The sequence below is a fragment of the Emys orbicularis genome, chromosome 11 (genome assembly GCF_028017835.1).
Source record: "Emys orbicularis isolate rEmyOrb1 chromosome 11, rEmyOrb1.hap1, whole genome shotgun sequence".
In the NCBI taxonomy this organism is placed as follows: domain Eukaryota; kingdom Metazoa; phylum Chordata; order Testudines; family Emydidae; genus Emys; species Emys orbicularis.
This window is the reverse complement of record NC_088693.1, coordinates 41,528,215-41,589,162: the sequence shown is the minus strand read 5'-3', so window position 1 is coordinate 41,589,162 and position 60,948 is coordinate 41,528,215. Positions and strand designations below refer to the sequence as shown.

General features: G+C 42.0%; 2 protein-coding genes across 2 annotated transcripts; one reads left to right on the top strand and one right to left on the bottom strand.

The window, feature by feature from the left end:
- Positions 1–497: 497 nt before the first annotated feature.
- On the bottom strand, positions 498–12,262 carry SCRN3 (secernin 3). Its single transcript, XM_065413214.1, has 8 exons — positions 12,223–12,262; positions 11,492–11,663; positions 10,424–10,605; positions 9,335–9,534; positions 8,335–8,547; positions 5,156–5,318; positions 4,595–4,775; positions 498–2,174 (listed from the first exon to the last, which is right to left on the bottom strand). Exons 2-8 carry the CDS (start codon positions 11,660–11,662, stop codon positions 2,010–2,012), a joined length of 1,275 nt encoding a protein of 424 aa, XP_065269286.1. The 5' UTR covers position 11,663; positions 12,223–12,262; the 3' UTR covers positions 498–2,009.
- A 45-nt stretch (positions 12,263–12,307) lies between these two features.
- CIR1 (corepressor interacting with RBPJ, CIR1) lies at positions 12,308–53,622 on the top strand. Its single transcript, XM_065413168.1, has 10 exons — positions 12,308–12,461; positions 17,082–17,176; positions 17,501–17,574; positions 20,482–20,495; positions 20,599–20,654; positions 21,085–21,133; positions 21,324–21,441; positions 48,668–48,774; positions 50,325–50,410; positions 52,050–53,622. The coding sequence occupies exons 1-10, from the start codon at positions 12,390–12,392 to the stop codon at positions 52,762–52,764; spliced, it is 1,386 nt and encodes a 461-aa protein (XP_065269240.1). The 5' UTR covers positions 12,308–12,389; the 3' UTR covers positions 52,765–53,622.
- The last annotated feature ends 7,326 nt before the right edge of the window (positions 53,623–60,948 follow it).

Genomic DNA, 60,948 nt, shown 5'->3' with positions numbered 1-60,948 from the left:
TAAAAAGTGTGTTCATCACTTCCAAAAGCTTCTTGCCACAGAAGTGGTGTTATTTCAAATACTTTACATTGTGGGGGAAGGCTCAATAGCCCCCCAACTTGGCAGGTGGTATCACAGTAGCTGTAGGATACGAGGGTTTCCTCTGCTTGGATTTTTCATGCCTCTGCTAGTGGGTGGTGTTCCTAACACAGAGAAATATTACAAGAATGTTTTCTCTCAGTATTTTGCTGACTAAAGTAGGTATTTGTTGCTAAATAATTAGATGTTAGTCTATCTCTATACAATTTTAATATATATGAAGAATTGCAATTGAAAGTGTGGCCTGCACTCTATTTCTATTACACAGGCTTAGTTATAGGCACAGAAAAGCAACAGTTTTAAATGGAGAAAATATACAAATAGGTAAAGTTCTTCAAATTTATCCAGGAAAACTGTTTTTTTTTTTTTTTTAATTTGTATAAATTTATCTCTGATTTCTGTGCTAATACTGATTGCAGTTACTAACTGGTTACAGACATGTTAAACTGATTTTTAGTATGCCAGTAATATCACCCGTTATTTTATACATTCTATACTTCAGATACTTTTAAGTACTTTCTCTTTTACAAGTCTACCTTACATTTTGCTTGATTCTGTATGAATGAAGTCAGAATCCTGCATCTGTACTTCCACTCTCTTGCCAAGAATATGAAGGTAATGTTACAAATTCATCATGACTTTAATACAGGATCAAGGATTTAGCTTTGTTGAAATAAATCTTTAATAAATTAGCAGCTTTGGCAAGACAAGTTACGAATAACAAGGTGTTCATCTAAAGAAGAAAAGTTTAAAGAGTCTCTTTAAAACTGTCATGCTGTAAGAGTATGCACACTTCAGATCTTTAAATACTCAGACCTATTATTCATTGTTCTTGTGCGTTTTAAACAGGCAATGATTCAATAAAAAAATTGTTATGGAAAAACCATCCAGTGCTGTCTTGAAAAGTGCACTGGCAGAATTCATTTCAAAGTAATCATAGAGTAGTACATAAAACCAAAACACTTCTTTCTAAATAAAGGTTAGCAAATGTATAAGGATGTTAAAACTTAAATGTTTTGTGGTAACTGGCAGGACATTTTGTATTGCTAAGATACCAAACACTCATTACCTTAAAGCAACTTGAAAGTCTAAGCCATTTTAACACATTTCAGTACAACTTAGTTATTGTAAAGCTGAAGCTGTAATTTGGTTTTAAAATGACAGATTACTTTAGGCACACTCATACTCAATGTGTTAATTTGAAGGTTAACTTGTCATCCATAATTGTGGAAGTGGCAATGCAAGTGTAAAGTACATGTATCCTATTAGAGTAATACTAGATTGAGCTATAGTCTATCCTAGTGTACAACTGTCATGAAAACTTATTCCTGACATGTAAAATATTTTTCTTAGTGTGGCAATTGTACAACTGGAGGATTATTAGCAGAGAGTTAAAATAAGTATTGGTGCTGTGACATTTGTTTTACAGGAATAAAAATCTCAAAGATGATGCATAATAGTGGCTTCTCCATTTTAGAGAGTCCTCACTTGTCCATTTTAATTCAGACAGTGAAATTATGCTGTGATGATCAACTTGAGTAACACTTCTTGAGTATAAAATCTACATGCATATTCACAGAGTGAGTTGTTCAAATCAAAGATGCACCAAATGAAAATCTTAATCATAAAATAACCAAGCATTTCAATACCTACTAGGCCTTTTAATATTTAGTTGTTAATCAAGTTGGTTCTAACTAGAATTTCACCTAGTTGTCAAATTCTTTATCTACAGCCAAGTGTCATTTAAAGGCAAAACTATTCCCTACCTTTGAAAACCTTTCTTCTTTGATCATTATCATGGCCAGCATGTATAAGATGCTAAATACCTAATCATCAATGAAAAATGACTTTTGGAAAGTAAGATTTGATCCCTAGAGCCATACAACTACAAGGGATGAAGATCACCAAGACCAAATTCCACTGCATTTGATTTATACTCTTAGGCAATACGTGTTGATTTCCTCTTCCACACACTGTGAAAAAAGGTTAACAGCTTGGTTAACATCAAGACATCCCTTTTGCAGGATTGATTCCATCTTGCTAATTTTCTCTTTCTCCAACTTCCGTATCTGTTCCAGCATCTCTTTACCCTTTTCCTACAAAAACAAAAAAATACATTTCCCAATGAAACTCTAACCGCACTGTACAGTTTAAAACAAAGTCTTGCTATAGTCAATCATCTTCCTACTTAGGCTCTTGTACCTGTGCCCATAACAACAATTTGTGATGGTAGTGGGAATCAATGCTGTCCAGTTTGTGTAGGTTACATAGTGTTCTTGCTCAGGTGCTCTGTCCCTCATACAGTATTTGTCCCATCTACCTACAACTTGCAAACCTTTAGTGTGAGGGGCTGGAATGGTAAAAATAAAAGGTTCTTCAGTGCTTTCAGCAGCAAAACTTCATTGTGCAGAAGTGCCTTTTTAGAAATGGGGGTGTGTTTAGATTCTGAATAGCCCTGTCTTTGGATGGCATCCATTTTTGGACTGAAAGTTTAAATAAATTCTAGGCTCTACTTCAACAAAAACAGTGACCTTTTAGAAGTCAGCAACTAGCCTCCTTGCTCCACAAAAAATAGGCAATTCTGCTGATGAGGAAAACGGGGGCCTGTAATTCTCTAAGGTGGTACCAAAAAGGAAACGGGGCTTGTTTCACATCATATAGTCTTGACCTGCCCTGAGCAGCCTTAAAACAGTGATAAAAGCCTGAGCCCTGTCTAGACGACAGTCTTGCCCATTGCTGTCATCAGCTTATCTGTGCTGATGGAAATTAGGACTCCCGCTACTCCTAATGCAAACACAGTCACAGTGTGGCAGAGCTGTACGTTGTACTAATGCAGTAAGCATGCTTTGAAATCCTCATCTGTGGCTGGTGTGCTTACTGCTCCGCTGCTTCAAGTTTCTTCTGAGGATGTATTAGTGGGACGGTGTCACCAGGAGCTACAATTGGAGCCTGACTAAAGATGGTATGAAAAGGAAGGGAAGACAACTGGACTTAGGAGTTAAAAACAGCAGAGAGAGGAAACAGAGGAGTCAGGAAATCCAGAAAAATGATTGGCTTGATGCCACATCCTTGACAATTAGAACAAAGGAGCTGGCAGGATTGATAGGGAGGGCCCAGCCAGAGAGAAGCCAATCACACTACTCTTGGTAATAAATACTCCAGGATTTCTATATTTAGCATCTATTTTCCAATAATACTTGGTGAAAACCAGAGGTCCCCATCTCCCTCAGAGTCAAAACATCCCATAATATTCATCCCTACTCCCCTTTCATCATTTTAGTCTGAATTAGCTAAGGTAGCAACACCTGCAGTGTCTTCCTGCAGAGGGGACTGGACTAACTCGTCGACCACCTAGAACCCCTAAAATCATGTTCTCCCTCCCACTTACCCTGCTTTCAGTTTGAGTGAGGTATTAGAAGCAGAGCAGTGGTCAGAGGAATGTGGTGCTTCCTAACCCTGTATTTACACAAAACTGGGCTCCCTGCAGCTCAGCTCCGCTCCCCCTTCACCTTCCATGTCCACTGTGGTACCTAGCTACAGCGTCTCCCTTAATCTGCCTACATTGCTGCAGCTGCTCAGCATGTGCCCGCTAGGCAGCTGCAAGTTTAAAGCCCCCTTCCCACCCATCTACCCGCTGCTGCTCCCATATACACTGCTCCAAAGAGTGCACCAACCCCCAGTGTACTTTAGAGCTGGCCCTATTGGTTACAGGGCTTTATACTGAAATCCTTCTGGTGAGTCTAAGCAGACTCCAAACCTCAGCCTTTTTGTAACTGGTGATCCTCATATTGGCCTACATACACCATTGGTCACAGCAATTTATGAAGAATACACTAATATTTATTACAGCAAGTCCATGGTACCACTAGCTAATTTAAATTAAAATCCTCGTAATTCAACATGCAATCTGGAGCTCAGGCAGTACCATCGCAAGCTATTATGATATTAACTCAAAACAGTGCTGAGCACATTGATGCCCTTAATCAGTGGTGTCCAACGTGGGGCATTCAAGGGAGACTTACGAACAAAGCCTGTGACTTTTAAACTGAAGTGTTTGAATCAATCCTATCGCTACAAGGAAGTGGTAACGGGCACCCCAACCCCTCCCTTTAGACCCAAGAGCAGCAATTGTGATTGCTGGGAGTGCTCTGACCAGGGGCCATTCCTTCCGTGCTGGGGCTGTTGAGTAGTACCCCCAAAGTCTGGCTGGTGCAATTACAGGAGATGGAAAGAGTAGTCTGGTCTGCTCCATTCCAGGCTTTGGGAACCCTAGGCTGAGCAGGACAGACGTTTGACTGGCCATGCCTGAGCCTAGGGAAATAGTTGAAGGATTGATGGTGGCTCCTGGGCATTTCTGAAATGTGTACATACTAGAGGCTGAACAGATTGTACACTGGTGCACTACATGAATATTCTTTACCATCCAACAAACTGGAGCATTAAATAGTATCACATCTGCAAACCATGAGTGGAGTGAATTACCCAAATCACCACCTTGCACTGAAATCGAACGTACCTTGAAGGTTTTCATAATCACAGCAGCACTTTCATGTTGCTTATAGAGTTCATGTCTTCGATCTGGCTTAGTCAGAAACCGTGGTTTCTTCTTCACTGGATCATCATGACCAAATGTTGGTGAGCTGGTTTTTAGTAACTGAGTAATATTTGGCACAAAAATAAAAGGCTTAAAAACAGACCTAGAGAGAGGAAACAGAACACAGATCCTTTATTGATATAGTTTTATTAAAGGTACCAAGCAGAAGTCAATGCCTCATTGTATTTTCCTTCCATTTATCCCCTCTACTTCCACTGGAGAAAGGCATCAAATAACTCTTAGCCTTGTTGTAATTACTCAGATAAAATGTGTATGAAGTCTCCCCACATTTACATCAATGTTATGTATGTAAGTAAAGGGGTAATGAACCCCTAAATTATTACTTATGCATTTGGCTCTCACTACATTTCGGGACTTGTTTTAAAATAATAATAAAATGAAACTAATAAGCAAGTAAATGACACCATCTTATAACTTAGAAAACATTTGCTAACTTTTCATTTTAATTAGTTATTGCATCACCTGTCAGGGTCTGGAGTTCCCGTAAAAAAATGAATACAAGGGAGATTAGGCTCCTGAGGTAGGATGGAGACCATACTTCCAGTTGTCATAAATCCTCCTTCCATATTAATGCCACTCTCTTTATCCCGAAGAATTTCCATCATTGTTTCAGAAGTTATATTGCCTGTTTAAAATACAAAACAATGAATTTACATACAAGACTAGTAGCAACTAAATACCAGCTACTCTAGAACTGCTTGCTTTACTCCTCACATTTTTCAAAGGTAATGTTCATGTTAATACGCTATGTTGGCAAAAAGGCCAACAGGTGCAAAACAAGGGATATCAAACTAGCTTCTTACACAGTAGTTAAAAACATGAAAGAGACACTTTAGCTCTGTGATAAAAGCAATCGATCCTTCAGCCCACATACATACTGGAATAAGCCACATGTTTAAAATAGCAAATAAGATTACTGTTTTATTTTTATCTTTTCTGATAAGGAAATGACAATGAGATATTGCATTTATGACTCAAGTGCTATAACAAATGTATTTTGGACTTCCAAAGTGTATGATAAATAATAAGCCTAGCAAATAGTTCAGATAAAATAACTTTTCAGATGAAAATTCATAGTTCAAGATTAAAGACTAAACTTCCTAAATGCTATGTGGGATTTAAGCAGACAAATCACAGTATTGCTTACTGGTATTATATGTGTACAAATCCCACTAGACTGCTTTGAAAATGTAAAACTAATAACTTTATGTGGATTTCCTATGCACTGCTTTGAAAATGCACCTCGAAGAGATTAGACTATTACTATTTTACTTCCCAGGTAATTTATATTTCAAGATGACCCGCTGAAATGACGCACTTGAGAACAATCAGTTTTATATCTTGAATGGAATGGAACCACACTAACGTAGTCACTTGTGAAGGGCTATGTAATACTGATCAGCAAGCACCAAACTAAATAAGGCAAACTTGAGTTCAGCATCCTTGTGAAAATAATTTTCTTTCTGAGATGGGGTGAATGGAACCCCTTCATTGGTATTGGCTGTTCTTGTGAAAATTCTAATAGCAAATTATTTTAAAGTAGTTAGCGTTCAAATGCTGCCTCTGTTTTTTATATACTGTAGTGGTTTATGTGAATGCCTAGTGATGTACTGCCAATATTTTAACAAGGGCATCTACAGACATTTTTTCTCCAAATCCGGTATAACAGGTGAACAAGTGCTTATATAAAAGAGAGAAACAGCTAATCTATTCATTGTTTTTTCCATTTTAAAGGGATATTGGCAACTTGAAACCTCCTACACTTGCAATGTTTCCCTCATACCATCTCTCAGTGGATTAGGATTTCTAGTTTAAATGGCCTTGCCATTTCTAGTTGAACTAAGAAAAGACTGCTGATCCGTGAGAAAACTTAAGTTGACTTGTCCAAGTTTCCCTGTAAATGATGCAAGTTGCAACCCATGCTGCGCTTCAAGAATTGCACATGGTTAATTAACCATGTGCACTCTTCTCCAGTGTATGGGCACAAGGGGCTGGAGGAAGCCAGCAAGAGGAATTCATCACAGTAAACCAGACAGGCAAATGAAGGACACTAAAGAGAGGAGGCAGTTTTCATATTTGGTCAAGGTCAGTCATTGCAAAGCAAGATTAAGTGCAGGTCAGCAGCTTGTCCAGCAGGCACTATGTATTAAATTTCTCTTGTCTAGATCAGGTTTTTGATTCTCCTGGGTTCCTCATATAGTCTCTCAGTAGCTACTTTACAAATATAAATATCATAGCTATTTTAAAAGTTTCTCCACACACCAAAGATCAGTAGACTGGAAGACTTTTTTTTTAAGCTATTGGGAGAAAAAGCTTGGAAGGGTAGAGTATGATAACTATGCCTTTGTTGCTGCTCTAAATTAAATCACTTTTAAGGCATGGATTTAAAAAAAAAATCTAAAGGAAATGAAACTATATCAGGCTGATAATTTGAATACTTAGAGTGATTTAAAAATGGTTGAGGTGAATGCCTGAAAATGGGGATTTAGGTGAAAATGCTGATAGAACCTTAACACTGCTATAATACAGGTATTAAGTATTCAAAACCTGCAATTCCCAGAATGGATGCAAGATTTACATGATCACCAGAGTAAGATATCTATAGGTAATTCCCTAGCATGCAGTGAATAAGTGCTAAAGCTGGGGTGACAGCTCAAAAAAACAAAAAGCACCCAGGGATGCAATTTGATTTCCGTTTAGATTAATCATTTCAAATGCAACAGTGAATACAGATGCTATTTTGAGGTATATGTAACACAGTTAAAAGCTGCCACATAGAAGCAGTTGGAAGAGAAGTAGTAGTTTCTCTCTGCATAAATGTGAAAAAAGTCATGTTAATAAGTTGGTAATTAAGAATTTCTTCTGATAATGCTGTACATTCCTTTATCCTGCTTTCAGACAGGGTGTTTTACTAGACTATATAATTTTAACAGTAACATTTTTTAAATCTATGTTTTTAATATGAGTATCTTCAAGTCCAACAAAAAAAAAAGTGAGATTAGGCAGAATGACTTCATATTCATATGAAAATAGTGTTCAGAGGTGGGTTCAGTTAGGCACTGTACTAATAGAGGCCTGCCCCAAAGCTTTCCCAAGCTCGTATGGGTGGCAGTGAATTTTTGGAAGTCTTCTTTTTTTCTGGCAAGTAGGTGGATGGAAAATAACCCACCTGCCTGAGCCCAGAACCCCTTTCCACACCCTGAACTCCTCATTTCTAGCCCCACCCCAGAGCCTGCACCCCCAGCTAGAGCCCTCGCCCTCTCCCGCACCCCAACCCCAATTTCGTGAGCATTCATGGCCCGCCATACAATTTCCATACCCAGATGTGGCCGTCGGGCCAAAAAGTTTGCCCAGCCCTGGCCTATAGGTATGGCTGCAGTATTAAATGTTTAATATATAAAATTTGTTTATGATTTCTCTCCACCCAATTCAGAAAGATGCAAAAAATATTAAAAAACTTAAAAATAGTGAACAGCCCTTAAAAATCCAATCACTCTAATATTGTCTTCAATTGAATTATTATTGAATTAATCCAGTGTATGTACTTACTACCATAGCAGACATTTTAATCGCTTGAATTAAATGCACACAGCATACTAAATACTTTATTTGATTTGCTATAGTCAAATAATAATGGGTACCTTTGTGTTTATTCAGTAGCTTATAGCCTTCACAGTATCTGCCCCTTGAAGTTGTCATTCTGGCAGTATTTACGTAGGAATATACAGCAGCAAAATCAAATTCTTTTTCACCATCCCACCAGCCTTTGCTCTTAGCATAATCTCTCATTTTGGGATGTTCCCGATCGATCTTGGTTGTTATAGAGAGCTGGTTGGAGATATTCCGCACACCCTCTGTTTGTAAAGTGGGGAAAGAGATCATTTAGTGTCTTTTATGCAGTGATTTATCCAGTATTTTATTTGTTTACATTTAGCTTACTGAAACGTATTTTATATTTTACAGCTTTTTTGAAGTTCTCATGTAACCTGCTGAGTTCCCCTGCAGTCATGGGGATATTTTTGGCTTCTCTCTCTCTCTCTCTCCCCATCACACACATCCAGGCCATATCCAAATTCTGCTGCTGCTGCTGCTTCATCCTCTGCAGCTCTGATATTCACTTTTATTTCCATTCCCACAGCCAAGTGTTTTGTTCAGGTTCTCGTTATATTCCAGCTCAACTACTATACCGGCCTCCCAAACAATCATCTTCTCTGCCCATCAATTTGATCTGCTCACTCCTCTTTGAATCCTTCCTGGGCTCCAAATCTATTATCACATCAGTTTTTAAACATCTTGTCACCACCCTTAAAGCTCTACATAATTCTGCCATTCTCTTGTCATGCTTTACATTGCCCATGTTCTCTCCTCCATCGGTGTTTGCTTTCACGTTCACCTCTGTGGCCCCCTATATATGGTACAACCTCCCTGAGCTCATCTGTAAGCCCCTATTCTGCCTACAATTAAGTCCCTTCTAAAGACCCATTTCTGCTAGTGACATGAAAGCAGCGTGGCACACACGTACCCAGAAGCTAGCTGGATCCCCCACATCCTAATGAAGCAATTAGTATATAAAAAGTGGGGAATTACTAATGCTGTTGCAGTGGGAAGATTTAAAACCCTAATGAAGAATGTTACCCATACCTTCTATTTTCTCTGCTGCCCAGTATTTTCCTGAAGTCTCCAGTACCCAAGCCTCCTTTCTATCAGCTATCAGAAAACTGTTATGGTAGGTAAATGCCATGTGACTCTCCATACAGTTTCCTCCTTGTCCATATTTTTCTAGCAAGTCAACCATGACAATGAGGGCATTTTCAGCTGTATCTGCTCTTTCGAGTCCAAGTCTAAAACAAAATTAAGATGTTACCTTATGTACTTATCTTGTTTTAAAAGAATTCTTGAACATGAATATTAAAGTTGAATCTGAACAGTGAATACTGTGGTGGGGTGTGGGTACCCTGTCCCTGTCTAAACCAGAAAGGGATCAGACCCCTTCACTGGGAAGAAAGGAGGAACCTACCTGAGTTCCTTGTTAAGCTGCTGGACTGTATATCTGATTGGCTGTGCCTCCTCCATGGGGGAGGATGCAATAAAATGGAAGTGTGCGAGGGAGGAAGAAGGTTCCTAGGAAGTGTCCTCATTCACCCCCCATTCCCAGGTGGGAATTAACTGCCTGCTTTGAACTAAGAAAAAAGGATTAAACTATTGGCAGAGACTTCTACCATAGTAAGACTTGTTTTGTTCTTAATTGCTTGTTTCTGGCCAACTGGAAATTGGCAAAAAAAGAAGCTGGCCTTTTTTTGTTTTTGTACATTTGTTTTATTTGGGGATCTGTGGCCAAACCTGTAACAGAAAAAAAATTGGGGAAGAACATTACATAGCATAACCCCAATCCCTCCAACTGCAATTGTGTGCTGTGAGAATTTCAATTCATAATTATATCTTTAAAAAATTCTAGTAGTACTGATAGAACAATTTCTAATATCTTCATTTGCACAGTCCACATTAATGCTCAGCCACCTCAAAGATTCACAATGACTTTAACAGAAGTTGAAGCAGGCCTTTCTTCCTAGAAGTGTTCATAATTTAACCAAGAACAGAACAGCAGAGAAGGCAGGGTCCTTGCCTTCAGAGATATGTTCGTTTCTATATAAAAACATGTATCTGGGTTATAACTTAAAACCAAATTCAACATAGTATATCTATCTAAATACAACTAGAGTATGTACCAACCTGAGGAGGTCCATGCCTAGAAGTGCTTCATTATCACGGACTTCTTCTCGTCCCCACACTGCTTCATTCCCAATGCAAACTCCATGTTCATTGGCTCCCATTTCAGCACCCCATAGCCAAGATGGACGACTCAAAACAACTGCGGATGTTTTTGCTGCTTGCTCAATTTCTATATAAGTGCACTGCAACATAAACCATGGCATGAGAAATGTAATCAAAAAGCTACTTAATGAATGCAGGGCCTGAAAGTTCTCATTCAGCTAGATTTCCTTTGTGAGAGGAGCTTCCAACAATAACCAACAAAATCATATCTTACTTAAAATTCCCCCTCTTCTCCTTATCCCACAAAGCCATAGAATAGTAAACTACCATTAAAAAAACCCAAATTCAATAGAAATACATGTATATACTATGTAAGTGACGTAGTATAATTAATAGAAACAAGCTCTCTTTAAGGGTTCTCCATTCCTAATTTGCATTGGAAGACAAAATAATATCTGGTTTCCTATTCAAATGATTAAAGGGATACCAACACATACTTTGGATCCCCAAACTCTATCTATTTTAAAATAGTTCTCCAATCAAGGTCATTGGTTGTTAAACATGGCTAGGGAGGTAGTTAGCTACATACTTCAAAAGGCCCGCAAACTAACTTCTATGCTGCAGCTAGACAAGGGTCTAGATTTTCTGCTGTAGGAGATGTTGGGTATCTATACATAAACTAACATGCTACTAACAGCAATCTTCATCACAAAAGGCCAAGCATGACTTAAAATGGGACCCACACAAAGTGGGTTTAGAGTGAGTCAAATAAAAGAAGGTCCTCAAAAGCAGAATCTGAGGGGGTGCACTGAGCTGACTCTCACTGCACTAAGTCAGTGGGTATTTCTGATCGAGGGTTACGATCCTGCGGTGCTATTACACAGTAATACAAAACTTATACCCTTTTACATCTTGTGCTTGGCCAAACATAGGAGATTTTTTTAAACTAATGTTTAATTCTTTACTATTTGTATTATATGGTGGACAAGCACCCTTAGTTTCTGTTCACGAACACTTTGCTCTTACCTCAAGCTTGTCTCCTGCCTTATGAGAAGCAGCAGGGAAATAGACTATCTCTTGCACTTCATCAGAGGGTCTATCGGAATTTTTTCCAAAAACAACCCGGCTGCCAACTGTTGCTGGAGGCAGCGCCACAAATGTGTCACAGGAGCAAGGTTCAGTGGTTCTCGAAGCCATCCTTGAAATAAATAATAATGTACAGGAATGAACTTAAAATTCAGAGGCGAGGGTGCTTCCCAGACATGAATAGGAGCCGAGTGCAAGGAAGGCATTTTACCGAGGACTGGAGGCTATCGCACCGGTAGCTGCACGATTACTTTTTTCTGGCATAGGTCCCCGAACCACAGACCTAGAAACCACCCTCTGGGCAAGAGCTGACGTGCAAAATGGCAAACAGGGAGCAGATCCCCTGCGGTAGCCGGGACTCGAGGCCGCGTTCCCTGCCCCCGGAGCGGGCAGCAGCCCCAACCCCCTACGGCAGCGGGGCCGTTATTGCAGCCCGAGCTCGTCTCGCTGTTCCCCTCAAGAGGGGGCGGGGTACCGGGATCCCGCGGGGGCCAGGCGCGCCCAGCGGGCGGGGGGGGGGGGGGGGAATCAGGGATCCTGTAGGGACCAGGAACTGTCAGCGGCGGGAGGGGGGATCCCGGGAACTGGGGTTGGCGGGGGGGAGGGGACGGGGATCCCGCGGGGCGGGGCTACGGGCTGTCAAGCCCGGGCGGGCCCCGCGCAGGTCTCACCTGGCGCACGCGGCCCGCCGCCCGACTGCGTGTGGGGGCAGGTGTCATGCCGCCCGCCCCGCCCCCTGCAGGAAGCCCCGCCCCCTGCCCCGGAAGCTTGGGCCCGGCCTGGCGCAGCAGAGCGACTCGAGCGAGCGGCCTGATCCGGCCCCAGCGCTGCCGCCGCCATGGGGAAATCCTTCGCCAACTTCATGTGCAAGAAAGACTTTCACCCCGCCTCCAAATCCAACATAAAAAAGGTGAGCGAGTGGGGCCGGAGCCCCGGTACAGCCCCCCCGGTACCGCCCCGGCCGGAGACACTGACCCCCGGTACAGCCCCCCCATACCGCCCCGGCCACAGCGCCCCCCTCCCGGTACAACCCCCCGATACCGCCCCGGCCGGAGACACTGACCCCCGGTACAGCCACCCCCCACCCCGGTACGGCCCCGGCCGGAGACACTGACCCCCGGTACAGCCCCCCGGTACCGCCTTGGCCACAGCCCCCTCCTGGTACAGCCCCCCGATACTGCCCCGGCTACAGCGCCCCCCCCCGGTACAGCCCCTCAATACCTCCCCGGTCACAGCCCCCTCCCCCCGGTACAGCCACCCCCCACCCCGGTACGGCCCCGGCCGGAGACACTGATCCCCGGTACAGCCCCCCCGTCCCGGTACCGCCCCGGCCACAGCGCCCCGCCCCGGCCACAGCGCCCCCCTCCCCTCAGTACAGCCCCTCGATACTGCCCTGGCTACAGCCCCCTCCCCCTGGTACAGCCACCCCCCACCCCGGTAGGGCCCTGGCCGGAGCCACTGATCCCCGGTACTCCCTTGGCCACAGCCACTGACCCCCGGTACAACCCCCCGGTACCGCCTTGGCCACAGCCACTGACCCCCGGTACAACCCCCCGGTACAGTCCCGGCCAGAGACACTGACCCCCAGTCCAACACCCTCCCCCCAGTACAGCCCCGGCCGGAGACACTGACCCCTGGTACAACCTCCCGGTACTGCCTCAGCCACAGCCTCTGCTTCTCTCTCTCTTTCTCCTCCCCCCCCCCCCCCCATACAGCCACTGACCCCCGGTACAATCCCCTGATACCACCCCGGCCAGAGACACTGACCCTCAGTACAGCCCTGGCCGGAGCCACTGACCCCTGGTACACCCACCCCGGTATGGCCCCGGCCGGAGACACTAACCCCCAGTACAACGCCCCAGTACCGTCTTAGCCACAGACACTGACCACCGGTACAACCCCCTGGTACAGCCCTGGCCAGAGACACTGACCCCCAGTACATTTCCTCCCACCCCCTTGGTAACCTCTCTGGTAAATTTGGGCCATGTATTTTTTTTTCCTCCAAAAGGAGTCCTAATTTTGATGGGGCTTGGCCATATCATGCTGGTTATTGACCTGAAGTAACTTTGGGTTTGACAGTTTGAGTGCAACAACTTTGTTCTAGAAAACAAAATGTCTAAAACTAGCTGTCATACATGCTATAACTTGTAGAGAGTGGTGAGACAGCATTCAGGAGAGTTTAGGGACTAGTCAGGGGATGCTGCATGACTCGGGGGAAGTTTTATTAAACCTTTCTTGCACTTGCCCTAAGTAACCATGTAATCTTACTGATGTCACCTCTGCCATTCCACCACATACCCTGTCCACTGCTTTGTTTTGCTTTCCATCAATTCTGAAATTAAATTGTAAACATTTTGGAGCTGGGGCCAGGTATTTGAATGCGACTCCATGCAGATCCAATTGCTGGATTTAGGGACCATCATCGTGAATTAATTGGCAGAAATGGATTTCGGTCTGTATTGTGAGATGCAAACCACACTTTGGGCACAGTAAAATATTAGATAATAGTAACCTATAAAGAGGGCTGGCCTTAGGGGTGGGTCACCCGGGCAACCGCCCGAGGACACCGGGCGGCAGTGCAGAGGTGCGCTTTGTCGGTATGGAGTCAGAAGCTTTTAAATTAAAATGCAGAGCCCCCTGGACCGGTGACCAGGACCTGGGCAGTGTGAGTGCCACTGAAAATCAGCTCGCGTGCCGAAGGCGGCACGCGTGCCATAGGTTGCCTACCCCTGCTATATAGGTTTTTATACTGCCCTCATTACCGTACCGTTGAAGTGTTTTCCCGGTATTGTCCATTGAAAGTGTAACACTGAGCTCAGGCAATGACTGGTATATTTAGTAACTGCTTTGAGCTCACCATTGTGCATATCTGTACATGTAAATGCATATGTGCAGTTTTTGTTATTAAATAACTTAATAGTTTGTAAAGGATCAAAGTGCTGCCAGGTGATTATCACGCGATTATCCTTATCCAGGATGGGTGTTATTTATTCTGCTGTTCAGAAACCCACATTTAGGCTGCAGTCTTGATCCACAGAGCCAGGGGCGACGGAAGGTCCCTAAAATTGACAGGGCCACGGGCATCTGAACCATGGCCCCGCCCCCTCGCATTGCCCCCTTTCCCTGAGGCCTTACCCCCTCAAGCCGCCCCTCTCCGACACCTCCCCCCATCGCTCGCACTTGTGGCTGGTAAAAAGTGGGAGGGCATAGCAGTGCCCCTGCACAGAGCTGATGTAGCACTGCAGCCAGCTCTGGACTGACTGTTTTTCCTATCCTGCTGAGATGCTTATTTCCAGCAGCCCATCCCAATCCAGGTGACCTTCCTCCTTCTGCCACATGTGAGATAAGAAAGCTATAATTTGACAATTCATTTTTTATAATTTCTATGGCATCTCTATAGAGTAAAATAACCTAAAGTTGGATGATGGTAGTATTGCTTCATCTTATTATCCTCTTATACAGTTTATTTAATCTTATTTGCTTCATTTCTGTGGGTTAAAACGCCTTAAGTCTTATCTTATTACAGTCCAACTTTTGATTTTAGCTATTTTTGATGATGTGCACATCTGTAGAAAAATTACCTCGGAATGATACCTCATTTATCTACATCAGTTTGCAATGCAATGATTGTTTGCTGCACATACAGACATAGTTGGACATTATTTTATAGGATATAATTTTGTACAGGTATCCTTTTATTCTATTTTGTTTATATGAAGAATTTGTAGCTGTTATTTGATCATAAGCAGCAAATCACAATTCTAATCATGTTAATATTAGGGCTGTCAATTAATCGCAGTTAACTCACACTATTAACTCAAAAAATTAATTGTGATTTAAAAAAAATTAATCGCAATTAATCACACAGTTTAACAATAGAATACCAATTGAAATTTATTAAATATTTTGGATGTTTTTTCTTCGTTTTTAAATATATCAATTACAACACAGAATACAAAGTGTACAGTGTTCACTTCATATTATTTTTATTACAAATATTTGCACTGTAAAAATGATAAAAGAAATAGTATTGTTCAATTTACCTCATACAAGTACTGTAGTGCAATCTCTTTATCATGAAAGTGCAACTTACAAATGTAGGGGTTTTTTGTTACATAACTGCACTCAAACAAAACAATGTAAAACCTTAAAGCCTACAAGTCCACTCAGTCCTACTTTTGTTCAACCAATCACTCAGACAAACAAGTTTGTTTACATTTACAGGAGATAATGCTGCCCACTTCTTAATTACAATGTCACCTGAAAGTGAGAACAGGCATTTGCATGGCACTGTTGTAGCTGGCCTTGCAAGATATTTATGTGCCAGATGTGCTAAAGATTCATATGCCTCCTCATGCTTTGGCCATCGTTCCAGAGGACGTGCTTCCATGCTGATGACGCTAGTTAAAAAAATAATGCATTAATTACATTAGTGACTGAACTCCTTGGGGGAGAATTGTATGTCTCCTGCTCTGTTTTACCCGCATGCTGCCATATAGTTCATGTTACAGCAGTCTCGAATGATGACCAAGCACATGTTGTTCATTTTAAGAACACTTTCACTGCAAATTTAACAAAATGCAAATATGATACCAATGTGAAATTTCTAAAGATAGCTACAGCACTCAACCCAAGGTTTAAGAATCTGAAGTGTCTTCCAAAATCTGAGATGGACGAGGCGTGGAGCATGCTTTCAGAAGTCTTAAAAGAGCAGCACTCTGATACGGAAACTACAGAACCCAAACCACCAAAAAGAAAATCAACCTTCTGTTGGTGGCATCTGACTCAGATGATGAAAATGAGCATGTGTCTGTCTGCACTGCTTTGGATCGTTATCAAGCAGAACCCATCATCAGCATGAACGCATGTTCTCTGGAATAGTGATTGAAGCATCAAGGGACTTATGAATCTTTAGCGCATCTGGCACGTAAATATCTTGTGACGCTGGCTACATCAGTGCCATGCAAATATCTGTGCTCACTTTCAAGTGACATTGTAAACAAGAAGCAGGCAGCATTATCTTCTGCAAATGTAAACAAACTTGTATGTCTGAGCGATTGGCTGAACAAGGACTTGTAGGCTCTAAAGTTTTACATTGCTTTATTTTTGAATGCAGGTTTTTATTGTACATAATTCTACATTTGTATGTTCAACTTTCATGATAAAGAGACTGCACTATAGTACTTGTAGTAGGTGAATTGAAAAATACTATTTCTTTTGTTTTTTACAGTGCAGATATTTGTAATGAAAAATAAAGTGAACACTGTTCACTTTGTATTCAGTGTTGTAATTGAAATCAATATATTTGAAAATGTAGAAAACATCCAAAAATATTTAAATAAATAGTGTTCTATTATTGTTCAACAGTGTGATTAATCACGATTAATTTTTTTAATTGCTTGACAGCCCTAGTTAATATAAGTAGACTGTGAGACTATATTGTTTTATGTGCATCTATGCTATAATAGGATTTTACTTATATGTAATGAACATTTAAGATTAATTTTTAACTAGTGTGTATTTTAAATAGGTATGGATGGCAGAACAGAAAATATCGTATGATAAGAAGAAACAAGAAGAACTAATGCAACAATACCTTAAAGAACAGGAATCTTATGATAATAGGTGAGAACTTCCACAGTATTAATAAAAGCAAAATTTTCCAGACTAAGTCTGTTTTTCATAATGCTGCTAGCACAGAAGTGAGACAGGTGTCTTCTGAAAGATTCATGTATTGTGTTATGTAGCAGTTCCTGCAAAGCCATTGACCAATCTCTATATTCTTTTAATATTTAATCTGTAATATTAACACTAACAAATGGGAAATTGTGAATTATTGTCACAGTTCCCTTGTGTGCTTTTCATGTCTATTTTAAAATAGCTCTTTTAGTAAATAACATACATTTGTGTATTTCCTGTGATATGTCCTAAACTCTTCTTTTAATTTAGATTGCTTATGGGTGATGAGCGTGTGAAGAATGGTCTTAATTTTATGTACGAGGCCCCACCAGGAGCAAAGAAAGGTACTTCTGATTTCTTAACATCTTGTGGGAAATTTGATCTAAATATGTTGTGCACTTGCACAAAAAACTGTTAATAACCTTAAGGTTGTAAAGTCAAGTGCTCAAAAGTTAAGAAATGACATACTTAATGTTGCCCAGGCAACCTTTGTGCACTTGCATTATGAGATATGCAATCTTTTATGACATGATTACATACTATTGTTTCCACAGGAAAACTGTTTCCCAATGTTCTCTGGAATGAGAAACTTTTTTATTTTTTAAGTAAAAATATTTTTACAAGATGTACCTTCTGCTGATCCCTGACAAAGGTGATCCCTGTTTTCCCCTGCCAAATTTCAAGCTTTTGCTCCAAAGCATGGTGGTGCTAGAGCTTCTCACTGAAATGGCTGTAAAGATTTTTTTATTTTTTTTTAAATCCTGGGAAAAACAACATATTTTACCCTAATAGAGTTCTCTGAAATACCTTAAGCTTTTTTGCTGAAACTTAAAAAAAATCTTAGCCTGAGGCAGAAATCTGGCATGGGAAATTTTAACCCAAATGATTGAAGTCTGGGAAAGTTGTTATAAGTGACTGAAACAGGATCTTATAATGGGAAGTGTCAGGCAATCTTTCTATAGTAGGATCTGCCTGCAAAAGTGTTTTGCAGATATATAGAACACTAGCAGTTTTTTCTATTTTTCTATTTCTAAGTGAGTTTGTAGTATGAATAAGGTAGTACTTTAACAAGTCTAATGTAACATGCTAAGATTTTCTTCTAATTACAAGAGAGTACATCGTTAAAAAGCATATAACATTTAATCAGAATAATCAAATAGCCCACATCTTGTCAGTATGACCAGAGAGAATCTGAATCCACATTAGAAGCCTTTGGAAATGAGACAGCTTCTTTGTTGTGAAGTAAGTTCTATAATTTAACTTAAAAGCTCTTAAACCGGGTTTTTAAAAAGACTGTCAATTTAAACAATCTTAGACACAAATGTAATCTTTTAATTTTACTATTGTTACAAGTAACCCTTAAAATGACTATCTCTGAAATACAGGAAATATTGTTTTCCTCTAGTTTTTGTGTTAGTTTACTTTGTGTGTCTGACAGCATTTTGTGTATAGTTGGATTGTCTCTCTCCCCGGTATAGTCAATAGGTTTTCCCTGTGTTCCAGTTTCCCCTGGAGTGAGAGACTTTTTTTTTTTTTTTTTTTTTTTTAAGTTACAATTATTGTAAAACCACAAAAATTAGCAAGGGACTAAGGGACAGGCATAGTACCTGAATTAATGTTTTTGTTTGTGTTTTGTTTTAATGACTACATTTCTAGTTGGCTTTTATGGTACTTTTAACCAAAGACATTAATATAACTAGAACTTGCCTTACAATAATAATGAAACTGATTTCCAATGGTTTCTAATGAGAAAACTGATTGATTCAGTTCCTCTTCATGTCAGCAACCTGTGCCCCTGCTAGGAAGTACAGTAGAACCTTACTAATGAAACAGATTGTGAATTACCCCATTTTATAAATTAGCAAGTAAGAATAGTCCTTTGTCACAAAATTTGTTCATTTATCTTGACAAGTACAGGTTAGGTTTAATTATTTATTTTATTTCATAGTCTAGTAGTAAATGTAGGTGAGTATATTTGTAAAAGTAATGATAACCAGTAATATGAGAGCCTACTACAGCACTATTGTTCAATTGCTACAAAGTCGAGTGAGGCTGGTAGAGTTTATGTAAGAATAATCAGATTTGTGGTTAGCTAAGTGAGAATTAGTGAGGTTCTACTGTATCATTAAGAAAGCACCCTTGTAGAGAGATGCAGAATAGTTATCCAGGAATAGTGACGGTATTTAGAAAAACCTAAGAAATCCTTAGTTATAGCATTTGCAGATAATTACTTAAAGCAGTGGTTTTCAGCCAGGGGTATGCATACCCCTGGGGGTACGCAGAGGTTTTCCAGGGGGTACATCAACTGATCTAGATTTTGCCAAGATTTACAACAGGCTACATAAAAAGCACTAGCAAAGTCAATACAAACTAAAATGTCATACAGATTCTCTATATACTGTACACTGAAATGTAAGTACAATATTTATATTCAATTTGATTTATTTTATAATTATATGGTAAAAATGAAAGTAAGCAATTTTTCTGTCATAGTATGCTATGACACTTTTGTATTTTTATGTCTGATTTTGTAAGCAAGTAGTTTTTAAGTGAGGTGAAACTTGGGATACTTGGGGGTACGCAAGACAAATCAGACTCCTGAAAGGTGTACAGTAGTCTGGAAAGGTTGAGAGTCTCTGACTTAAAGTTTAAGTCTTAAAGGATCTGTGCCTATATTACTTTCATATCTAACTCACTGTAATGTATCACCGGACTTTTCCTTAAATCAAAATCTTTGTATGATGAACATTAATTTCATTTTGTGTAATAATGTTTCACTTTGAAATCTTATTTTAAGTATTTTCTCAAGATTTGAAAATGTAGGCCCCAATCCTGTAAGCACTTAAGCACATGTATGACTTCACTAGCATAAGTAGCCCTGTGGAAATCTATGAGACTACTCACAGTAGTGAAGTTAAGTTTGTGCATAAGTGTTAGGAGGATGAAGACCCTAGATATTGGCACATTAGGTTGTTTTGTTACTCTGAACTTCACTTGTATTTACTAATGAATGCAGCGCTCAACACCAAGTTGCAAAAATGCTATATAACTTCAGCTATGTCCTCCTGCTCCTTTGTTGTGTTAATTTGAAAAGTCTGAGGGGAGGAAATATTATACCTATGTTTCAAGGCAGTATTACAATATTATAAATCATTAAAATGTTCTGCCTCCAATGTAGATATCCACAACAGGCTATGTCTGTGATTAATGTCTTGTCTTATTTTTTTTTCATGCTTTTCTGTACTTCAAAGAAGAAACCAAAGAGGTAATCCAGCACATCAATTTTTAACACTTTCTTTACAATTACTTAATATAACTTTCAAACTTGATATGAGATTTTCAACATTCTTGTATTTTATGTTTTACAGCAAGAGGGAGAAACTGAGTACAAATTTGAATGGCAGAAAGTAGCCCCACGAGAAAAGTAAGAACTATTTATTTATCTGGATAAAATCCACTCTTTTTGGAGCTAGTTTCCATTTTGTTGTGCTTTCTTTCCTTCTGTTACTTTTCAGGCAGGTGGTTTCTCTTATTCTGTCATGGCCTCATGGCTGGTTAATCAAGCTTTTAAAACTAGAACACACAAACTCCTCAATCAGCTATTTTTCTTCTGGTTTTGTTCTGGGGTGCATATTTGAAAACACCTGTTTTAGTACTGAACACTTAAGTACACTTTTAAGTTATTTGAAATTCCTCCCACTTGTGTGTATTTGAGATACTTTGATTTTGGAATAGATATGAATCCTATACATCTAACAATGAGATGTTTTGTATATGATAGTTTGAAAAACTTTTCTGGTTATTTGATTGTATTAATCTTAAAACTTTAATCTGTTTCTTTTTGCATGTAACAGATATGCTAAGGATGACATGAACATCAGAGATCAGCCATTTGGTATCCAGGCAAGTTACATTTACCTTTGTGAGAGTCTTAGGTGTATTTCAAATGTTTGTCTAACTACATGACATTCACATTAATTGTATCCTATTCAGTAAGTTAAAACACCTCCTTATACTTAAGAACATAGCAAATTACTAGAAAACATGAAATTCTATTGTTAACTCAATTATGTCTATGCTGTTTATTCGTCAGGTGCGGAATGTGAGGTGTATTAAATGCCACAAGTGGGGTCATGTAAACACTGACCGAGAATGTCCTTTGTTTGGTCTTTCTGGAATTAATGCAAGTTCAGTTTCCAATGATGGATCAGGTAGGCACTAGAAATGCATTTAAAATGTTTTGTAATTGTCTATCTCAGAAAGGACTGACAATAAATCTTGAAGGCATTTCTTAGATCTAAATGTTGAATGTACAGGTACATCATGTTTCAAATGGTAGATGAAATGGGAAACAAGAATCCTTGATTCTAAATGTTGTATCTATTGTAATTTCTAGATCATATCTTAGATTCCAAAGATCTAATTATCTAATTAGTAACACGTGAAAAAAAAATCCCATGAACATTGTCCTGGTGACATTGCTTTGCCCCTTTATGTAGGCATCTAGTTCTGATGCAGCCTTATGTCTTTTCCATTCAGAACTGAAGTAAAGATGCTTCCGTGTTGATAAACTGAGTTAACTGGACCATCAAAATTGTGTAACCACAATTCAGACTCAAACCATAAGGGCATGGGAAGTAGGGAACACCAATTCATACTGGTGACATACCATATATACTCGTTCATAAGCCGAATTTTTTTAGTAAAAAAGGGAAGCACCAGAGAAGGGGGTTGGCTTATGAACGGGTATAGAGAGGGAGAGGTGGCCCCTCCTCCCAACAGAAGGAGCAAGGAGAGGCAGCACAGCTAGCTGAGCCAGAAGGGAAGAGGCAGGGCCAGAGTCTCTCCGCTTCTGGCCACGCTGCTCTCCCCCCAGCCTCTGAAGCAGCTGCAGCTCCGGGGCTGGCAGGCTGCGGCCCCGCCGCCCGGCCCCACCCCCCAGAGCAGGCTGCGGCCAGGCCAGAGACATCCTCCCATGGCCCTCCCCAGATAAGGTAGGAAGGGATGGGATGGGGAGAGTGTGGGGGTCCCGGGCTAGGGGTGGTGTCATGTGGGGGGTGGTCACAGGGGTTACTCCCCTGACTCCCAGCTTCTCCCCCCTCCCCCAAAAATGTCCCCACCAGTTGCTGTCCCGGCCCGTCAGGGTAAGCAACTGGCGCGCCGGGTCACTTTGTTTACTTAGGTTTACCTCTGTGCCTGTGGACGCTGGAGGTAAACAAACCATCTCGGCCCACCAGCGGCTTATCCTGATGGAACAGGAGCCAAAGTTTGCTGACCCCTGAATTATAGAGTCGGCTTCTGAACGGGTTATAAAATTTTTCCATTTTTTACTTATCCATCTTGGGGGGGTCAGCTTATAAACAAACCGGTTTATGATCTAGTATATACGGAGTAGTTTGTCTTAATTTCTTAGATCTCTGAAGTGCCTAAATAAATTAATCAACAAGTAATTGAGGCTTAGTTTTCTAAATGCCACATTTTCCCCTCGTGTTAGGTTTTCACTGCTTCAAGAACAGTGATTTTGCTCTGTCATCTTTCTTGGTGACTAGAAACACTTACGCTGCATTTTATTTTTAGATCATACTATCCTGTAATCAGACGCATATGTGATTTAATACATAGCACTCTATATTTACTTTGAATGCTTGAAGGGGAATTCAATTTTTGTCTTTAGTAATTTGACCCAAGATTGTGATACTTTCACAGTCATAACGAAGTATCTAAGAGTGATTCTAGTTGCACTGAAGAGGTGTGTAACAAAAACATAAAGGAGTCTTCATGCTGTGGCACATTCCACTGCAGACTATAGCAAATCTTATAGTCTGAGAATGAAATGTATTCTCAAGTCATTTCTTCAGGAACGCCATTACAATTGGCACCCTGGTTAACTTTCTGAGCAGAGAGGCCAAGGATAGAAGCTAAACTATGTTGCTTTCATGTAATAACTGTTAGTTCTTTTTGCAAAGTCAGCCTGTTGACGATCTGTCTTATCTAAAGGGACTAATTCAAAAAGTTATTTGGTGTTCCTTTATTGAAAGGAAGTGCCATAAAGCTTTACTTCAAGAAACAGTATATCATGCTGCTTTGCTTTTAAGCATTGTCAGAAGATCATACCATCATAATAGCAACTGTATAGTTGTAGATGAGATGGCAGTCTTTCTAAGCCTCTGTATTCAATGGCTTATAATGTTGTTTACAGCTTAGAAGAAATTTTGATTGGAAAGTTTTACTGGTATATGTGTGTGGGTAGGGGGATGGGGAAATATACTTTACAGCTATTACTAGTGAGACATGCTTTTATTCAGCTCTGTGCTGAATTCAATCTTGACATATATAATCATCAAATACTCTTGTGAAATTTAAAAACACTTGTAAATAAGTGTTCACACATACCGTATTGTGCTTATTCTTCTTCCCATTCATAACTGCACCAAGGCCACTTTTCAGTGTCTGTTGAAAACCTAACTAGTTTGTCATCAACCCTAAGTAATCTCCGAGTGGGCCAGGCCTTTTCCTAGTCAGGTACCTGTCCCCAGGGCATCTTCCCAAGCAACTGCTAAGAGCATAGTGAAAGGGATTTAGTACATCTGACATACTTTCCGTTTAAACATAAGCATTATAAATTCCACAGTTTGTGTGCTCTGAAGCCAAGCGCCTCATAGCACAGGGGTGGGCAAACTTTTTGGCCCGAAGGCCACATCGGGGTTGCGAAACAGTATGGAGGGCCGGGTAGGGAAGGCTCCCCAAACAGCCTGCCCTCCGCCCCCTCCCACTTCCCACCCCCTGACTGCCCACCTCAGAACCTCTGACCCATCCAACCCACCCTACTCCTTGTCCCCTGACCACCCCCTCCTGGGACCCCCCTGCCACTGACCACCCCCTGGGACCCCACCCCCTATCCAACCCTCCTTGCTCCCTGTCCCCTGACCGCCCCCTCCTGGAAACCCCACCCCTAACCACTCCCAGGAACCCCCCTCCCAGCCCCTTTCGGAATGTGGCTCTGCGAACATGGGCGGATGACTCGGGAGGAGCAGGGGCAGCCATACAACCGAAGAGAAGTGGCGGTTTCCCCTTTAAAGCGCCGCTTCTCTCCGGCTGGCTGCACGGCCGCCTGGTGCTCCTCCTGAGTCCTCCGGCCGCGTTCACAGCGCGCACCGCCCGCCTGCTCCCTTGAGGCTGCGGGTGAGCCTCCCTCCCTGCTCTCCCCTGCCTCTGCCCCTTGCAGGGGGTGCGCCAGTGCTGAGTTGCCTGGCGGCTGCGGGGGAGGGGGAACAGCAGGGGAGGGGCCGGGAGCTAGTCTCCCCGGCCGGGAGCTCAGGGACTGGGCAGGACAGTCCCGCGGGCCATACTTTGCCCACCTCTGTCCTAGCACAATCACTTCTTGAAATTTTTAGCTTTAGGGCCCTAAAAGAAAGTGTGTGATCCTGAGCAACTCCTGATAACTTTTTAAAATAGGAGAGAATGTAGGGAGATGACTGGTCAGGTTTGGGGCAAATCTAGAGTGCATATTTTAAATTTGGTTGCATGTATGATCTCTTGAATTAAATATAAGACACACTGATACTTTACTTCCTTTTCTGTGGTTTTTTTTAAGGAAATTAAATGCAAAGCGCTATAGTTGAGATTTTCAGAAGCTCTCAGCATTGGTCTAATTCTGTTCCCATTAATTTAATAGGGGCAGAGTTAGGTCTTCCTGGAGCATTTTTGAAAATTTCCTATATGTAAATGCAACATTTAATGTGGAAAGATAAATTACAGAAGTTAAGAAATTCATTTATTCCCACAGCAGCCATAACTCAGCTACATTGCACATGCACCAGTGTATTAAAGCTAATGCTGTATACAAGTAAAACAGAATACATCTCTACCCCGATATAACACGAATTCGGATATAACGTGGTAAAGCAGCGCTCCTGGGGAGCGGGGCTGCGCACTCCAGCGGCTCAAAGCAAGTTCGATATAACGCGGTTTCACCTATAACGTGCTAAGATTTTTTTTGGCTCCCGAGGACAGCGTTATATCGGGGTAGAGGTGTAATATGAGCCAAATCCTGAACTCAGGGCATGGCCCAAATAAGTGAGATGTGGGAGGAAGTAATTGCTTTCCCCCATAGTAGCAGAGCCACCACTGTAGAGCTACACTCCAGCTTTTATGATAGCCTGCTGCTGAACCTCCATAAGGAGGAAGCGAGTTTGGTTCATGGATCTGTGCAGTAGCAGATTTAGCATTCTTCTTCGAGTCCATTCCCCTGTAGGTGTGTGCTCGCCGCAGAAAGTTTTTCCCTTAGTGGTATCCGTCGGGTTGGCTCTGGTGCCCCCTGGAGTCATGCTCTCATAGCGATGGTATAAAGGGCCCTGCTGACCCGCCGCTCCCTCCTCAATTCCTTCTTACTGCCCATAACAGTTGCTGGAACTTCAGCTCGTCCTTGTGTTTTCCGGCAAGTACATCTCTCAGTGGACTTTGTTTCTGTTACTGTGTATAGTTATTTGTAGTGGTTAAGTTTTAGTTAATTAGTGGACCCCACTTAGCAGGGTTAGCCCTTCCCCGACACCAGGGCATGACACAGTCCCTGGGGTTTAAGCCGTGTGCGTCATGCCATAAGCCAGTGCCTGTTAGTGACCCCCATTCCAGCTGCCTCAACTGTCTGGGGGAGGCCCACGTGCAGGAGTGTTGCAGGATCTGCAAGGGGTTCAGGCCCCGTACTAAGAAGGACAGGGACACCAGACTCAAGTTCTTCCTCATGGAGGCAGCACTTTGTCCCACCTTGGGGCCAAGCCAGGCCAACTCGGCACTGAGTACTTTGGCTTCAGTAAGAAGCATCCCAGCATCTCTAAGAGATATTGGGCGCAGTTCTGCTTCTCCAGCGCCAAGGAAGGACTCTTCTGTTTCCCATGATTCCTAACACCAACAGTCACCCCGGTGCCGAAGAAAACCACTCCTTCATGGACTCTTGGCACACTTCTCGAGAAACAAGCTGAGGAAAACTGACCGCGGGCGATCCCCAACCCCAAGATCTGTTGGACACACAGATGCTAGGCAGAGTGCGACCCATGCCGGGCCACTCAGAGATACTAGCTGGGTGGACGGTACCATTGACTCTGGCCCCTGGAATGGTGCCATTGAGTCCTGCAACTCTGGACTCTCCACCAAGAGAGAGCCAACACAGTGCAATTACTCTGGCATTACCATCCACCCGAGGCATTTGAGGCAACAAGGGAATCGTTCTCACTCCCAGTACTGCCATCGCCCGCCATTCTGGAGCTATCAGCGGCGGCACCGGAGATAGCCACGCAGCACCAAGACCCCAGGCGCCATCAAAAGGGAAACCTCCTGTGATGACACAGCACCGATCTCCTCCCTCCTGGCACCACTCGCTGGCACCGGTCAGCACCGCTCCACCTTGGTTGCCAAGAAGTGACTCCTCGAAGTCAGACTCGGAGGCAGAGTCATATGCCTCCTGCAGGAGCTGACACCACTCCGACTGGCATTCCCCAGTGGTCGACATGAGCCAAAGCATTCCGCTGGCGGCCTGGCCACCAGTACAGTGGCAGATGCCACTACAGTGGCTGTTTTGGAACCCCCTGGCTTTTTCCACCAGTCCAGAGATCACAGTTCAGAAAGCCCTACTCTGTTTTATCAGAATCTAGAGCTCCCCCACCATCTCCCTTAGAACTGGGACCAGGTCTGGTGCCAAATTTCAAGATCTGTCACCACGAGATCCATCTGGTGCAGAGGGCGAGGAACAATGCCCCTTGTCTGTGCAGGCTCCTTCCTCCTCCTCCTCCTCCTCCTCCTGATGAGGCGGTTTCAGGAACAAGTGTAGCGCTCTCCCAAAATGATTATAGAGCGCATCAGGAGTTCCTCAAGAGGGTAGCTCAAAACCTGGGGATCCAGGTGGAGGAGATCACAGAATCCTCCCGTGCTCTGGTGGACATTCTAGTGGCATTTACCCTTCAATGAGGCCGTTTTGGACCCCATCAAAGCCTTATGGCAGACCCCTGCATCCCTGAAACCAACAGCGAAGAGGATGGAGAAAAAGTACTTTGTTCCACTCCAGGGTATGAATTCCTCTACACCCATCCTTCACTGGATTTGCTGGTGGTTTCAGCAGCCAATGAGTGGGAGCAGCAAGGGCCAAATCCCAAGGCCAAAGATGCAAAAATATAGATCTTTTTGGAAGGGTCTACTCAGCTGGTGGCCTCCAGCTCAGGATCGTGAACTAGCAAGTGCTCATGACCCATTATGATTTTAATTCCTGAAACGCAATGGCAAAATTTAAGGAACTATTGCCACAGGAGTCCAGGGGTGGATTCTCGGCCCTAGTTGAGAAGGGAAAATCAGTGGCAATTCAGGCAGCCTTGGACACCGCTGACTCTGCAACCTGATCCATGGCTTCAGCTATAGTTATGAGGAGAAACTTGTGGCTTTAGTCCTCTGTTACTCTATGAGGTGCAGCAGACATTGCAGGATCTTCCCTTTGAAGGCACATCACTCTTCTCGGCACAAACAGATGCCAAGCTGCATAGTCTGAAGACTCAAGCCACCCTGAAATCCCTAGTGTTACATACTCCAGCTCCTTCTTTATAAGCCCCAACCGGCGGCTTGCTTCTACCTGCCGCAGTCAAGACGAGACTACAGTAAGAGAAAGAGTAGAGGCTATAAAAGGAGGCCTCCATCTCAGTCCTTGTCAGCCTCCGTGCCTGCCACTCCCTAGGGGCAATTGGCAGGGTCTAAGCCTTTTGATGGGATGCTTGGTGATGATGTACCAGGACATGTGGATCCAATTTCCCTAATTTTTGTGGACCAGCTGTCCCACTTCTATTAGGCGAGGGCTTGCGTTACCTCAGATTGCTTGGTGCTATGCACGATAGCACTGGGATACTCAATTCAGTTGTTCCCCTCCTTTCCACCTTCCCTCCCTGTCCCTCTTTAGGCACCTCTCTCAAGAGCAACTTCTAGCCCAGGAGGTACAGTTGCTCCTAAGGGCAGGAACAGTGGAGGAGGTTCTGCTGGAGTTAAGGGGCCAGGGGTTCTGCTCCCATTATTTCCTAATCCTGAAAGCTAATGGCGATCTCAGACTGAACCTGGACATGCAGAACTTCAACAGGTTCATGAAGAAGCTGAAGTTCCACATGGTCTCCTTGGCCTCCATTATCCCTTCTCTGGATCCAGGGAACTGGTATCCCACCCTTGATTTGAAGGATACTTATTCTCACGTTTCAATATTTCGGGTTCACAGAAGGTTCCTATGATTCATTGTGAACCACGTGCACTACCAATTTACTGTCCTCCCATTTGGCCTGTCAGCGGTCCCTTGTATGTTCAGAAAGTGAATGGCAGTCGTCGCAGCCTTCCGGAGGAGGCAGGGGTTTTACCTCGATGACTAGCTGATGAGAGGTCAGATCAAGGGCTAGGTGGAGGCAAATGTAAAGTTAATCAACTTTCCAGGACCTAGGGCTGTTGATAAATATGCAGAAGTCTACCTTCTCCCTGGTTCAAAGGATAGAATTAATCGGGTTGATCCTCGACTCGGTCCAGGCCAGAGCCTTCCTCACAGAAACCCGATCCCAAGCTCTAGGGGTGCTCACAGAGAGCCTGAAAATCACCCCATTACCATGGGAAGAAACTGCCTGAAGCACTGGGGTTTGTGGCATCGTGTTCCTATGTAACGCAACACGAGACTACGGTTCAGAGCTCTTCAGACTTGGCTGGCATCGGTATATGCGCCGGGCCGACACATGGTGGTCTCACTTCCCCCTTCGGTGATCACCACCCTTCTTTGGTGGCTGGACGTGTGGGTAATATGTGTAGGAGTCCCATTCTTGAGGCGCCAACCATCAATGTGTCTAATTATAGACGTGTCAGCGATGGGATGGGGGGCTCACTTGGGGTTCCTCTGGTCTCCAGAAGAGCTCTCACAACACATCAACATGAGGAAACTCAGATCATTGCACCTAGCCTGCCAGGTGTTCCAACCTCACTTGCAGGGCAAGTGTGTGTCAGTCCTTACAGACAACATGACAGCAATGTTTTATATAAACAGGCAGGGTGGAGCACACTCCTCTCTCCTATGCCAGGAAGCTCTTCACCTGTGGGAATTCTGCATAGCCCACTCACTCCACCTCGAAGCCTCCTATCTCCCAGGGTTGCAGAACAAGCTAACAGATCATCTCAGCAGATCCTTCTCCAACCACCACAAGCAGTCCAGCCATCCAGATGTTGTGAAAGGCATTTTCCAGAAGTGGGGGACTCCCCAGATAGATCTGTTTGTGATGAAGCACAACAAGGAATGTCTTCAGTTCTGCTCCTTCCTTGGTCACAGCCTGGGCTCGCTCGCAGATGCCTTTCTCCTCCTTTGGACGGACCATCTCTTCTATGCATTGCCTCCCTTTCTCCTCATACACAAGGTCCTGATGAAGGTCAGAAGGGATGGGTTGCATCTTAACCTGATTGGCCTGGCCCTGTCAGCACTGGTTCACCACCCTCCTGGACCTCTCAGTGGAACCGCCAATCCACCTGTCTCTGTTTCCAGAACTGATCTCCCAGGACCACGGCCACCTATGTCATCGGAACCTAGAGTCCCTTTCACTCACAGCCTGGAAGCTCCATGGCTGAACCTTGCACAACTAGCATGCTCCATGCCTGTTCGCGAGGTGCTGTTAGGGAGCAGAAAACCATCCACTAAAGCCACTTACCTGGCAAAGTGGAAGAGATTCTCAATCTGGTCTGCACAGAAAGGGGTTTCACCTACACAGTCAACACTACCTTTCATTCTAGATTATTTAGTTCACTTGAAACTGCATGGCCTAACAGCAGTGGCTCTCAAACTTTTTTACTGGTGACCCCTTTCACATAGCAAGTCTCTGAGTGTGGCCCTCCCCCCTTATAAAATAAAAACACTTTTTTATATATTTAACACCATTATAAATGCTGGAGGCAAAGCAGGGTTTGGGGTGGAGGTTGACAGCTCGCGACCCCCCATGTAATAACCTTGCGACTCCCTGAGGGATCCCGACTCCCAGATTGAGAACCCCTGCCTAACAGTTTCATCTATTAGGGTCCATCTAGATGCAATCTCGGCTTTTCATTCATGAGTGAGCAGCCGGTCTGTCTTCTCAAAATCGATCTGTGGTCATTTTCTTAAGGGCCTTGGAGCGGTTATACCCCCAGGTACATCAGCCACTCCCTCATTGTGACCTCAGCTTGGTACTTGCAAGTCTAATAGGACCTCCATTTGAACTGCTGGCAATGTGCTCGCTGCTCTACATATCCTGGAAAGTGGCCTTCTGCCAGAAGGGTCTCAGAGATTCAAGCCCTTACTTTGGAGCCACCTTACATGATCTTCTTCAAGGACAAGTTTCAACTGTGCCCACACCCGGCCTTCCTGCCAAAGGTGGTCTCGAAATTCCCTAGTAACCAGGATATCTTCCTACCAGTCTTCTATCCAAAACCACATGGTAACAGGGAGGAACAGAGACACTATTGTCTGGGTGGTAGGCATGAATTAGCCTTTTACATAGAAGGGACTTTTGGAATATTTACTCAGGTGTTTCTGGCCATTGCAGATAGGATGAAAGTCCTTCCAGTCTTGCCCAGAGAATTTCATCATGGATCGCTTCCTGTATCTGCACATGCTACAACATGGAAGCATGTTCTCTGGAATGGTGGCCGAAGCATAAAGGGGGGCATATGAATGTTTAGCACATCTGGCACGTAAATACATTGCAATGCCTGCTACAAAAGTGCCATGCAAATACCTGTCCTCACTTTCTGGTGACATTGTTAATAAGAAACGGGCAGCAGTATCTCCCATAAATGTAAACAAACTTGTTTGTCTTAGCGATTGGCTGAACAAGAAATAGGACTGAGTGGACTTGTAGGCTCTGAAGTTTTACATTGTTTTGTTTTTGAGTGCAGTTATATAACAAAAAAAATCTATGTTTGTAGGTTGCACTTCCATGACAGAGATTGCACTATAGTACTTGTATGAGGTGAATTGAAAAATACTATTTCTTTTGTTCATCATTTTTACAGTGCAATTATTTAATAAAAAATAATATACACTTTGATTTCAATTACAACACAGAATACAATATATATGAATACGTAGAAAAAACATCCAAAATATTTAACAAATTTCAATTGGTATTCTGTTGTTTAACAGTGTGATTAAAACAGCAATTAATCATGGGGGAGGGATAGCTCAGTGGTTTGAGCATTGGCCTGCTAAACCTAGGGTTGTGAGTTCAATCCTTGAGGGGGCCACTTGGGGATCTGGGGCAAAATCAGTACTTGGTCCTGCTAGTGAAGGCAGGGGGCTGGACTCGATGACCTTTCAAGGTCCCTTCCAGTTCTAGGAGATGGGATGGGATGATTAATTTTTTTTTTTTGAGTTAATCGCGTGAGTTAACTGTGATTAATCGACAGCCCTAATTATTTGCAACACACGGGTTGCAGATCCCCTGATTGGTTCCCTGCATTTTTCCCTGTGCCCCAAACATTTGTCCGTCTCCCATCCACAGACGAATACACCTGTTTTCTACTGCATTCTGGGCTTTCCTTGTCCATAATAGAGAAGGAAAGCTTTACACCTACATGTGCAAATGGGGTTTAAGTTAGTTGATGTGAGTGAGCATCAATGAATTTCCTGATTCTTGAGTTCTTAAGTCTGTGTTTGATATCACTAGTTATATGCTCTGTAGCTTTAATACAGACTCTAAATGGTTAATTATTAGTGTACACACATGGGCTAAACTGGAATCCATGACAGTTACTGTTTTTCCCTGTTAGTTTGCTTGCTTTTTTCCCTTTGCTAGTCCTGGCCCATCCATTGACAATTGTACTGTCTTTCCTGCTGCCCAGGCACATAATTTCGGTGTCATTTTTGACTCCTCTTTCTTCCCCAAAATCCAGGTGCTCAATAAATCCTGTCACTACTTTCTTTATAATACCTGAAAAATTAATGAAGTGAGCATTAGTTAAAAATCCAAGTGAGAGCTTGTGACTTTTCAGTACATAGCAAATAAATGTTATCTCCTTTTAATTTTAGAAAGCTGGCAGGAATCCATATAAAACACAAATAATCCTAAGCACTTCCATTTGTTTTGGCTGCTAACCCTAGCCCTAAATGAGAATTGTGGGATTGTTTTTTTTGGGGTGTGTGTGGGAGGATTAATACCAAGATTTTGTAACGTTCTAGACCAGTGGTTCTCAACCCACGGGCTGCTTGCGGCCCAGTCAGCACACAGCTGCGGCACATGTGACATCCTCAGGGCCGTACAGGGTGGGTGGGTGTGTATGTATGTGTGTATATAGATATAGATAGATATAATATTGTGTGGATGCAGCCCGCATAACACACAGAACTGCATGTGCTTCCCACAGTGGTAAATAGGTTGAGGACCACTGTTCTAGACACTAGGGACTAGATTCACAGAAGGACTTAAACTCCTAACTGCTGCTTTAGGTGCCTAAATCCCAGAATCAGGCTGCACTGGGATTCGCAAAGCCTCCACTTACCTACCTTCAAATTCTGTAGGCGCCTAAACTCACCCGGTGCCCAAATTTTTACAGTAAAAGTTCCCTAAGTGCCTGTGCATCTGCCTCTGAGCACGCACACTGCAGCCCCATGCCAGGCACCTAGGACTCAGAATGATGCGTGAACCAGGGGAAGATACACATTGCTTTTCCTAACATGCCTGTGATTCCTGATCCAGTAAATGTGCTCAGACCTTGTCTATCTGATTGGATCCTACAGAGAAGCTTATACAAAATGCCAGGGAAGGAGGAGGTGGAGGACCTCCTTCATAACTTTTAGCTCAGTGGTTAGGGTACACACTTGGAATGGGGACACTCCCAGTGCAAGTTTGCCCTCCATCTGAAGGGGAGGAGAGATTTGAACGAGGATCTGCTGCCTCTCAGGTGAGTGTCCTAGCCACTGGGGTATAAGATGTTCTCAGTCTCTTCTGGAGAAGCTGTTCCCCTCTGGGTAAATAATTAAAAACATAAAATAAATATTTCGAGCAGGGAAAGTGGATTCTGTGTTGCCTACCTCCCAGCTGAGTGCTCTAACCACCAAGCTAGAGTTACTGTCGTGCTTGCTGTCTGGCCCCATGTTGAAGCTGTTCCACTTTGAATAAATAATGAAAGAATAATTGGGCCAAAGAGAGAAAATATGAGAGTGACTCTGTAGCCTGGTGGTTTTGCACTCACATGGGAGGCAGGAAACTCCCAGTTTAAGTCCTCTCTCCACCAGCTTGAGCATAGCTAGGTTGGGTAAATCTACACGAGCTGGGAAATGCACCTCCCAGCTCAAATGTAGACATACCTTGGGTTCATGGGAAGACAAGCAATGCCCTGCCTTGTCCTGTCTATAGAGTAGATCAGTAGTGTTAACCAGTTTATAGCCTGCTCAGAAGAAGGATTGAAACATATTACATCCATATGATTAGCAACCACGTGATAACCATGTTGCTGTGTATGGAATCAATCCTGTTATAACCTAGTCCTAAAGTCTTTAAAGTTCTGTGGAGTATAAGGGCTCTTAAACACAGGACAAATATTTCCAGGCCAACTGTGTCAAATAAAGTGTAGCAATCTATTTACCAAACTTTTGATTCTACCAAACTTTTACTGTATGGACATAGAGAAGGTGCTTGCCTTATTTAAGAGAAATTTTGAACATTGCACTTGATCAAATATTCCTCTCTATTTTGTTTCCCAATAAGGACAAACCTTTGATGACTAGACTACCATGTTAAGATGCCCCTCAGCATTAATGGAGGACTGTCTGTTTTTGTTTCAAATATCATGTTATTTGAAATGTTAGTTCTACATCTGATAAAGTCTAAGGATAAAATTTTGAAAAGTGCCTAAGGCTCCTAAATCTCACTGAAAGCCAAAATTATTTATTTACAATTTAAATACTGCAAAAGTTTTCATTCAGGTGGTGCTGGGTGGATCTTGTTGAAGAGACTGAGGCAAGGGGATGAGCAGAACTATAAATGCTATACTTCATGATGATCTGCTGTCAAGCATAATTTCTCACATTTCAGCTATTTCTGATGTCTTGTTAACCGTTTTAGGGTAGCCTACTGCTAGAAGTTTCTTTTTAAAATCCTACTCACTTTGTTCTTTAGATGTTTAAGAACAGTGCACTTAACTTTTAATTACCTGTACTGAATTGTGTATGTGTATGTGTATATATATATATATATATATATATATATATATATATATATATATATATATATATATAATAAAAATAACTCTTCTAGAATGTTGCTTTTGTTGAGCACTAGATTGGACTGTATGATAGGATGGATCACTCAATAATTGCCATGTTCTGTTCATTCCCTCCTAAGCATCTGGTGCCAGCCACTGCCAGAAGACAGGAGGCTGAGCTAGATGGACCATTGGGCTGACCCAGTATGGCCATTCTTATGAATAAACAGGCTCATGAGAAATTTCCGGGGGGGGTTGGGGTATTTTGTACAGTGTTAATTTAAAAAGAAAAAGAAAAAAAAGGAAAAGTTGTTTCTTCAGCCCCATCCCCAAAATAGGTGAATGGGAATTTCACATCTCATCCCCAATCCTCCACCCCAGCTGCCCCTTCACAGTAAAACCCAAAAAAGCTTCTCCTCTAGGCTGAGACTATTTTCAGCCTCAAAGAGAATTTTTGAGTTGCAAGTGAATGAAAAGGAGATTGACTGTGTGGTCAAGTCATTTAAAATGTTTGCTTCAGTTTCCCCATCTATATAAAACTGCAGTCCTATTTACCTAGCTCATAGGAGTGTTGTGAGGACTGATTCAATAATGTTTGGAAAACATTTTGTACATAAAAAGCACTGTGCAAGTGTGACGTATTAAGTTGCAATTCAACAACAATAACTATTGCTCCTGTAAAAACTGAAATTGTTTTTTAACAAAAAAGCATTTGGGCCTTTGGTAGTGATATGTTAAGGAACCTGCATTGGAATTATCTTCCTCTTTACATACAAACAGACTTGCATTGCCCTTTTGGGCTGGATACCGTATCTGCTCCATGTACAGACTGCCCGTTGACTTAAGTGAGAATTCCACATGTGGAATTGCTGCAGGATTGGGCCTCTACAGATTAAAGCACATGTCTACTGCTAATCAGAGTCCTGTTCTGTGAGAGAAGACAGCTGTTTCTCAAGATCCAAAATGTAGGGCTATGCTGCACCACACAGGAAAACCATAACAACCCAGTACTGAGTTAGTTTCATTTTATTTTTCTTTGCATGCAGACCATTATACTTATTCAGTTGGTGATTCAAGATTTAAAAAAAAAAAAAACCTTTAAAAAAAAATCACCTATTGAATAATATTTCACCAGTGAATAGAGATTATTTTTGCAATAAGGCAGTTTCAGTGGATGTGGTTATCATGGGATAATCACACCCCTGGGGTACAGCCTTATCTGTAATCTCCCAGGAGTGTAATTATTTCATGATAACTGCACCCCCTGATGTTGCATTATTTCCATTATGAAATTCTTAGTTTGATATATAAAGTAACTTACTTTGATCACTGGAAACTGCAAGGTAGTGTTAGAATGTTCCAGCTGTGAGGTTTACAGAGACCAACTATAAGATTTACTACTCCTTTACAAAGTTAAATTAGGCAATCAAAATGCTTCTTCAGGCTAGGCTGTTTTAGAATGGTTTTTTTTTTTACTGATACAAGCATAACTTCTAAGGTTCATAATCAAGATAAGGTAAAAATTATATGCAATATTATATATCAGTTGTGATTACAAATTGGTATTCTGTGTGTATACGTATTTGTATTTAATAATTATACACAAAAGTACAGCTAACCGCCAAAAGTTTGCTTGATTTTATACAACCCTTATTTTTCTAATTAGCTACCAGCATCTGTCAATTATTTGTTCTTTTGATGCTTTATGGAGTTCAAACAGCAGCTTTTAATTTCTGAATACATCAGTGTTCTGTTCACAATCCTGGAACTATTTCATAATGTTTTGATATTTGTTCATTCCAAAATGTCACTTACAGAAAGTGGTACACACAGATTTAAAATATGCCATATAAGTTCGGTAATGGAATTTACTTTTAGAGGAACAAGAGGTTATAATAAAACACCAGAGTTAGTTTCATATTTGGATGACTCCAAGGCTGTGGTCATGGCATGTAAAATAAATGAGCATTTAATTCCATTGGAGAAAATGGATGCCTTCACACACCTACGACAGTGTAATAATATTAAATTTGTAATGAAAATTGTTAGAGATAGTCAGAAGAATCACAACTGGCTCAATTTCTTCTAAAAACTTAGAAGCATCACTAGAGAAGTGAAACTCTGATTGCTTCAGAAAGCAGTGAACAACATGGTACTTTTAATACCAATTTTTGTTTCCTAGCAGATAAAAATCAGTTAGCATGCAATAGGAAAGCAGAATTTAATTCTGTGCTCTACTTAATCTGGAATAGTGTTTTATTAAGAAAAAGTTGTTTAATGTGACTACCATGAAAATTCGTGTAAATAGTCATCTGTATTTAGGTACCATCAGAAAATGCATAGAAAATAAAACCCTCCTTAAAGATCTGCAGCTGAGCACTTTGATTGTAAACAGTAGGATCCCAGCAAAATCTTCACTTAGCCTGGGCACCAATTAGATTTTAGATTAATCCCAAATTCATGCTTCAAAATTATCAATATTTTGGTTTATTGGCATTAAATATACTTGGGTTTTATAAAAGCATGGATGAAGTCACTGAAGACATGTTTATCTTTATGTCAATAAGACCACTTCCTTTCCCCTCAAAAAAGAGAAACCTTGAATATCCTCCCAAATAGTCTTTGGCAAAAGCATGGCTGATTATATTGGCCTTCTGTCTTGTCAAACCAACTTGGGAGAGAAGTGAGCAATGTAGAGGTTCCCTCATTGAAAATACCATATCTTTAGCCTTCTCATATTTAAATTGAGGGGGTTGTTAGCTCAAGTGCCTCAGCTGATCTCAGTTGCCATAATATAATGTAAGGATGGGTAGTCACTCAGGTAACCAGGACTCCAATCCAAGCCATGCAGACCACTGGTTTAACTTTCTCATTATCTTCAGTCCTGTTTTGTAAGATAGCAAATGTTCTCTCTCTCCAAGCCCAACAATTCTCTACTGCTTGGTTCTGTTAATGTTTCATTTGTCAGGCCCCCCGATAACTGGTGTTACACTGATCGCAGTTTGAAAACAAGCAAATATTGATCCTAATAGCTCAAACTATTGCTGTTAATTGCATCCAGAAGCAAATTTGAAGCCAGTGAGAAGCACCACTAAGTGGGCAGCCATGTTTCATGTTGGATGAAATCTGAGAGAAAGAGTTAAGGGAAGCTTTGTCGATAAGTAATCGATTCTAGAGATGACGTACACATGGATCATCATGGCACGGTCTGCATCAGAATGGAAAAATCTGTCTCAGAAAGTAGATGAAAATTAGCACTTCTGGCCATAGCTGTTACCTGGCCTTGTAAAAGCAGTCAGGGATCCAACGGGGCTTCACCCACCCAGTTTGTGTGTCTTTATGACAAAAGGTGAGCAAATCCCCTCTTTCAAGAAATCAACTCTACCATCTCCTGGATGTTTCCCCCAGTCAACCGCCATCTTCTGTGGATTGAGCCTCATCTAGGACCCAATCTCAGATGTACACTGGGAGAGCTGAGCCACTGCCCTCTCCAGGTCTGATATTAAAAAGAGGGACTGAGTGTAATCAGCAGATTGGTGACATCGCAGCCCAAACTTCCTTGCTATATGAGGGATTTTACTTGCACATTGAACAGGAAACCTAACAGTTAGAACCTTCGGCACCGCATGCAAGAGAATGCTTGGAACAGAGGAGCTATTGCCCAATGTATTATCTGGCTCTTCTCTGAGAGAATGGAATAGAGGATGGGATTTTCAAAAGTGAGTTAAAAACGTATGTCCCATTGACTTGTCCCTACCTGACCCCACAGTCCCCACAGATATTTCATCTTTGTCCATTGCCAGGAGGAAAACCCTCAGAGTTGCCTCCATAACTTACCCTGGAATCCTTTCAAAGTGGTTTTAGATTTGGTTATCAGAATACTCAACGTATTGGCAACGGTGTTTGGCTAAAACCTTCACAGTAACCTTCCCCAAAAAAGGAAGATTAGAGACAGGGCAATTTATTGTCAAGATTCTCACATCAAGAGACAGTTTCTTAAACAATAGTCCCCTAATAACTGCTTATTGAAGAAATTTTTGGCTTTCTGCTCTCCCCCAAAGAAGCACTGACTAGCTCCACCAATAATAGTCAGTAGCATCCCACTGAGTTTAACCACCCATGAGAGAGACTGACCCAAATAGAGGCTGTAATCTGAAGTTCATGAAGCACTTCCAGGACCGCAAAGGATAAAACTAATTTAAAGTCAAGGATAGAAGACGTTGCACTTACTATTTTCCCCCACAGTGGATATGAAAATTACTCCATCAAAGTGCATATCTCATCTGAACTCAGTCTTCTCTGTGAGGTAGTAGAAAAGTTGAGAAATGCTCAACTCTTTATTAGTGGAGGTAGCCCAGATTCATTAGGTTGTCTTGACCTGGAACATTTCTGCTGACTGGGACTTCATTGTCCTTGTGGTGGAGTGAAAAAGAGCTCTGCTTTTATCGCCATCACAGCCATTACCTAAATTCAAAAATTCTTTCCTGTGATCAAGCTCAGATTGTGATTTCCACCACTGGTGCTAAACTTTCTTCTTTCTCCAATGACACAAAGGGAGGGGACATTTGAGAGTATTTAATGGTAGAGACTGAAAAAGTGTGTTCCAAGAAGCTGCTGGGTAGAATAATTCATTGGTTTTTACGTATACCCCCTCCAAGAATTTTAAAGTCTAGCTACTTTTCTTTAGTCTCCAAGGACAGACCAATTAAAACAGGTCTTCCACCTCAAACAGTGAGCCCTGACGGCCAACCATAAGAAGCAGTGTTCTGGATCTCTAATTCAAACTCCAAAATAAATCCAGTGTGGGGCTAACTAGGTATATTCAGCAAAAGCCCACCAGAGAGACGGCCCTTGGTTGTTAAGAGCTCTTGAGTCAATCTAGAAGAGTTTTTGTCTTCATAGTCAATGAAGTCACCCAGAACAGCAAGACTTTGTGACTTCAGATCTGACAATAATATGATCAACTCATCCTGCACAGCTCAACACTTCTTCTCATTGCAGTCCAGTGCAGGGACTCCTACACTTGCCTATGTAGTTTTTGACCAATAGGATTGTCTAGTTTGTAAACATAGGTTGCAGAGTTCACATTGAATAGGTAATCTAGTAAATCCTTGTCTTTTCTTTAGAAGTTGCTAGAGGGACTAGGTCTAAAGCTTGACTGATGATAGTCATCTATTTCCCTCTGTGAAATATAAGAGCATGTTCCTAGAATCATTGCTGCATAGGAAGCAAAGTAGAACAGTGCTGTAGGTTTATTCCATCTGAAAAATGCAATTTTGGAAATATTATAGTAGCATGTAGTCTCAGGTACTCTTTAGATAGGAGAGAGTAGACAGCTTGCTTTTGCCAAACATTATTCCCAAAACAGTGCATTATTCAAAGGATACCATCTCACAGGTGGTTAGTTCTTAATCAGATCCATCAGCATATATCTATGGAGGCTCTATAATGATGAATCTTAGGGTTGTTCCTTTTAGAGTAAAAAGAACACACATTTAAACTAGAAACTGTCCCAAACCAGAACCCCCATTCCAGCTCCCTTCACCTGTGTGAAGTCAGCATTGCCACACTGGTCTGTTTCTAGTTCGGCACTCTGGATCTGTGCAACTTCCATTCCCAAACTTGAGGAAGGGTTTGGATCTGAATTTCTTGGTCCATCTCTAATCTAAACAATCTGTGCTTTGGTAAAATCTGCAATATATGCAAACAACTGGGGTGCACTAAAATGTGGCTAATGTTAGAAAAGTGACTGTAAAATGACACCTGTTAGCCTATGATCAGTGACTTCCCTATCAAATTGTCTGTTATGAATCAATATTCAGTAAATGCCACTACTATGCAAGCATAACATGATGTCTGAAAATCAGTTACTGTAATCTGCCCCTGCCTCTGGTGGGAATGAGTTATGCTTTCACTGCCTCTTACCTCAACACTTTCAATAGGAGTCTAGAATCAAAACTTAGTTGGTAACTTAATTGATTGCATGCAGCAGAATAACTCAGCTTGGTCTTCTGCAGTGCTGACAGAAATGAAAGCTTTTGTCAATCAACTAACCAGGCATTATCAAGACAATGCAGCAGGAGCAGATAGGAGAAATAACAAAGTGCCGTTTTTGGTAGTCACTAGTGACCATAAGATTGATTCTGTTCATGCTACAGTTTGAACTACTCTAGCAACAGCTATATTTAATTTAATTTTCCACCGCCATTGGGGATAATTTGAAAACCATGCTTTAGACCGCTTTAATGTAGGCCTACACTTTAGTCAGCATTATTCTAATAAAAAAGAAATCCTTGCCCACATTTGTTAGTGGAAACCATGATAGCAACTACTATGTGCTAAATACAGTTGTTGGCTGTGTGACTTCAGCCATAGTGTGGACAGGACCTAAAAGGAAATAGTTTCAGACATAACTTCCAGTCTTCTTGTGTATGGGAAGGGAGGGGCCTAAATGGGGAACGAGAGAACTTGTAAGTTAGACCTGTAGCAAGTAAAATATAGGATTTTTTTTACCTTTGTTGTTTAATAGAGATCATCAGATTGATGCAGTTAAATTGATCTCAATTAAATATCAGGAGAAATCTGAGTGCTCTGTTACGGTTGCACTCAGATTGTACTTCAAACAGGACTAAAATCCCTCATTTCACACTTTATTAAACGAGTTCAGTTTCCACATTTAGTACTCTAACTTTTTCTGGGCCAACTGAATTGTCTGTATTTTTTTTCTCAAATAGTAACTTTAGCAGAAGAAATATTTCAGAATAAGCCCATTTTGAAATTTCACCTCAAATGTTTTCAGGCTGCACTAACTTTATCACAGTTGCCCCAAACTTAGCACATTCATTCACATGACAGCTCAGATGTAGGCCACACTATGTTTTAATTTAAAATGTTAGAATTATTTATTTTATTTGCCATAACCGGCTGCTTGATCCCTACAAGGAAAAGCTGATAGAACTGTCAAGTTCCACCAGCTATTTCCATTCTTTGATGCTGTAGCCTGACTCTGTGACTCACCAGTTAGGCAGGCTGAGCAACCATGGAGGTATTCTAAGGTAGGCTGGCGGGGGCAGAGAGCAAAGCAGAGCTATCGAGGTCAATATAGCTTTGGAGCCCATTTGAGGACATGCTCACAATCTAGGTCCCCCCCACTAAGTAACCCTTTACCTTGCCCTTTACTTGTTCAGGTCTCCCTTTGCTTTATACAATAGCATTGTGGGGAGCCCAGAAGTGGACAGTGACATTCAATGGAGGGATAATAGGTGTGGGTGGAAGAAGGTCAATAGAGAGCAGGTGTTTTATGGGAGATAAGTTGGACTTGCGCTGAGGAGTTGTTGGGTAGCTGAGTCCATGGGAGGGTCACTCTGACACACCACAGGAGACTTAGCTGGAAATAGTTTCTCCTTGCACAGTTATTAGGACCATGAACATAAGGATCTTGTGTTGGATCTCTGGATGCATCCTTAACTATGGAGGCTCTTCTGTGTGATTCCATAATGTAATTTTAATTATGCATAAAGCTAAACAGTTTAGCCAATTGTCATCATATAGAGGAAAAAAGTCTGGTACCATTCTGCAATGACCCGCTTCTATCTGAGGACAACCGCTTTTATGGCTATACAGACCTTCATAGAAATTTACAATTTTTATTTCTTAAATGGGTGTCTTGAAAAGTTTGTATGTAACTTCTCTGTTAAGATGTAGATTCCAGACAACAAGCTGTTTGCCCAGTTCAATAATAGTTCAGGTACTGTAATTGCCTTGTTTCAAGAAGAATAGAAAATGGTGATGATTAAACAGATCATTGTTTGATGTTATTTTCAGTTTTGCTGATGGATGAATGTTGAGTGACTATTGAAAAGGGGTCCTAGCAATCAGCTGTTTTTAAAGGATTTTTATGTCTAACTTTCCATAAACTGGTGACACAGGACCTTTACACCCAACTTCCATGCCAACTTCCTCCAAAGTGGTCATTTGTATCCAGATTTTTGATATAGTTTGAGGAATTGCTGATGTCAGTCTCTGGTACGCAAACATCAAATATATTTTAAATTGCTGATTTAAGTGGAACTTTTCCAAGTTGATGATCACTAAGGATGGCCTAATTCAGATGTAATTGGGTCAAGTTGCATGGCTCCAAAATAGCTTTTACACTGGACTTGTCCAAAGACCTTGGGGGAAGATGTTGCAAGAAGGAGTGAGCGAAGCTCACCAACCATAAGAATCAAGGGTAAAGCTGACACCCCAAGTCTTTCAGGTTGACAAGCTACCTGAGGGGTAAGAGTGATATTCCAGATCCTATAAGGCCAGCAACTTTGACGAGAGGAAGTCACAAGCACCAACAAAGAGGCCGCTCCAGCCTTTGATCAGTCTCCCTGCACCCAAAGAAGGTCTGCTAGCGAGAAGCACTGTGCTAGCAAAATATCACTGTTTGGCTCCTTAACTGTAGATTCAGCTCCTACTCGGAGAGTCAGATATCCCATAAAGTCCACATGGGGAAGGTGTCTGGAAACAGCCCTAACTTTTGTCTCGTGAAATTACTCATTAAAGTGTGGTTGATGTTTAAAAATCCTGAGACTTGAGATTGTCACCTGTAACTTCAAACTTTTCCTTATCAAGAGTGTGTTGTTAAAGTCTGTATTCTAATATCTCCAGGCAGGAGTGGGGGGAGAAGGGCAGAAAGGGTTAGCGAGCTCACAGAAATTTAAAATCTAAGGAGGAAGCTTTTTAATTGACTCTGAGATTGTGTTCCAGACACAAGCTTAATACTGAAAGCAAATTATTCTCTAAACAATTCAAATTATAAACCTGATAGACATTGGTTAAATTCTTTAGTTGAGATTTATAACTAAACAGCAACCTTCTCAGACTCTTAGAATTTGTAAGGATTGATGATTTAATTGCAGTCCAGTATTGAGGCCAATTTGTTGATTTTGATATTGATTTGATAGTTGTGTTGCCTTTTTTTTTTTTTTTTCTTCTCCTTATGTATTACTGTAGCTCCCAGGAACCCTAGTCATGGACCAGGACTCCATTGTGCTAGGCACTGTACAAACATAGATCCTAGTTCATTTAATATTATTAATAGTAGCTTAGTTTTGGTTACATTTTATTTTTGTGTTTCAATAAAATTTATAAAACTGATACTGAGTCTCACAATTCTTGCAATTAGCAACATGTGTCCAGAACATTTGAGGACCTGGCAGGATACCTGCCAGTCAACCCAGAAGCCTGACAAGCTCCACTTAATTAGCCTTTGGTTCTCACAGCTGCAAATTACTAAATAAATACATCACCAGCACCTGAACTAGAACCAAGTCTACAGATCCAAAAAACATAGGCCTCTAAGACAGAACAATCTCTCCATTACCTGGCAGCTACAGAGAGGATTCTTATACTCACTGCAACCAGCCATTATTGGGTGACATACTCACTGTGACTGGGTGAGGATCCACACCCTTCCCCCCCCACAACACAGTACAGCTGCCCAGCAGGGGCTTGTTGAGAATTTATCCCTGTCCCTGGGGTATGCTTTTATTCTGCGGCTTTAGAAACATAACCTAGGTAAGAAAACTTCAAGGCAGGACTCTATTTACAGTTTTCCGTTAACCCTCACTCAAGCTTCTTTTCACTGTTTTATCCCCAGGGCTTCCCTCTACAAGATTTCCTGTCCTCCTCTTAGCTCTATCATTTTAAAGAATAACTCAGCTTTCTTTTTTTCTTCCTTAGTTGGTTCTAATGAAATTCACCTCATCTAGCCACACGGCTCAATCAGCAAAGTAGTTCTGCATTTCCATCCAGGGTCATAACATCTGGCATCCTGTTTCACTCTGTCCGTCATACGCATGCTATAACTTTTCATCAGAAATACAACCATCGTTAATAACATTTTGTAATTTCAGAGCAATTGCTTCAAATATAGCCTGAGCACGAGTTTGCAGTAGATTTAAATAGATGGGAAATTTCAAGGGGTAGTAACCAGACATTTCTGAGCTAATGGGATCTAGAACACTGTTACACTTGTCAAAATTCCAAATGAATAATTTTTTACAGACTTATAACTCGGTTTGACCAGTTTCCTTCAAAGTTTGCAGAAAATTCTCTTTTGTCTTCTGAGCAAACCTGTCAATTTCAGGTCAAGCCAGTTTCGCTAACCAGAATTATGTGGAGTCTCAAAATAAGGATCATGTTTATTTTATATGTTTCAATTTATACAGACTAAAAAAAGGGAACCTTTCCGTATGCTGTAAGCACCTTCGATGTAACTTCAATGTAACACACCTACAGGTCTAATGTTGCTTACCTCCTTTAAGCGCTTACAATTCTAGTAGAACCTGGTTCCAACCTAAAGTATTAGATTGGTGGAGCTATGAGCATGGCTCCATAATTTCTTTTAAAAAACAAAAAAAGTAGAAATTGTCTAAATCTCTTACTAGTCTAATTCATTTTCTTTTCAGGTTTACCTTCTACTGGGTCTTATTTTTCCCAGCAAACTTCAGAACTTGCTGAATACAGTTAGTTTTCTCATGCTTTTAGAGAACAGAGATGTTTAAATACAGTTTGGGGTTTGTCTGATTCTTAGCAGTCACTGAAGTAACAAATCTGGCCTTAAATTCCAACCAAAGTCAATTGGAGCTTTGTACAAAAATCAGTAGTAGGATAGATTCCCATAAGCTTTTTATGCAAAGAAGAAAATAGTGTGCTTTCTTTTCAATTATTATATGCAAAGAAGGCCAGAGAGATATTTTAAAACTAAAAAAGTTTATTCCTGGAAGACTCTGGCCCTAGTTCTGAATTGCACCTCTCGACTCCCTGGGGAATTCTGCACCAAAACATTCAAAATTCTCCGCACAATATTTGAAAAACTCTGCAAAATTCTGCCTATTTTATTTGTCAAAATAACACAATGTAATCACACCAGTTTCAATTATTTTGGTAATTTATTTCAAAATACCTGTCAGCATGTATGTCTATTGTAGTACAGACGAAAAAAAATGCAAGTAATGTTTTTTTGACAAATAGATTCCTTACTAGGCATATTAATGCAGAACTTTGAGTAATTCATTTGAACTACAATACAGAAACACATTTCCTGCACTCCTCAGAAGCAGTGCAAAGGCTTCGAGGAGTTGGGGGTAATGGAGGAGCTGAGGGAGGGGGAAGGACCGTGGGAGTGAACCTGGAGGGTTGCTTGGTGTGGGTGAGAGAAGTATGGAACAGGATTTTTTGGGGGGGAGAAGGGAGGAATTTTTAGGTAGTTGGGGAGCCTCCCCCCATCCCAAGCCTCTCCCATTCAGTCAGGCACATCTGCCCATGTCCCTGCACTCCCCCTCCACCCCCATGTGGCCCTGCAGCACCCCTCCCATTCAGTGCCTGGCTCATTGCTGTCACCCAACTAGCTCATGAGTGCACTCCCCATCTGTTCCCCCCCCCACTAGCCCTTCTGAAGCCCAGCCTAGGATCCCCCAGCAGCCCTGTGTGCCCCACTCTGTCTGTCCTAACCTGGCTCCGCGGGCAAGGTGCTGTGACGAATGCAGCCGCCTGTTGGCTGTTCTGGGGCCACAGCGGCCTGTGGTGGGTGAAAGGTAGAACTTCAGCACTTCTTGGGCAGAATGTATTTTTTGCTGGAATTTTTTTTTTTTTGCGCCAGACATGAATTCTGCATTTGTGCAGTGGTGCAAAGGTCCCCCAGGAGGTGTACTTAGAAGGCACAACCTAAGCAGAGCGATCAAGGAGATGAGAGGGAAAGGGGGCTGTAATTCTCTGTTGCACCTCTCAGATCCTGAGCATATCTGTAGCATAAGACAGCCACCCCCCAAAGACTACTCTGACTAATGACAATTTTGAACAACCTCCTATGGGCCACTCTGCCAGTCTAGAGAATAGTTGGAGTGCTTTGAGCTCAGCCACATCTCTGCCCCCATCTCTGACATGTCCCTGTGCCACAGGCATCATGCTACTAGGTCTGTGCTATCAGAAAAGCCCCTTAAGAGGATATTCCTTGGGGGAGTCAGGTAAACCAGTTCTGTGGCCACTTTACAGCAACTGAGCCAACAAACATGGAGCTATAGCAGGCTATTTTATGGATGGCTAGGTAACTAATAAAATCATGATATCACAAGCACCAAAAGAATTACAGTGATATTTAGTCAGATTGTTCAAAACTGGATTTTTTGCCCTTTTTCTTTTTTCCCTTAACACCTATTTAACTTCAAATGCCAGGTGAGAAATTGGGAGAAGAGATCTCTTTGCAAAAGGCTGAATAGCCCTATGTAGCCCGTGAGTGGATGGCTCAGAGAGCGCCCACTCTAGCTCATTAGTTCTCCAGCAAAAATAGGAAAGACAAAGATTTGGAATTGCTTATATTTCTACAGCAAAAGAAGGAAAACGGGGGGGAAATCTTAAGAATCTTTCAGACTTTTTTATATAATAAAAAACAAAATAGTATATGCATTTATTCTCTCCCCACCCCTCTTTGGGGAAAATTTGGACAAGTTACCTATATTTGCTGTGTCTCAGTTTCTCCCATCTGCTGACTGGGATAACTAGTTTTAATTCATTAATGTGTGTAAAATGTTGTGAGATCCTGAAGAAGGCAGAAGTTCTAGAATTACTATTTTATTCTGTCAGTTGGTGTATCTCTTCCATAGCCACATTTCATGTTTGCTAGCCTAGAAGTGTCCTCCTGGGCTTTGGTCTGATTAAACATTTTGATTTCTCTGCTATGGTGAAATTTGCCATCTGCCTTTTCATGTCTGTTGCCCTGGTGTGTCTGCCTTTCTCTCTCCCATTCTGAGGTCATTGTTTTGCCGTGTTTAGGCTATTGTAATGCCCTTTTTGTTTGTTTCCCTGTATGCATCATTAAAACTTCAGCTGGTACCAAATTCTGTTGCTAGGTTTCCATCTGGTATAAGCAGGTACCAGGATAATGCATCAGGAGCAGATATGGATAAGCGGAGCAAGGTTACAGCAGCAGTTCTGACTCGGTTACACTCTCTCTGCCTGTCACATTCAGAATTAGACTCAAGATGCTGCTCTTGACCTATAAATCCCTTCTGAAATCTTGACCAGATTATGCTCTCTCTGGTCTGCTCACACCTACCCCTCCTAGGGCTGGCTCTGAGGTCATCATCTGCTGGCCCATTTGTCTCACTGGCACCTAATTATGCTGCAGAGTATGTCTGCCATTTCAGGTATTACATCTCTCTGAAAATGCCAGTCAAAAGGTATCCAGCATAGACACCGTTTCAGACAAACTTGAAGAGTAATATCTTTCCTCTTTGCATCCAATTGTTAATCTGGCATTACAGATTGTGTAATTAAAATATATTGCATTATTAGTAAATTTCTTTAAGGTTTGATGGCATACTGAGATGCTACATATGTTGAATTACTGGTGAATGGCCTGTATCGGTATGATTCATCTACCTTTTACCTAATAAATCATAACAGCTCTTTCACAGGCAATAGTTATATGTTTTGTTTGCGGATGTAGATAGCCTTTTTGGTATTGCATAGTCACCCTGGCTCTGATCTGTACAGTGACAAGTATGCACAGAAATGCTGAGGAGTTAGAACTCACATTGATACTCTCCTCAGTCAGTATTTAAAACTAAAAAACAAAACTGAAAGAAAATGTAAACAAGGTGATCAGTACATGCATATTATGTACCTCTGGTCTCGATTATATTTTAGAAGAAAAACAGTCTTTGGTACAGGGCGTTCTTTAAAAATTATTTCAGAAAAGTCCAATTACTAAATCATAAAAATGTATGGGGAAGTTTTAAAATGTGTATTGTACGATTATGGAAAATGCTACAATGTCCTCTTAAAAGTGTGGTTTCTTATTGCTTTTGGAGAGAGGAAGTATTAAAAAATCTTGAAGTTAATATGGCTGTTCTAGGCTTCCTATATTTTTTGTACTACAGTCAAAAGCATACAACCAGACAATACCTAAATATATTGTTTTCAACATGACAAAGTTACATAAGAAGAGAATCCCCTTGCACTTAAAAAAAATGCAATTATTTTCTATTCTGAAACTCCAGACTGCTGTTTTAGAAAATCATATCTGATTATTTGCTCAGCAGAAGATTATTGAGTTGATTTAGCTGTGATTTTACTTAACAAAGCTTCAACTGAATTCCTACTGTGGAGTCCAAAAAAGGTAGAGAGATATAAATGATACATTCAAACTGTGATTTTTGTGAACAGGGCCATCAATGCACCCCTCAGAGCTAATAGCGGAGATGAGAAACAGTGGGTTTGCACTGAAACAAAATGTACTGGGGAGAAACTTGACCGCAAATGATCCATCACAGGTAATGATCTTTTTATCAGTAAGCTGAAAATGTCTGTAAATCTAAATGTGATTGCTTGTGAATTGCGACTTAACATTTTTCCAATATGCATATCCATAGGAAAGCTGGATAGATCCAGCAATGGAAAATATCTTGAAACTTATTGTGTTTTGCTGCTTAGTTTTAGCCAAAGTGACAAATCTGAAATGATTTTTTTTTAAGGCCACAGTTTAATAAATTAAATGTCTCCCCTGGATGACTACAAATTGAATATCTCCCAGAGGGGATGATTTGGGCACCTGCAACATACATCTGATGTGATACTTGCTGCCTGCAGCCTTACCCCTGAACTGGCTTTGGATGAAACCAGAGGAAAGCATGCAAAAAATAACTCTATTTAAAGCTTTTTATCTTAATTTATTTTTATTACATATTTTTTTATTTACAAGACTTTAAATATATAATTGTATTTATTTAGACTTTCACATAGTGCCTATTCAGATTTGTAGGTGCTTTAACAAAAATGTGAAATACGCAATTTATATACACTATCCAAAATAGCAAGCCCACCATAAAGCAACCTCACTCATATAGCAAGATAACTGAACCACCAGGCAACCAAGTGGAGGGATGGGGATGGGGACTTGCAGAGCAGGGACTGGACCGTACCTCGCAACCCTTCCTAAAAAGCCTGAGTAAACAGACAATTGCTTGTGTCCCTTTTTATGCACATAAGCAGCACTCTTTGCCTTTACAGGAAATTATGTACTCAGGAGACAATCTAGTTTATGGGATTAGTGTTAAATGTGTTGCAAAGTTCTCACCAGTTTTTTAGAAAAGTCACATATGGAGAACTTCTGTCCTAGTTTTTGCCCTGTCATTGCTCATGTGTTATTAAAATTAAAAATGTGAAGAGTGAGAAATTAGGTATTCCAGGTGCATATAATTTGAAAGGAAGGGGGGGGGTGGGTCTTCTAAAATTCCTAAATTTAAATCTGACCTGATTTTTAGTATTGTTGTTGTTGTTGTGGGTAGAAAATACAATTGCAACTTATTGTATTTGTATTGCACTTTACAGACAATAATTTAAGCATCATGACACACTTGTGAGGTGGATGGGTAGAACACCCATTTTTCCAATGAGTAAGCTAATGTAGAAAAAGGTTAAGTGACTTACCTAAATTTCTTTGTGACTCAGTGGGACTTGCAGTCTCCCATCCACCAACCAATGCTTTCATCTCTTACACTAGACAGAACTCAGGAAAGCTTTCCCTAAATGACTTAGCCTGTGGAAACACTATAGTGTTCACATTATGGTGCTATATGGTTCCTGTACTCTGGCACCCAACTCCTTTTAAACCCAGTATAGATTCCCTCTTTGTAGCAAGCTAACTGCTTATCTTCCCAAGGTTGCTATATAGGGGGTGTATGTGTGTGTGTGTTTATATACATAAAATCAAATTCTCACACCTTTTAATGTTCATAATATTTTAATACAGGAATCATGAATTTGAAATGCCACCTTATTTTTATGTAAGGATATGGTATCTTATTACTTTTTCTCTTCATAGGAATTTGTTGCAAGTGAAGGAGAAGATGACCCAGAAGTTGAATTTTTAAAATCACTGTCAACTAAACAAAAACAGAAACTTCTGAGGTACTTTTATCGCAGTTGCATGGCACCTACTCCTATGAGTTTAACAATATATAGCCAATAGCTTTTAACTACAGTTTTCCATCTACTAAAAAAAAAAATCAATTTTGAATAATCTACACTTGACTACTACACTTCGTATTATGCAGCATGCTTATCCATCATTTTGTAATCCAATTGTAATGCAGTTCTAATGGCTTTGTTTTCATTTTCATTTCATATTTAACTTTGAATGCTGTGACACACACTCTAACATTGTATATGCATTGGTTCACAGAGGACAATGTCAATTGCTATTTTAAAATATTATTTTACACTCCATTGTTTACCATGCCCTCTTCCAAGATTGAAAATTAAATTTCTTTCCTTATTGATTTTTGCACTTGGCAAAGCTTGACATACTTCCTTTGTTCCTAAGGGAGCTAAACGTAACCTGTCTTCTGTGCATCAGCATCAATGGTGGTGTTCCAGTTTACCATAACCCTAGGATTAGGATTAGCCAGCAGAGGGAGCGCAGGGTATTTTTGTAGTTCCCAAACAAAGTTTGTTTTTTCTCTGCTGCTGCCTTGTTGCTTTTGTATGCTTAAGGGGAAAGGAGGTTTTACATTTCTTCTCTAATTTTCTGTGTCCTTATTAACCAATTTTGAATCACTGGCTGATAGACCACACATATTATTTAAATATAATAACCTAAAGAAAAGTTAAAAGAACACTCTGTGAGCATTGTGAGGTCCAAAAATGTAATTTAACTTTTAAGGAAAGAAAACAGTTTACACTATTTATGAAGGATAATTGTGTGTGTGTGTGTATATATATATATATATATAGTTTCAATAATTTAACCTTTAATAATTTTGTTTGGTTTTCTAATGTCCCAAACACACTGTTTAAATTACAGTATATTTTTAAATGCTCCAATGTAGCTAAGTGTTTAGGTCCTCAGTGATTTTAAACTTCTTAATTTGTTTTAAATCCAATGAAGAAGGCAGTCTAGGTAGCATGTCAAATTTAGTGGCTGACTCATGGATAAGAATTAACAAAATAAAGAGTGACCAAGGGCTTAAAATTGCAAAAGCAGTTGAAATGAAAATGAGTGCGTTTGCTTGCCTGATAGAACAGTGTACTGTTGACTAGACATTTTACACCTCTGTTTATGACTGAATAGATGATAGCATTCTCCAGAAAGCTGTTAACATTGGGGGAAGATTTTTAAAGGCACATATAGCAGATAGGCTCCTAACTTCCATTGAGGGTCATTGGGAGTTGGGCACTTAACTGCTATTTGTGCCTTTGAAAATTTTCCTTGTTATATTACAGAATCAAACTGGTTGCACTACCAGTTGTAAGGCCCAGTTCACATTTCTTACCCTCATCTTCCTAAATTTGGTCCATTAGAAATTACTTCTTTGTAGTTCTGAGGGAGGGCTACAGGGGAGCTACATTTTAAATACTCAGTTTAGTTTGAGATCAGAAATTTAAAAATATTTTATTGAAACAAAAAGTTCAACACACTTTGTAAGAAAATGTTGCGTGTTTACTGCGTACTATCGTCTTAAGTCTTGACTGCACAAGAAGGCAGTGATGCTACATTTTTAACTATCTTTAAATGCTTGATTATTCTTTTTTATTTTCAAAATAAAAGGAAATTGGATCGTCTGGAGAAGAAAAAGAAGAAAGATAGAAAGAAGAAAAAGCAGCAAAAGAAGAAAAGCAAACGTAAACACAAGAAACATAAGATCAGCTCCTCTTCCTCCTCCTCCAGTGAGACTTCAGTAAGCAGCAGTGATAGTGAGACTGACAGCAAAGCCATACAAAAGAAGATGTATTCTAAGAAAAGAAAGACAGACAAGTTTTCAGAGGCTAACAGCAGTGATTCAGAAGGGAAGGCAAAGACTAAGAAGGAAAAACTTTATGAAGAACCCTCCAGTAGTCACGGTAACAAGGACAAAGACAGGGAGAAGTGTAGATTTTTAAAACAAGATAGTTCTGGGGAAAACAACAAATGGAGCTCCTATGAGAGTGAAAGAAAGTCCAAAAGCAGAAACCAGAGCACAGACAAGAGAGAAACTGAAAGAAATGAGAGGGATAGCAGAAGCCAAAGCAAGGATGAGAGGAGCGGGAGAAGCTCTTGCACAAGTCACAGCAATTACAGCCAAAGGCAGATAAGAAGAAGACCAAGTCGAAGCCCCAGTGAAGAGTGGCACAGGAAAAATGAAACCAGAAGCCACGGCACAGATGTGTACAGAGAGAAGAAATGTAGAGAGAGCTGTGGAGACAAGTGCAGTAAAGTGGACCATAAGGAAAGAGGCAGAAACAGCAGAAGTAGAAGCAGAGAGAGAGACAGAAAATATAGATAGTGTGGGTAACAGGTGCAAACACATCTTCCTTTTCATTGAATACCTTTAACCAGGGCTCAGTCATGCATTGCTTTCCTTCTAAGAAGTCACTTTTCATTTTCCAATTCTTGTAAATTCTCATGTCCTTCAAAACAGCATCAACTCCATTCATGATTTGGGGATATTTGTAAGTTAGATATAAATATTATGGTATTTTTGTAGAAATATTTTTGTTGGTGAATGTTTCTTGTATTTGTGTAACAAGCCCTAGACCATTTGTAAATTATACTTCCTTTGTTCAGAAATATTTTTAAAATACCAGTACATGATGTGTTAACATTCTTTAGAGTATTATTTCTTCTTGCTTATGAGATGTAACAAGTTTGGAGGGGCAGGGGGTAATTTTGGAAGAGTCCCAGGATTTGTATAATGATGCCAAACATTATTTGACATAGTTCAGGAAAAAATCACTGCTTCAGACCTCAGATTAGATTATTTTTGTACTGAAACTTTTTCAGAGGTTTCATATAAGAGGGCAATTTCACCTGTTAAAACAACACATAGTTCCACATAAGTGTATAGCCAACATTTTTTGACCTCCTGCAGTGTTTAACTTATTCAGGGCTATCTAAGCAGCTTGAACCCCTGTTGGTATGTGCCAGTACAGTGTTGTTATTGTTCAAGAATTTCTCAAGACATAAAAAGAATATTCACCCTTTCAGCTGTTTCCAAGATATCTCATGTGCAATAGAAAGTTAAGGCAAATGCTCATTCTTGTGTTGTCATGCAGCAGTTTGACTTTTATTTTTTCTTAATATTTGTGGGATTTCCCCCCCCCTCCCCATATGCCATGAGGATGAACTCCCTTAATAAACTGTTACTTTCTATAAGCAGTATGAATCGCCTAATTTTCCAGAGTCCTAAGTCATTTCAAAGGCACAGGCAGGAAAATAACATGCTTTTTTGCTGCAAAGAGAATGGTGTCTTTATGGTTTTTAAGAACATGGAAAATGCTTTAGTTAGCAGTGAAATGGTAAAATGATGCAATCAGACTCAGGCAAGCAAGTTTTCCCCCTCTTCACTACAAATGGAGGGTTGTAGTTCTTTAACTGTCCCACCTGCACATCTTAAAACTGCCAGACAGAAGTTTTTAAATATATGGAGTTAAAATGCTATAGAAGTAATTTGACCTTTAAACACCTGTGTTTGAAAGTTTTCACCCTTTAAAACATGTCAGGCTTTTCTTCTTTAAATAATTTGAACCAGCTTGCCCCTTAGGCCCTCGGCAGTGCTGATATAAATGGGAATTGAGGGCACTCAGCACTTGGAAGGATTGGGCCCTAAATAAAAGCTGTCATTTAAAAGGGACAAGAGGCAAGATTTGATAAATTTGGAGGAGAATCTTTAACAAATAAACCAAACTGTTGGGAGAAATGTTGGGACTCAGTCTGACTGCCCAGTGGTAGGATGCAACCTTTTAAAGCATATTCCATTTGACTCACAGCATATTAACAAAGTACTCTCAGGCACATCCACCTAAATATTGGGGGTGAGGCACCAACAGAACCAGGCACCTTTGCTACCAAGTGGCATTTACTTTGTTTCAAAAGGTCTGTAAAACACTGAGCACCAGCCTGGGGGGGAAAAAACCATAGCAGCCTGTATACAAGGTAGAAGCCAGGGTTGCTCTCTCCAATGTTTGGGTAGTTGGGGAGATGGCCTGTTTCATCATTTAAACGGTATGTTTTGAATCCAATTTGAAAGAGCACAAGGAATAACAACCAGCAGGATGTGCTTCTGCTCTTCTCTCTGAAGAGCTCAGTCTGTCTCTCCATGAATGCACAGTGTATTTTGTTGCACATGGCAGACAGCCCCTTGGATCTGTACTAGTGGCTTGCCAGCCTTGCAGCTTGGCTGTAATACAGCTACTAACTTTCTGGTGCACATAGAAGGAGGAAGGGCTCAGCCCCTCTATTTGTAGTAGGCATTTGTGTATGCTGTGTGTTTGATTTCTGTTTGCAGGAAGTTGGTAAAGTGTATCCTGAGCGTCTGACACTGCCTTTGTGCGTGCATGGAGCAGGTATTAGTCTGAGGTTAAGTGGTGTGTATCTGTTCCGCTGGCTGGCTGTTCTGTCTGCAACCTGGAAAAGACAGAAACAAGCAATGCAATCTTGGAAATACTGGGTAAGAGGCAGCATAGGGCAGGTTGATAAATCCGGTATTTTTGTTAGTTAAACCGCTCTTCTGCAGCGAGCAAAGGCAGCTGTGGGGAAGGATTCACTCTGGGTCAGGCGATGAGCCTTGTGGCCCGTAGCATTTTCTTTAGCCCAGTCCAGACTGAAAACCCAAGGGAGGGTCTGGGAGCAGCCCCAGCTCTGTTTGCCACGGCTGCTCTTTGGAAGGGCCTGATTTGCTTACCCCAGGAGATAGAGCTTTTAAAGGAGGCAGCCAGGGTGCCTCAAACCTAGCGCAAAGGGGCCAGGATTCCAGAGCGGCCTGTTGCCGAAAGCCTGGAGGCAGCAGTTTGTGCTTGGCCTCCAACCCCTGCGGGGCACGAGGAGACCTTCATTGTTCGTGCTCAGAGCGGAGGGAGCGCGCTTGTGCGCCTGCCGTGGGCATCCACGGCACCTTCTACTCCCGCCCCGGGGCTCCAGACAGACACAGCGCGCGGGGGCCCCTAATGCTGCAGCGCATTGGCCCGCCCGAGGCCCCCGAGCCGCCTGCGCGCCCCGGGGAGTGTCGCCCCGCGGCTACTGCGCGCGCAGGGGATGGTGGAAACGGCGCGATTTGACACTAGCGCGTTAGCTCCGGGAGGAGGTGCTGTTGGCTCACGAATGGCCGGGGATGTCATCTCCCGTTTGCAGCGGGACAGGATTAACCCTGGCGTCGGGCGCAGGATGAATGGCTGGTCGGTAAGTCCCCAGCCCTCGGGAACCACTTGTGCATAAGCCGGCTGCGAATTCGCTTAACCCGCAACATTAAAGGCAGCTCCCCTGTGAGGCAGGGGCTAGGCAGCCTGCGGAGACACTCCCGCTGCTCGTGAACTCTGGGCTGGAAGTAACTCGGCCCGGTGGTAGGAGCAGGGGTCCCAGGGGCTCGCCAGCTGATCCGCAATCGTGAGCGGATCGCATGGAGGAGGGAGACCGAACAATGCCTATGGCCCTGGCGCTGCAAAGTCAGTGGGTCAAAGGGCGAGTCTCCCGCTGTCTCCCCGCCCCGCGTTCTGCAGCCCCCTGACGGGCGGGGTGTTAGCCGGGGCCCGTCATGTCTGGGACCCCCCCCCCGAAACCCCATCCCTGGGGCGGGATGTTAGCCGGGGCCCGTCATGTCTGGGACCCCCCCCGAAACCCCATCCCTGGGGCGGGGTGTTAGCCGGGGCCCGTCCCTGCGGGCTGCGAGCAGACCGCGCCTTGCCACGCCTCAAGGAAAGTTGTGGGAAGTTCGGCCGCGAGTCCTTGCCGGGGGACCCCTCTGCTTGCAGCGGGGCCGGGCAGCGGGGCACCGTGCAGAGGAAGGTCCCCAGCCGGGGGAGCTACGCCTGGGGAGCCAGCAGGGCGCGGTGTTAAGGGGAGCTGCAGTGGTCAGGCAAGAGCCCCTTTGTGATCAGCCAGAGCGGGAAGCAGCTGCCGTGTGGGAGCCCGGGTCGCTGTGACAGTGCGGGGCAGCCCCAGTGCCGCCAGAGGAGGGGCCGCCGCTCCAAGGACCTGTGGGGGGAGAGATGTCAGGCCTGAGCCCCTCGCCCCGGGGAACTCGGCCAAACCTGGAGCTGCTGGGGCCACCTTTGTGCTTCGAAGGCGTGCCCGGGGCCGCCCCCTCGGCCCATGCACTCCCGCGGGAGCCAAGCCAAGGGGTTGGGGAATAAAGTGCCCCAGGAAGAGAATAATCGTCTCCTCCTAATAGGCCCCCCGGGCTGCAGCCCCGTCTGCACCCTCAACTGCAAGCCCCGGGCTGCTAGTCGGGGGTAGAGACGGGCCCCAAGGTTCAAGCCCCTGGACAGTCTTTGCTCCTGGGAGGGGAGTTTTCCCGGGGTGGTTGTGGTGCGACCTGATTCTGGAGATGTAGCCCCGCATGCGGGGCGTAGCGAACAGGTGAGTGGCCCGTCCCGTTTCAGCTGCTCACGGCGCGGCGGATTCCACGGGTGAAAAGCGTCTTCCGCTTTAATTTCGGCACGTCTCCTCCTGTTTGTGTTGTAACAATGGAGAGGCTTAACTTGTCATGGAAACGTGTTAATTAGGTGTGGAATGACAGTGATCAGCAGGAAAACAGGGCGTTTTCAATTGTGCTCCCCTTAGCCAGAAGTGTACATTATGGTCAAAATGGAGCCTTGGCCCTTGCCCCTGGGAAATAACCACAAGTGCAAGGGCGCTACTCCGCAGCTTCTAGTATGGGTCGATTTTTGTTGTAATTTTAGGATGACGATCGAGTTAGCACTGTTGGTGTTCGAGTAACTCGGAGTACCGACATCTATATCATATTTTTCACACTGCTCAAATTTTCCTTTAGCTCTTGGCGCTTGGAAAACTGATCGCTGAAATTTATGGCGAACGAAAATAAATTATTACTAATTGGAAAGTAAATAAACAGGTGACTCAGATCAAATTCCTGCTTGGATCGTTACAATAAATATCCCTGAAGGAAGCTCTCTATTTATGTTGTCATTGATTAATTCTCGCTACCTCATTTGATTTCGATTTAGAACGATTTGATTCTAATTTAATTAGCATGTAATTTGGATGTACATAATTACTGTAATTATGACATTCAGGTAAGGCAGCTTTAGGCTGAAAGGCAATTTCAAATTTTCTAGCAACCTACTTTGTACTAGGAAATGGACAAGGACTTTGCGCCCTGCTATCCAAGTAGTAATTAGCACATCTCTGAAACAGGCAGGGCTGGGGATTTGTATTAAAACACCAACACAAATTCAGCCGCATTACCCAGTGCAAAGGTAGCTGCATGCTACTGAAGAACATATTATTTTACTCCTTGCATGGTCACGGATGACCGAGTTCCCAAATACTAACTCTAGCCTAGCTCTGCACACGAGTCAAAGGCCGAGTGGCACCAAGGTGCAGATCCCATTGGGGATTAAGGCCCCAAACCGCACATTAGGTGGACTTTTAAAAACCATACACGTGTGGACTTGAGGATAGAACTAATTGGAAAGGGCCGCTCCTGCCCATAAAGTTATTGCAGTGAATTAGGGAGAGCTACAGATCAGAGCAAGCGGCTCCGTTGTGTTTCCTAGGCGGTTGGTTGCCTAGTTTTGTCGCCGGGCCAGCTCGGGGGTGGAAGGGCGAGGGAGCGGTAGCCCAGACCCGAACCAGGTCCTTTTTTCAGATGGGTGATCTCTGCAGCCTGGCTCGATTTTTCCCTCCTCGTCTGGTAAGTTTGCTCATGAAACAATAGGACTAACTTGAACATGCGTCGTTTGTGTCTCCTCTGGCTACTAAAGGCTCGGCGTGTGGCTGGAGGGACCTGTGCCCGCAGCCAAGGCTGCTGGGGGCGGTTCACCCTTGCTCTCGGGAATGAAGGGCCAGGCGGATTGTTGCGGTATTTTCATCTGCCTTGTACGGAGTTCGAATACATTTGAAATCCAAGCCTCTGCCAGAGGGCCGCTTATTTTAGCTTTACCTGTCTAACATTTCCAGCCTTGCACAGGTAAAAACTGACTCCAGCCAGGCTCACCCGCACGCCACGTAGCGAGGCGCTGCGTCCTTCTCGCAAGCGAAATGAGCAGGGATCTTTCTTGCACCGGCACAAAAGTCTTAGCGGTTCTGGGCTTGTGCCGTAGGGAGCGAAGCGAAGCGCCCTGTGCTCCTGAAGCTCTAGATGGCGCCAAAGAGCCACAGTTATAAGCGTCCCTCAAAGGCATCAAGAGCGACTGTCAAACATAAAAGCAAATCAGAGTTTTCCTTTTTTTGTTAATGTGTTAAGAATGTTATTCCTTAAGAAAATTTGTAGCTAAATTATTCTCACTTAAAATAAACACTTAGTGTACCAATTACCCAAATGGGCGGGATTTCTGTAAGATTTCCTTCATCTGCATTTTGGGAGTGTGGCAGAAAATCTTCTTAAATGAGCTAATGGCTGCAAATAAATTAGAGCTTCAATAAATAAAGTTTCCCTCTCAATTGAAATATTTAAACAAAGGTAAAAAATAACTGTTCATACACAAAGATGGAGTTCTATATTATCTCCTTAAACAAAAATATTCATGCTACCTTTACTACTTTTTATTTATTTAAAGGACTATAATAAACCCTGGGGGGCAGGAGCCACATCTCCGGTGAATCGGGAGCAGAGCGATCAAATGACATTTAGCAATAGTTTTCTCTGATATTTTACCGTTAGTCTTCTTTAAATCTTGTTTCATGGGGTTAGCTACAGGATCGAGTATGGAAGCTAAATCCCACAACGTGTACTGGTTGGAAGTAACCGTGCAGGCAAAATGTAAATAGTCATAAAAGTCGCGTTTGAACGGGGCTAAAACAGCAACGAATCTAAATCCTCTTTCAACTTCTCTGGCTCCCCTCCCATTAGAGGGTGACACGTAAAAAAACGTTTCTCTATGTCCCAATGTTATTTTTTGCTCCTGGGTTTGCAGGCTCCCACTATAGAAATGCCATTTACATTCACTTGAAAAGAGTGAATCAGAATTATTTTTCGGTTCTCACACTGTCTGTTCTTTATCCAGTCCTACAAAAGTTCTGTAGTCTCCAGACAATATAATTATCACCAACAAGTACTAAAGAATGGTGCCATTTATTTTTTAAAAGGTTACATGCTTTCTATTTTCTTGGTTAAACGAACCGGCTCTGCGGCCCAGAGTTGCTCCCTTCTTCATTTCTGGGGAGTCTGTAAATGATGGACGTTTTCTGACCCCAAGGGGCAAAGGCAATGCAAAGAGGTCCTTGATCATTGAGCTGAGAATTGTAACCCTGGCCTGGCAGAAACTGGACCTGGATGGCTTCCTTTGATGTGTTTTATTATGGATTGAAAACAAAGCTGACTTCTGCCCAACACCCAGTGAGAATGCATTCCTCGGAAACCCCAACAACTGACAAGGAGGGGAGTCATGTCCTGCAGCCCAGCAAGCGCACTGTTTATTTTACATCTGCCCGCCAGTGTCATCCTCGCCAGCTCCCATTGTCTCTCTCCCCGCCTGCCCTAGAATAAAATACATCTAATACAGATCCTCTAGGCACTCCAGGGAAAGAGTGGTGTGGAAAAGCAAGAGGATTTTCCTTCATCTTACAGAGCGGTCTCAGTTTAAAAAGGGGGGATAAGGAAGACAAAAATAGGTCAGGAAAGGAGAAAAGAAAGTGGAGATAATCGATGCTTTTGAATAATTTAGGTCGGAAAAAAATCAACTCAAGATTGTTTTTAAAAGGAATTGAAATTGCAGAAAGATTCCTTCTGTCAGTCCCTCAGCACCGCCGCTGAGCTACACTTGTGTGCATTTAAAACAAACGATGTAGGAACACGTTCTGCTAGTGTTTTGTGACTGTGTTGGGGAAAGTGAAATACCTTCTGTTAATATTCACAGCAGAATTTTTTTGATTCAAAAATCTTTGATTTGTGACTGACAGCACAATCCTTTTTCTGATTTTATTTGCGCTCTCTAGCTTGTACTGGCTTAAAATGTTATTCCTCCACTCTACACTAAATTAACTTTTTTTTTCTTTTTAAATAGCGCAATTATCTCATTTAACCATTTTCTTTTTTTCAAAAAAAAATACTGTGGCTGTTAAGTTGGTGGTCAGGAGACAAAGGGAGTGAAAATAATTTTCATTTCAATAATTGCCTTCTGGTCAATTTAACTGTGCCTTATTTTGAAAGAGCCTGTCTAAATGAGATTCCTGTCCCAAATGTGTTCCCAGGCCTTAGCCCAGCCTTTAATTATTCCTGAGGTTTTTTTTCTTCAGAATAAGACGCTGCACTGAGTAATCACAAAGAAGTCAGAGAGCATCCTTGAACCTTTTCAATAGCAGAGCCACTGATATTCAAATAACATGCAAGGACCATTTGACTGCATGGGGACATAAGCATTTCCAATTCACTATTTGCATAGATCAACTGTCTTTGAAAAGGAAAGGAGCAGTTGTCTTCCATAACATTAAAAAGCGTAGTTATCAAATCAAGTGCTTAGTTTGGGGCTTTTAAAACGTTTACATTTTATCTCAGGTTGCCCTTTACCGTTTG

Coding starts and splice junctions, on each gene's coding strand:
- SCRN3 (XM_065413214.1), bottom strand. CDS start 11,662: ATGGCTTCGAGAACCACTGAACCTTGCTCCTGTGACACATTTGTGGCG. Junction 10,606..11,491: donor AGGCAGGAGACAAGCTTGAG/GTAAGAGCAAAG, acceptor TTTATGTTGCAG/TGCACTTATATAGAAATTGA. Junction 5,319..8,334: donor GCTACTGAATAAACACAAAG/GTACCCATTATT, acceptor TATTTTAAACAG/GCAATATAACTTCTGAAACA.
- CIR1 (XM_065413168.1), top strand. CDS start 12,390: ATGGGGAAATCCTTCGCCAACTTCATGTGCAAGAAAGACTTTCACCCC. Junction 17,177..17,500: donor CAGGAATCTTATGATAATAG/GTGAGAACTTCC, acceptor CTTTTAATTTAG/ATTGCTTATGGGTGATGAGC. Junction 48,775..50,324: donor CCGCAAATGATCCATCACAG/GTAATGATCTTT, acceptor TTCTCTTCATAG/GAATTTGTTGCAAGTGAAGG.